The sequence below is a fragment of the Nicotiana sylvestris genome, chromosome 4, assembly GCF_000393655.2.
Source record: "Nicotiana sylvestris chromosome 4, ASM39365v2, whole genome shotgun sequence".
NCBI lineage: Eukaryota > Viridiplantae > Streptophyta > Magnoliopsida > Solanales > Solanaceae > Nicotiana > Nicotiana sylvestris.
Genome location: NC_091060.1, coordinates 124,068,092 through 124,139,794, shown reverse-complemented (window position 1 = coordinate 124,139,794; position 71,703 = coordinate 124,068,092). Strand labels below are relative to the sequence as shown.

Here is a 71,703-nt window from a genome sequence, read left to right as displayed (position 1 = left end):
GGACTCGAGGCCGGATTTTTGCCTATAGCTTGAGCACCGAGGTGTTGATTGTGTGAGCACATATTTTTTTGAACTTATATGTTTGGTAGTGTCCCTATTAGTAGAAGTGATGGCTAGATGGCTATGTGATGAGTATGTTATGACTGTGAGATGTGTTCATATGATTTTGAAGCAACGAGAAGGGTCTACTGGAGGATAGAAGAACTATTAGGTGCTTGATTTCCATCTTGATTTGAGGTATAGCCCCGAGTTATGGGTGTGTGAAGAATATTTTCATATTTTCTAATTGGGAGTGAAGTAAATTTCATGTTTCGGTATGAGCTCAGACTCAGTAAGATTAAGTGACTGCGTAATATCTATGACGGTGGAAGGGTATAAAGAGATGCTAGTTTGAGGCGAAGCAGGTGTGTTATCTCCTGCGGAGTGTTCTGAAGTTGTGTGATCCTTATGTTGTCTGTTAGAAGATCTCATTTACAAGTCAAATATAGGTGTTGCAATTTAATGTCGCTTAAGAGATTGGTTTTAACTGTTACGAGGGTGAATGCGAGATTTGCAAAAGATTTAAAGTACTAGATGGTATGTGTTTCATGAGCTTATGAAGGGTTGAGCTTAATCTCACTATGGTATTATGATAGTAATAGAGTATATGCATTATGAGTTATTGTGTGCATTTTGATCTATGGCTTAGAGCCAAGTGGGGTAGTCTGCTATTGATTAGTTGATTGCACGGTTATGTGCTATATTGGTTCTAGTTGAGGCATACGGGTGAATCAATTATGACCTACGGAGATTGAGACCGAGGATGGCTCGAGTAAAGGATTTTGGCAAAGGTTATGTTATGCTTCATAGGTGTATGAGAATCACAGAATGTCTTGAGTGGTTATTGGTAAAGGATGCTCGGTGCATAGGGCAGGAAGTTGCTTGGTCGCATTAAGGTGAGGTCACAATCTGTGATGTCGGAGTGCTAATGAGGCACAGTTTGTTCGGTTCATTTGATTAGTATAATTATGGTTTGAGTAGAGTAAATGACTCTCGAAAATGGTTCTAATGAGTTCAAGATTTTACATGCAATAATTGGGGATTTTCAAGTTGTATAATTGTCTATAAACTGAGGTTTGCATTGGAGGGTGTCAAGACTTGTGTCATTCCTATATCAATTATGGGGTTCTATATATTAGTATTAGGAAGTTAATGGTTCCGGATTCGCAGGAAGTCTTTTCAAAGTATGTATTTTGAATGTGGTGCTTTTGGGAGTATTTAAGAGAGTATTCAGCGGCTTATGAGCCTTAGACTGTATGGTTTTATGTTTAGGCCTCGTGTGGTGAGTATGGGTTGAGGAATGGTGGTGTTATATCAAGAAGAAGTATCAAGTTGAAGGTAAACCAGAAGGAACTTAGATAGATGGGATAGCTTGGTAGTAGGCCGGATCGGCATGGTAAGGATATGATCAGTTCCTTGGATGCTTACGAGGTAATAAGTTTCTACAGGTATTTTGCGGCAATGTTCTTGGGTTTTAGTGGCCTCCGTAGCTTGGTTGAGTTAGAAGGATTTAGTCCTAACAGGTTTGGTTTTGTGCAAAAGGGAGTCGGAGAGTTCTTGATGATTTCTACCATGGTTTGGAGGTATATATATTTTCTACTGGTAGGAGGAACATGTGATGTATTGTGTTTTTCTTCCAAATGGGCTCAATGGAAAGTTCTTGGTTAGTTGATTACATAGTTGCTTGTGGCTCGGAAGGGATATGAAGTTCTCATGTTATCCTAGGATAGTATAATATATGCAGCATGTTGTGGAAGATTGAGATTTGCGTGTGTAAGGTTACGGTTCAGTCATGAAAGAAAGGTCATTAAATTCTTAGGTAGCACGGGCGGTTTCAGATGATTAAGGAAATGGTATTACTAATTGGTGTGACTTGACGGGGGTATACGTTTCAGAAAAAAGGGTAATATGATTGAGATTAATGATACTTCGTTAGTATTGTGGCACTCTCGTGTTGGATCGACTACTGATATTCGAGTTTGCTGGGTGGTGCAGAAGAATTTTAGGAGTACCTGTCATGCATGTTTGGGTATTAGAGGTGTGTTGCATATTCAGGGAGAGTTGGGATAAGATATGGTGACCTGGGTGCTATATAGATTCGGAGATTGGGAGTTCTCATAGGCAAGTTAAGTTGTGGTTGTGAACCGCGTACATTGGTCTTGTGTGGTCACTATTGGGAGGTTTGGAGACCCGAGTGGATCCTTGTTACTTGGTATGTTAGGTTTTGGATGTGATATTGGGTATAGACTGGTTGTCTCCGTGTCGTGTTATTCTGGACTATTGTGCTAAGGCGGCGATGTTGGCTATGCCGGGAATGCCACGGATTGAGTGGTGAGGTTCGACGGATTATGTTCTTAGTAGGGCAGTTTTATATTTCGAAGACCCAGCGGAAGGCTGGGAAGGATTGTCTTTCTTATTTGGGCTTTTGTGATGGATATCAGTGCAGAGGCTCCTACCATTGATTCAGTTCCGGTGGTGAGGGACTTTTCGGATGTGTTTCTTGTGGTCGGGCATGTCGTCGGGCAAGGTTGTTGATTTCGGTATTGATTTGATGTCGGGCACCATATCGTATGGCACCGGCAGAGTTAAAGAAGTTGAAGGAGCAGCTTCAGGGATCCCTTGACAAGGGGTTCATTGGTAGACCTATATGGATATGTTTTCGGCATTGAGTTGTCCTAGTTGACTTCGAGTTGCTATGGGTGAGGGATGTGTGGATTCGGTTGTTATTGAGCAACTAGTGTTCTGAGTTGATCTATGAGTTACTTTTCAGTGTTGTGAGGCAGTATGATTTGTTGGTTGTAGGCACACATGGTGCGGTTCCATTAGAGTTTCAGAGTGAAAGTTGAGCGGGAAGAGTACTGGGTATTGCTCGGTGGATGGCGTATTGGCTATGTCCTTTCAAGATTGTGTAATGTTATGTCAATTGCTTCGGGGTGGTTATGATGGTTGCTTTGGTTTAGACATCATATTGCGCATGGTTGTCGATTTTGAGCATAGTGACTTGAGGTGTTTCATGTGGACCAGTGTTTGGATGAGGTCGCGCATTGGAGCGAAGCAATGTGGAGGTATGATCCTGCGGGTTAGATTTGTGTGTTCTGTTTCTATGATGTGTGACGGGTTCTCAGCATTGTGTATAGTGGTACTGGTGAGCTTGCGGTATAGCTCTTTCATTTGAGTCATTTTCATGATTTGAGTATGTTCGGATCGTTGCTTATTGGTGCGCGGATTGCATAAGTTACGGCTTTAGCCTGTATTGATGTGTCATGTCACCAGAGTAATTTTATTGGATTAGATGAGATCGTTGGGGTCTTTAATGAATACAAACAAATTCGATTTCAGCATGTTGGAAGGATAATATCGAGGTTCGACTCAGAAATTTACTATGGTCTTCGCCAAAGGAGAAGTGGCTTCATGAATGGTTGATTTGAGAAATAGTTATGGCTTACTGCATGTTTCGTTTATCATTGGAAGAATATGAAAGTGTTAGAATGAGACTTTCATTGATAAGAGGATTTCTATCGGTATTCGGTTGTTGTGTGCAGCTGCTGTGATTAGAAGTTATCACTACAAGTGTTTGAGTTATATGGTATATCATGTAATTGCACCTGAGGTTGCGGGTATGGGTTATTACAGCTTGTTCGGGCTTATGCAGAGTATAGATGTGAGATTTTGATCTTGTGGATGATTCCATGAGTGGAAATGTGGTTCTAAGGTTTGTGGGCTAGGTTGGATTGTGAAATTTCAGTTGCATGGTGTTATCAGGCCTATATGAGATAGGGTGAAGTGGGATCACCCCCGGGTATGTGCATGGTAAGGTTATTCAGCGATTGGTTGGCTTTTGGAACAACTCTGGGCACGTTCGAGGACGAACGTATGTTTAAGTGGGGGAGGATGTAACGACCCGACCGGTCGTTTTGAGCTTTTGCACTTTGCTCGCCAGTTCTCGGGCATGGCTAACCCTGTGTGATGTATTATGACTTATGTAAATCGTCGGTATTGGTTTTCAGGGTAATCGGAGTGAATTTGAAAGAAACAATTCTCAGTTTGAAGCATGAAATTTGAAAGGTTTGACCAAGATTTGACTTATTTGTATATGATCTCGGAACGGAATTTTTATAATTTGGTTAGCTCCGTTAGGTGATTTGGGACTTAGGAGCGTGATCGGAATGCATTTTGGAAGTCCGTGGAAGGTTTAGGCTTGAATTGGCGAAATCTAGATTTTGGCGTTTTCCGATTGATAGGTGAGATTTTGATATAGATGTCAGAATGGAATTTCGGAAGTTGCAGTAGTTCCGTTATGGCACTTGGGATGTGTGTGTAAAATATCAGGTTATTCGGACGTGGTTTGGTTGGATTTTTAATCAAAAGCATAATTTAGAAGATTTTGGAATTCTTAGGCTTAAATCCGATGCAAATTTGGTGTTTTAATGTTGTTTTGAGTGTTCTGAAAGTTGGAGCAAGTTTGAATGATGTTATGGGATATGTTGGCATGTTTGGTTGAGGTCCCGAGGGCCTCAGGTGACTTCGGGTGGTCAATCGGACCATTTCATGTTGTGAAAAATTGCAGAATTTCTGCTATAGGTGTTGCAGGTTTTTGACCTTCGCGTTCACGATGCATGTTCCACGTTCGGGAAGGCTTAAGGTGTGAGGCTATGGAGTTGGCCTTCGCATTCGCGAAGATGGTTCCGCGATCGCGAAGGTGTGAGGTCTATGGTCATCGCGTTCGCGAGGCTCATGTCGCGTTCGCATAGAGGAAGCGGGATAGCTGGGTCCCCAATGCTTTTGTTCTACGTGTTCGCGTAGTAGAGGTCGCCTCCGCGACTTGTTGAGTTTGATGTGCTTCGTGTTCGCAAGAAGGTTATCGCGTTCGCGTAGAAGAAATTCCGGTCAGTGAAGCAGTGTGCTTCAGGAACGCAAGGGATATGCCGCATTCGCGATGAGGAAATGTCTGAGCAGACAGTTTATAAATTAAAATCGAGGGTTTAAGTCCAATATCATAAAAGCCATTGGAGAGCTCGGGAGAAGGTGGAATTTGAAGGAATTTTTAATGGAGCAATTGAGGTAAGTATTCTTCACTCATATTTGGTTTAATCTCATGATTTCATTTTGAATTTCATCATTTAATTTGAGAAATTAGAGTGGAAATTGGGGGGAAATGGAAGAAAATTTTAGATTTCTTTTGGGGATTTGAATGGGCAATTAAGGTCATATTTTGATGAATTTGATATGGTAGACTCGTGGGAGGATGAGGATTCCATTGATGTGACTTTTATCGGATTCTGAGACGTGGGCCCGGGGGCCGAGTTTGAGCAATTTCGGGATTTTCGATGTAAATTGCATATTTTCAAGTGGGCTTTGTTCCCTTCGCATATTTTAATGGTTATGTACCGATTGTGGCTAGATTTGGAGCATCCGGTGGTCGATTCGTGAGGGCAAAGGCATCACGGGCTAGAGTTTGGAAAGGATCGAGGTGAATAATGATTGTAAATGTTGTCCTGAGGGTATGAAACTCCGGATTGCACATCGTTCTGCTATATTGAAGTTACGCACATGCTAGATGATGAGCTTGGGGTCGTGCACTGTTGGGGATTGTGACTTAGTCCATCCCGAATGATTGTTTTACCGCGTATTTGATTGAAAATTGTTTGCTATCATCATGTTTTGGGTTGTAAGCCATATTTGGGCCTCGTGCCAACTATTTGAACCCTTAGGGGACTTTTTTTGATATTTCCTCACTATTTTGATTTTATACTTGAACTTAGTCATGATATATTCTACTGTTTCCATAACTCAACCATGTTTACTCTGCTTTAACACATTAAAATGATATTTTAAATGATATTTTGGGCTGAGCATCATGTTTTACTGTTGCCGAATGGCTTATGAAATTCTGACTGAGTAAGGCTGAGGGCCTGTATTGTGAGGATACTTTTAGGTCGGCCTGCACGCCATAGCAGTGATACACTAATTATGATTATGAGGCCGAGGGCTTGAGACTTGTACGCCACGAGGTGGCTTATTGATATGAGGCCGAGAGCCTATGTGATGATGCCATGAGATGGCTTGATATTGAGCTTGGGCCGTAAGGGGCCCCTCCAGGAGTCTGCACACCCTCAGTGAGCGCGGGTACCCATTGTGATGTGAGATATAGCTCGAGGGGCTGGTGTTTTTCCATGTTATTGCCCGAGGGGCTGTTTCTGTTGGTATTTGTGCTCAAGGGGTAGAATTTTTCTGTGCTTATCTGTTCTAGCTGCTTTTTGTTTACTTGTTTAGCTATAAAAAGGTAATTTAAAGAAGTTTAAACTGAGTTAAGATGTTTTTAAGAGATTTCACAGCTTCATTACTTTTTACTGGCTTTTACTGCTTCTTTATAGCATGTTGACGTGCCTTTACGTGATTTCTTATCTCTCAGTCTTCATTTATTATTATTACTCAGAGTCGGAGTACTCACATTACTCACTGCACCTTGTGTACAGATTCAGGTATTTCTGAACCCGGTAGCGGGTGTTGGTTGTTCAGAGGCAGAGTCATCAGAGTTTAGCAAGGTAGCTGCCGGTGATCGCAGCACTGCTTTTCTCCCTCCTAATTTTATCAGATTGTATTTAGTGCACATTTCAGACTTTCCGTGTATATAGACCTTAGTAGATGCTCGTGACTTGTGACACTCCGATGTCGGGCTATATTTATTTCTGCACTTGTTCTATTTCGCTAAATTTACACTTGTTGGGGATTTATTCTTATAAATGACTTAAATTGACTTATTAAATTATTAAAAATGAATTCGAAAATTGTGTCGGCTGGCCTTGTCTTCACGAGAGGCGTCATCGCGACTGGGTCCGGTTTGGGGTCGTGACAAGAAGTTTCTCTTAGCAGGCCCGTAGGTACAGAAATGGCGCTCACATTGAACATATAGTATCTCTTGATGCAAATGGTTTGTCTCACAGAAGCAATGAGTATGTTGGGAAGTGAAGGTAAAATGATCTATTTATTTTAATGTAGGAAAGCATCATTTATAAGTACTTAAAAAGGGATGGTCAGAGTTATAAAAATGTTTGGTTTAGCAATGCAAAAGTTTACACAATAAACAGTACTTATAAACAGGCAAAATTTTATAGCATAATTAATTTTTCTTATACACCAATACAAACAATTGAAAAAGGTTTCGCGATTTTTAAATTTTCTCAAAATAGATAAAACATATTAGCAAAATAGTTAATATTATGCACAAGATAGTTTACTTACTTCCATGGACTACACTAATTCGCCAATTGTTTTAACTTAAACAACGCCTTTTGCTAATTTATCCGAGACGGAGTAACTTTGTTGAGAGATGGTTTGAGTCAACCTTTCAGAGTAATTATCTCGAACAGAAAGTAAACTGTATTAAAGAAAGAGTAAAACAAACAGATGTATAGTTCAAAAAATAGATTTGAGTATAGTTGGTGGGTAAAATATGTATATTAAACCGTGTTTTAAACTCCTTAGATTGAGGAAAATTTGGATTAATCCACAGCTTCGATGTATTCCAAGTATTGCGCACAGAATATGAATTTGCGAAACAATGTATGTATTAGATGTAATGAATAACTTTTCACCAAATAAAGACATGTTAATAATATAATTTTACCTTGAAAATTATGTGCTTTTATAAGCTGCATAACAACAACAATAGGTTGATTGTTAGAATTTAGCAGGTGAGGTACAATTTCATCAATAAATTCACCCCAGAATGTAGTAGACAACTTGTTCCTCCTATCAAATAAAAATAGATATATAAATTTTAGTTGATTGAATTGCCAAATCCATTAATAAGCAGTGGATTGAGTGTTTATTCTTACTCATCATCTTCTAGTTCGACATTCATAAACTTCCTAGAAACTTCAGCTTGGATGTGCGTTTTTACCTCACTAAAACCGACGATTTCTCCAATCACATCTAAAGAATAAGAAGATATTAAAATAAGAGGCAGAAAAAATCATTAGAATTTTGAAGTAAAAGTTATTTTTATCGAATAATTCAGTTCTCGTCCACATCAACCTTATTCATCAATTGATCATATGGCCGCAGATCAAAGATATTCATTGGAAAAAGTGGATCAGATGTGTCACACCTCCTTTTACATACCCGCACGGGCACAAGGGAGTTTTTTTTCAATTAAAGGACAATCGAAACGGGATTGGTTTATTTATTTCAGAGTCGCCACTTGAGAGTTTTAGGGTGTCCCAAGTCACCAATTTTAATCCCGAACCGAGGAAAAGAATGACTCCATATTACAGTCTGCGTACCAGAAATCCGGACAAGGAATTCTGTTAACCCAGGAGAAGGTATTAGGCATTCCCGAGTTCCGTGGTTCTAGCACGGTCGCTCAACTGTTATACTCGGCTTATTTATCTGATTTTAAATACAATTATGAACCATGTGCAAATTTTATCTTTTACCGCTTTATTATCATTATTTTTTAGGAATGTGAACATCGCTAAAAAAACATGTCTTTGGACTGCGTCACATGAAATGCACCCACAATCCGGAACATATTTTATTTGACGTTTTGGGATTTGGATTTGGGTCGCATGAAATGCACACCCAAGTTTAAGAAAATAGATTATTAAATACGCACCTAAAGAAACTATCGTGTTATTATTTTGGGAGGGCCGTGAAATTCGCTAAACGGCACGTCCCGAATTCTAAATACTTTGATATATACATACAATAGAGGGCCCCGCAACTTTTGTTCATTTTGTTCGTCGAGGCTCGTCTCATCCTTGTTTTTAAAGGTATATCCTATAGCAACTACGTTTCTTGTCGCGCTTGTCTCTACTAATTGAAAACAGTAGATAGCCCTAGTTAATTACATGCTTCCAAGTTATCTATAACAGAATTCCGAGTGCTTGTGCAAAATCAGAAGCACGGCCACGTACACAGTCAGCCGAGCAAAAATTAAGGGCCCAAATCCAGCCCATGCGTGATGTACCAGACCTGGGCCATTGTTTGTTCGATGCGGGCCTGCTTGGTCTGTTTCGACCTGGGTTCGACCTTCGTGAGGTTGAGATTGCAAGCTCTGTGTTCTTTATCTTAAAACATGGTTTACCAGTTATATGAAGCAGTTTATCAGGAGGGAAAGAACTTAACTAGTAGTGTACGATTTTAATGCTTGGCATACATTACAGAATTATACTACACCAGTAAGCTAAATCTAAGATACAACCTAATGCATTGGGCATACTTTTATCACCAACCTATATACACAGTCTAACATTCAACTACCATACATTGACATTTATTAGGCATGAGGACTATCTCCAGTATCCAAAACAAGAATGTAAACTATTATACATTATATGAGGCCTAACATAATAGTCTATGCATATATAAGCATCTGCAGATCTTCTCTTTTACATTCATGCTCAAACCTTTCAAGTTACAGTGGTAGTATATTTGTGTACCTGGTATAGAGGAGCAAAAGAAGAAGAAAGATGATCAGCTGAGTGGTACACAGCAAGCACAGCACCAGGTAAACAACACAACACAGCAACAAACAAAACAGCCACAATGGAGAAGCTCAACAAGTGATCGAGCAATGGACAGACAATCCCAGAAAATAGAGCAGGAAACAACAACCTAGAATGTTGAATGTAACAGCAATCCAGTGATCCCAATAACCCCAAAAGCTCAACAAATAACCACTACAGTTCCGATAGTCAAAACTCAAACCAACAGTACACAGAAAGTTCAGTGTAGTAACAATCACAGCAGAAGAACACAGACTTCTCTTAATGGAACAAATAACAATCCCAGTTAGGATAACCAACTTGGTTTCTTTGTGCAGTTTTTGGACAGTGTTCAATTACAGTATTTCTGGAAATTTCCTTCTGTTTTTTTTCAGTTTTCTTCAACTCACAAGACCTCTCCTCAAGACTAAAATTTCCAGGCCCTTTTAAGTTCTGAAATGGCCTATTTATAAGCCAAACAACCAGTGCAGTCAAGCTGCCTGGATCCTGCCAATTTGCAGACTGCCCATACCTATTAAATCCCACGCCTAAGCATCTTTTTGATGCCAGCCATTTGTTCCCCATGCTTGGCCTTATTCTTTAATCAAGAGTTATGGGTTCATTTAAGTATTCATTTTAAACCCCCATACTCTTGTGTCTTGTTCCCCATTTGTATTAGTTTAATCCTAAATTAGTACCCTACTTGTCAGCTCACTTAAACTAAGCTTTTTCCTGTTTTTCACGAACCCCAGACTACCCTTGTTAACCTTGATTATTACTGCCCTAAACCCCTTGCAGCATCTGGGAATTTTGAACTTCTGAAAGTTCAATTCAAGACTGCCCTAGCCTGATTCTTTTAATTTGTTTACAATGCAGTTACAAGCTAGTAGTCACAGCTAATGTCAAGCATCCAATTAACAATCAACAGGTTCATTCACTTACGTGAAGTTGTACGAATTAGAATATTTGAACATTCAGTCGTAGGAAGTTAATCGACGACATTTATCAAGTCGACTATACTAATTATAACAGGTAACAATCAGTCGTTCATATAAACCAATACATACAGGGACCTGAAGGGCTTCGGACAACTTTGGTCAATCACTGGGAACCTATATAAGTTATTTATGCGACGACTATCCTAATCGGACATGTTTATCATAGGATACGTTCAAATCACACACAGAAAACAATCGACCAAATAAAAGGTCTTTGACAGAGATGGAAGAAATCCGAATGAAAAATAACAAAAATAGCAAACAAACACAACGAAACATGCTGACAACTTAATTAGCAGTTGAATAAAACAAAAAGGAAAAGAAAAACTTACCGAGAAATGTCCAAACAAAATTGATCCAAATCTGACTCAACTCTGACCCTTTGAGGCCGAACAAACTTTAATCAGGGTGTTCTCACATGAGAACACCTTGATTAAGGTCTATTAGACCTCAAACCCCCGTTAAGGCTAGCCGGATTCCCCAGGTTCATGTGTTCTAAGGTCTGGATTTTCAGATCTGGTTTTTTAGAAGTTGTGGGTAGATTCGGACCAAACCAAGCCTGGTTTGGTCACGAGGGGGGTCAGGGGAGTGTCTGGTATGAAGATGGTGAGGTTTGGTATAGGTCCGGGTTCGACTCGAATCTTCAAATGAAGATTCGAGATGAAGGAAGGGGATTCGAGGCTAGGGGTAATAGATCCATGTTCAGGAGAGTGAGGGGGTCCTGGGGTGTTCAGGAGGTGGTCACCGGCGTTCATGCCGCCGGGTTCTGGTGAAGGGGAAACTAGGGCGGCTGCTAGGGTTTCGGGGGTTTCAGGGCTTGGTGAGGAAGGAGATGAGTGAAGGGGGGTTCGACTAGGGGGCGTGGGGTGTGATAGAAAGCTTATATATGGTCTAAGGGTTTAGATCTGAGCCGTTGGATCAGATGATCTCAACGGCTTGGATCTGATGGTGAGGGGTGAGACGAGGTCGTTTGGTATTAAAACGGGGTCGTTTGGGTTTAAGTGATGGATTGGGTTGGACCGGCTAAACAGGTCGGGTCACGGGTGCGGATGTGGACCGCTGGATCAAGAGGCTTAGACGGCTCAGATCGACTTTCCTGAAACGGCGTCGTTTGAATTGGTGCTTGGGCAGGCCGGATTTGGACTGGACTTGAGTGCCGATTTTGGGCCTATTTCGTTTCATTTTTGGGCCCAAACCGATTTTCAACTCTTTTCTTTTTGTTTTTTTTCTAATTTTAAAACAAAAAATGAAAAATAACAAATAAATAGTAAAACAAATGAAATTAAAACAAACAACAATGTAACACTTCAACACCATTATCACACCAAATTAAAATGTTCAAGTAAGTTAAATCACAACCTAGAACGAACAATGCACATATATTTTGAATTTTCTTTTAACTACTGAATTACGGTTTGATTACTATGACAGACATACCTTGTGTTTTGACTGATAAGATCAAAAAATGCAAAAAAAATGGGATGAACCACAAATGACTAGCAGTACATGTCATGAAAAATTGGAAAATTTGTACAGCGAGGTCACTGGTCACTATTTTTGTTTTCTTTTGGAGTGCTTGTCCGTGAAGCAAAAATCACGTGCTTACAGCTGCCCCTCTTTGCACGAAGACACGAAGGGTTTTCGCGCAAAGATAAAGCGAGCGATTTTTGCCCGTCCGAATACTCCGTGTGAAGCATTTTTTTGAAAAAGATTTGACCGAACCTTTGCTTCAGAGGTTTCCTACATATCCTGGGCTGAACAGGAGTCAGGTCAATGTAGTTCGGGAAATTTTGGTAGCTGGGACTACCGTGTGACTGTAGTGCTCGCTGCTGTTGTGCACTGTTGCCTGCTGCTGTAGGATGCTACTGCTCACTGATCTCCTTGTTACATTGTTCTTGAAAGGAAAAACAAGAAGCTAAGCTAGACTATGGATCATGAGGTCTCATCTATCTTCAACTTGTTCTTGTTGCCTTGCTTTCTTGTCGACTGATGCTTTCCTCCGATGCCTTTATTTTGTGAACTTTGGGGATGATACTGGTCCTTCGCTTTTTCCGAATGCCAGTTTTCATCACTTCGCTTGATCTGCTGGGGACATGGCCCTCTTCTTTAAGCCTTTCAATGGTTTCTTCAGTGGTATGGCTTTCTTCACCAAAATTGTTATGTTGAGCATGCTATAATGTTCCCCAAACTGCTTCTTTTGAGACGCGTTCCTTCTTTCTTTTGAATCGCGCGTTTGCCTTTGCAGCCTTCTGCTTCTTGATGCTGGGGTTTTTATTGTTTCCTGCTTGGGGATCTCTGTTGTAACCTTCCGCCTTCAGGTGGGGTTACTGATTCCAGAATCTAGAGCTGAAAAGTATTCCCGCATTATACTGGTGGACGACCTTGAACTTAAATGTATTCCCGCATTATACTGGTGGGCAACCTAGAACTTAAATGTATTCCCGTATTATACTGGTGGGCGACATAGAACTTAAATGTATTCCCGCATTATACTGGTGGGCGACCTAGAACTTAAATGTATTCCCGCATTATACTGGTGGGCGACCTAGAACTTAAATGTATTCCCGCATTATAATGGTGGGCGTCCTAGAACTTAAATGTATTCCCGCATTATGCTGGTGGGCGACCTAGAACTTAAATGTATTCCCGCATTATGCTGGTGGGCGACCTAGAACTTAAATGTATTCCCGCATTATACTGGTGGGCGACCTAGAACTTAAATGTATTCCCACATTATACTGGTGGGCGACCTAGAACTTAAATGTATTCCCGCATTATACTGGTGGGCGACCTAGAACTTAAATGTATTCCCGCATTATACTGGTGGGCGACCTAGAACTTAAATGTATTCCCGCATTATACTGGTGGGCGACCTAGAACTTAAATGTATTCCCGCATTATACTGGTGGGCGACCTAGAACTTAAATGTATTCCCGCATTATACTGGTGGGCGACCTAGAACTTAAATGTATTCCCGCATTATACTGGTGGGTGACCTAGAACTTAAATGTATTCCCGCATTATACTGGTGGGCGACCTAGAACTTAAATGTATTCCCGCATTTTACTGGTGGGCGACCTAGAACTTAAAAGTATTCCCGCATTTTACTGGTGGGCGACCTAGAACTTAAAAGTATTCCCGCATTATACTGGTGGGCGACCTAGAACTTAAATGTATTTGAAATTGTTTCCCCGTTCTTCCGAGAAAATTTTCGACAATCGGCAGAAAATTTTCTGCCCCGGTTTTTGGTGGTTTCCCTGGCGTTGCGTCTTGCCGCCATCATCAATCCTTTGTTTTCCTGCAACAGACAAAAGGATTTAGTTAGTTTTAATCGTGGTGGTAGGAGGTGCCTTTCCGGCGGATGATTTTTCCTCTCTTCCCCTTTTCTTGCTCTATGTCCCCATAATTGGTTGGTGGACAAAATTGCTTGCTGGGGGTTTCTAGCCTGCTGGGGCTGGTTTTCAATTTATCCCCTTTCCTGCTTTCTCTTTAAGTACATGCTGTGGGAGTCTATTTTTACTCCCGAAACCACTCCCTTTAGGAGCTTACTTTCTCCAAAACTGCCAGGCGCGATCATTGCATTGCCTGGGGCCGGCCTTTAAGTCTGTTTGTGTTATCCTGCATTGACTGAATTCCCCTTCGGTCTCTGGTAGTAAGCTTTGAAAAAAATTCTTTTCAAGACAAATTTTTAGGAAGAGAAATAAAAGATAGAAAAAGGAGAAAATCTTTCTGAACCAATATTTGGTGGGAGAAGAAATTCAGAAGAACTTATCTGGAGGACATGACTGGTCCCCGTGATCATGACATGCACCATAGATTCCCGACCCAGTCTATTCGTATCAATCGATTTGCCCGATGGTCTGACTTGCTGGGGATGATAAATGAGTGTCCATTTCGTTGCGAATGTGGTCGCTTTTTGTTGATCTGTCTTGTCGCCTCATAGTGCCCTTCGAGGGGTTTTCACTAATGAGACTCTCTCTTTTCTCTCATCTCCCGGCGCCTTATGGTGCCTGTGAAGGTTTTCACCAATAAGACTCTCTCATTTCATATCTCTCATCTTACGTCGCCTTTCGGTGCCTGTGAAGGTTTTCAACGATAAGACTCTCTCATTTTATTCTTCATCTTACGTCGCCTTTCGGTGCCTGTGAGGGTTTTCACCGATAAGACTCTCTCATTTTATTTTTTATCGAGGAATTGGGGTGTTGTCGATACGACCCTCTCTTCTGGAGATTCCTTTGACCATCAATTCATTCCCCGTCTTACGATCCTCTTCTTTGCTGGGGATCGGTGCATTATTCTCGGCCTTATTTGCCTGACTTGGCATCTCTTGGATATTGATCGGGAGGTCTTTTGGACGTCGATGTTGGTTTTGGTGTGGGGTTAAAGAAAGGCTATAAAAATGAAAATAATTTGATGGGTGATGTGCTACAACTTTTGGAATCAAACCTTTGTTGGAACTTAAAACATAACCTCTGCCCCAGTTTTCTTGCTTGGGGAATCTTATTTTTACACTTAGGTTGAGCTACGTGCGTTACGCACACTGTGCCTATTATGCACACTATGTACATTATGCATCCTATATACACTGTGATGCACACTATGACCGAGCCGTGAGGCACCTACGTATCCTCTTTGAGGAATCAGGTCAAACGTAGTTCCCACGGTTTTGTATTTCTTATGATTTTATCTTCTTTTTTCTTTGTTGTTGTTTTTTTTCCTTTCTTTCTCCTTCTTTTCATTTTCCTTTAAAGATTTTTTTTCTTTTCTTTTCTCTTTTTTTTTCTTTTCTTTTTTTCTTCTTTTTTTCCATGTCTTTTCCATTAGTGATTCCAAAAGAGGGGTATGAAAGAATAACTTAAGGCTCAAAAGGGGAAGCAAGGGTTAAAAATGTTTGGATAGAAGAAAGAATTGCCTCCGTCATCTCATTATCCAATAAATGCCAAATACAAACAAACGAACCAATAATTGCCATAATTAAAGAAATTACGCATAATATCTCTTGACTGCATCAGAATTGATAGCCATGTCGACACATCTCCCCTCGATATCTGTCAAACACAAAGCACCGTTGGACAATACTCTGGTCACGATATAAGGCCCTTGCCAATTTGGGGCGAATTTGCCTTTTGCCTCGACCTGATGCGGGAGGATCTTCTTCAATATCTGCTGCCCTACTTCAAACTTCCTAGGGCGCACCTTCTTATTGTATGTTCTTGCCATTCTCTTCTGGTACAGCTGACCATGACACATTGCCGCCAATCTTTTCTCGTCTATCAAGCTTAACTGTTCCAACCGAGCTTTGACCCATTCATCATCATCAATCTTGGCTTCAGCGACAATCCAGAGGGATGGAATTTCGACCTCCGCCGGTATTACGGCTTCAGTTCCGTACACCAACAAATAAGGAGTTGTACCTATGAAAGTCCGAACAGTAGTGCGGTAACCCAACAAAGCAAAGGGTAATCTCTCGTGCCATTGTCTGGATCCTTCCACCATCTTTCGCAGTATCTTCTTGATATTCTTATTGGCTGCTTCGACCGCTCCATTCGCCTTGGGACGATATGGGGTGGAATTGCGGTGGGTAATCTTGAATTGTTGGCATACCTCTCTCATCAGGCTGCTGTTAAGATTCGCACCGTTATCCGTGATGATCACTTTTGGGATTCCAAATCTGCAGATGATATGGGAGTGAACAAAGTCCACCACTGCCTTTTTGGTTACCGACTTGAAGGTTTTAGCCTCAACCCATTTGGTGAAGTAATCAATGGTCACAAGAATGAACCTGTGGCTGTTGGATGCTGCTGGTTCGATAGGTCCAATGACATCCATGCCCCATGCTACAAACGGCCAGGGTGCTGTCATCGTATGTAACTCTGTTGGCGGAGAATGGATCAGATCTCCATGTATCTGGCACTGATGGCATTTCCTTACGAAAGTGATACAGTCGTGTTCCATGGTGAGCCAATAACACCCTGTTCGAAGGATTTTCCTTGCCAATACATATCCGCTCATGTGTGGCCCACAAACTCCAGCATGTACCTCTGCCATAACCGTCGTGGCTTGACCGGCATCTATACATCTCAACAATCCTAAATCCGGGGTTCTTTTGTACAACACTCCTCCGCTGAGGAAGAAACCATTCGACAAACGCCGAAGGGCTCTTTTTTGGTCTCTAGAGGCCTGTTCTGGATATGTCCCCATTCCGAGGTATTCCTTGATATCATGAAACCAGGGTTCGCCATCTGGCTCCTCTTCTACGGCATTACAGTAAGCGTGTTGATCACGGACCTGGATGTGCAGAGGATCAACATACATTTTGTCAGGGTGGTGCAGCATTGATGCTAAGGTGGCCAAGGCATCCGCAACCTCATTGTGAACTCTCGGGATATGTTTGAACTTCACCGACCGAAATCGCTTGCTTAGATCATGCAAGCATTGTCGGTATGGTATGAGCTTTAGATCTCACGTTTCCCATTCACCCTGAATCTGATGTACCAAGAGGTCCGAGTCTCCCAAGACCAAGACGTCTTGGACATCCATGTCCGCAGCTAACGCAGGCCCAAAATGCAAGCTTCATACTCGGCCATATTATTGGTGCAATAGAAGCGTAGTTGAGCCGTAACAGGATAATGGCGTCCTGTTTCAGAAATGAGTACTGCTCCTATTCCACCCCCTTTTGCATTTGCAGCTCCGTCGAAGAAAAGCTTCCAACCCGGTTCCTCAGTTAATTCCATCTCATTTGTATGCATTACCTCTTCGTTGGGAAAGTACGTTCTTAAGGGCTCGTACTTTTCATCAACGGGATTCTCTGCCAAATGATCGGCCAGCGCCTGGGCTTTCATGGCTGTCCTCGTCACATAGACAATATCAAACTCTGTGAGCAGAATTTTCCATTTTGCTAACCTTCCCGTGGGCATAGGTTTCTGAAAGATGTACTTCAATGGGTCCAAACGGGATATGAGAAAAGTAGTATATGAAGACAGGTAGTGCTTCAACTTCTGAGCTACCCAAGTTAGGGCGCAATATGTTTTCTCGAGTTGAGTGTACTTGACCTCATGTACTGTGAATTTCTTACTAAGATAGTAGATGGCCTGCTCCTTCCTTCCTGTGTCATTATGTTGCCCCAGTACACAACCAAATGAATTTTCCAGGACCGTCAGGTAAAGAATTAATGGCTTCCCAGGCTTAGGCGGGACCAATACGGGTGGATTAGACAGATACCCTTTGATTTGGTCGAAGGCCTCCTGACACTCTGCCGTCCAACCTACCGCAGCATCCTTTCTCAGCAGCCGGAATATGGGCTCACAAGTTGCTGTGAGTTGAGCGATGAACCTGCTGATGTAATTGAGTCTACCCAGCAAACTCATTACCTCTGTTTTGTTCTTTGGCGGTGGCAAATCTCGGATGGATTCAATTTTGGATGGGTCTAACTCAATCCCCCGTCGACTGACGATGAATCCTAGCAGCTTTCTTGATGGAACCCCGAACGCGCATTTGGCCGGGTTAAGCTTGATATCATACCTCCGGAGTCTTTGGAAAAATCTCCTTAGGTCTGCTACATGGTCCTCCTGACGCCAAGATTTGATGATCACATCATCGACGTACACCTCGATTTCTTTGTGTATCATGTCATGAAACACAGCAGTCATTGCTCGCATGTACGTTGCCCCGGCGTTCTTTAATCCGAACGGCATTACCTCATAGCAGTAGGTTCCCCATGGCGTAATAAACGCTGTCTTTTTCGCATCCTCCTCGTCCATTAGGATCTGATGATAACCCGCATAGCAATCCACAAAGGATCCGATCTCGCGCCCCGCGCAATTATCGATCAGGATATGAATGTTGGGTAACGGAAAATTGTCCTTGGGACTTGCTTTGTTGAGGTTGCGGTAGTCGACGCACACCCTGATTTTTCCATCCTTCTTTGGGACTGGTACCACATTGGCCAACCACTCGGGATATCGAGTGACCCGAATGACCTTCGCCTGCAACTGCTTAATCACCTCTTCTTTGATCTTTACACTCATTTCTGTTTTAAATTTCCTTAGTTTTTGCTTGACCGGAGGGTATGCCGGGTCAGTGGGCAGTTTGTGAACCACTAAATTGGTGCTTAATCCAGGCATATCATCATATGACCATGCAAAAACATCCTTGAATTCCGTGAGGGTTTTGATCAATTCTTCCCTGACATTCGGCTCAATGTGGATGCTAATTTTGGTTTCTTGGACGTTATCAGCGTCTCCGAGATTCACAGCCTCAGTGTCATTTAGGTTGGGTTTGGGTTTTTCCTCAAATTGGTACAGTTCTCGGTTTATCCCTTCGAAGGCTTCACCTTCGTCACATTCAGATTCATTGTCATAAACGTCCTCTTGCATCATTGAGTCGGATTCAGATTGATTTATTAGACTAGGTCGAAGATCCGCTGTGCATGCCATGTCATTAGAACCAGTAAAAGGAGAACTGTTCAGAAAGAAAAAGAACAAAACAAAAATTAAAATAGGACAAAAAGAGAGAACTTTATTAAACTTGCGGGATAAAAGGGTTCACACTTTTACAAGACAAACGTAAAATTTGGATTACACCCTGGAATAATCCGAACAAAACAAACAAACAAAACATAAATCAAAGCCTACTACCAAGACTCCCCTCGGACCGGAAGAGGAGTAACAGTCCAATTGTTGGTTTTGGCCTCAGGCCCCACAAACTGTATCTCTGCTCTGTTGGAACCTTCTCCAGCTTCTACCATACTGACATCTGTGAATAGCCTCTCAAAACTCTGATTCAGGTCCTCATTTATACCGATCAATGGTCCTAGAATCTTTGGGACCGGTGACCCCTTGGCACTTGCTTTAACAAAAGACCTTGAGAGACGTGGCACCGGCTTAGGCAGAAACCAGACCCTCTTCTTCATTTTTCGCGCTTGCTTCCTATCTGCTGCGGTTGGTTTGAACCCCAATCCGAAAGTTTCCAGATTTTTAGGAAGGGAGACAGGTTGGACAATCCCTTGAAGCTCGACTCCCAGGCCTTTTCCCGGCACAAATCCATTACCCAGCATTTCTGAGACCATCATGACTGTTGCGGCAGCTACCCTAGGGTGCGGGATGATTTCTCCTTCAGAAATTTTGTTGGCCGACCCTGTATCGAAAATCTGGTAGACCCAAGGACCTTTGTCATCAGCGGTCTCTATGAAAGGTACAATGGCTCCGCCCATGGTGCACGTTGTATCCTCGCCGTGTAACACGACCTCTTGTCTTTCCCACTCGAACTTTACCATCTGATGTAGGGTGGAGGGCACCGCTTTGGCTGCATGAATCCATGGTCGTCCCAACAGCAGGTTATAAGATACTGTGGCGTCCAACACCTGGAATTCCATGATAAACAGGACCGGACCAATGGTCAGTTCAAGTACAACATCCCCTACAGTGGCTGTTCCATTTCCGTCAAACCCTCGGACACAGATACTGTTCTTGTGGATCCTTCCATGGTCGATCTTTAACTGGTTCAGGGTAGATAGTGGACAAATATTGGCGCTTGAGTCGTTATCCACCAATACTCGAGTTACCACCGAGCCTTCACATTTGACAGCTAGGTATAAAGCTTTATTATGCTCCGTACCTTCCATCGGCAGGTCATCATCTGAGAATGTTACCCTGTTCACCTCGAAAATCTTGTTGGCAATGGTTTCCAGGTGGTTTACAGAAATCTCACTGGGTACATGAGCTTCGTTCAATATCTTCATCAGAGCCCGCCGATGCTCCTCAGAATGGATCAGTAATGACAGCAGTGAGATCTGGGCCGGTGTTTTCCTCAGCTGTTCGACCACGGAATAGTCCTGCACTTTTATCTTCCTCAGGAACTCCTCAGCCTCTTCTTCGGACACAGGTTTCTTGGTTGCAACTGGGTTGGTTCTTCTTAGCTCCACCGGAGCAAAACATCGACCTGATCGAGTCAGTCCTTGCGCTTCACAACTAACTTCTTCTACCTGTTTTCCTTTGTACATCACCACCGCCTTTTCATATTTCCAAGGCACAGCCTTGCTATCAATCATCGTCAGCTGGACTACAGGATTTACGGTGACCAGTTCTCTATATGCCCCCTTTAACACAACAGCAGGTGCGGGCGGAACCCCTGATATTATCAACTTGTTTGGCTCGGGTTTGCTTGTTATGGCGGACGGGCTCTTTCCCAATATCACTACTGGCTTGACGCTTTCTCCCTGTGACTGTACTTTCGTTCCCCCACTGGTTGAGACTTCCTTCGGGGCGGCTTGGATCATCATCACTGTTTGTGAGGGTTTTCTCAATTCTCCTCCCTCATACACCAACTCAATCATGTGAGTCTCGTGGTGCGCTGGCAGTGGGTTTTGGTTGATGTTAGGAGCTTCCGGTGTCTGGACCTCGATCTTATTGGTGTCGATAAGATCCTGTATGGCATGCCTTAACTTCCAACACTTCTCGGTGTCATGCCCGAGCATCCCTGAGCAGTATTCACAACTTATTGATCGATCCAAATTCTGAGGTGGGGGATTTGGTTCTCGAGTCTGGACAGGACTAACCAAACCCAATTGCCTCAGCTTGTGGAACAAAGCGGTGTAGGTTTCTCCCAACTCCGTGAAAGTTCTCTGTTTCCGCAACCTGTCATTCCTAGCATCTGGATTTCCCCGAAAACCTGCCCCTGGAGGGTTTCTATACGCCCTTGGTGGAGGATAGGTGTTTTGTGGTGGTGCATATATGTTCTGGGGAGCCGGCGCGCACCATTGCGGGCGAACCGGAGGCTGGGTGTATGCTTGGGCCTGGTGTACGGAACAATGTGGTTCTCGAGGTGGATAGAAATTTTGTGGTGGGTTGTATGGGTAGTTTGACCTGTGAGGTCTGGGTTGGTTGTAGTGCGGCCTGCCAGCCCTGGACCAACTGCCTGCCTCGATCGTGGCAACCTCTTCTTTCTTTCTTCTCAGCGCACCTCCCGTGCCGCTTTGAATAGCCTGGGTTGTGGCTTTGAGTGCCGAATAGTTCAAGATTTTGTCAGACCTCAGACCCTCTTCTATCATGACCCCTATCTTGACCACCTCGTTGAAAGATTTTCCAACTGTTGTCACCAAGTGACCAAAGTAGGTTGGATCCAATGTTTGCAAGAAATAGTCCACCATCTCTCCCTCTCTCATGGGAGGATCGACTCTAGCTGCTTGTTCTCTCCAGCGGAACCCGAACTCGCGAAAACTTTCCCCGGGTTTCTTCCCAGTTCTTAATAATGTGAGACGGTCAGGGACTATCTCGAGATTGTACTGGAAATGACCTGCAAAAGCCTGCGCCAGATCATCCCAAGTATACCACCTACTGGAATCCTGCCTGGTATACCATTCTAGTGCAGATCCGCTCAGACTTTGGCTGAAATAAGCTATCAGCAGCTCATCCTTGCCGCCTGCCCCTCTCATTTTGCTACAGAATCCCCGCAAAATGTGTCATGGGATCACCGTGCCCTTCATATAGATCAAATTTAGGCATCTTGAACCCAGCCGGGAGTTGGACGTCTGGGAAAGGGCATAGATCTTTGTATGCTACGCTGACTTGGTTGCCCAGCCCGTGCAAGTTCCTGAAGGACTGCTCCAGGCTTTTGAACTTTCTCAATACTTCATCCTGTTCAGGGGCCTTAGCCGGCTTTTCAATCTCTGCCGGCACTTCCAAATGTGGATTGTAAGCCTGTGGTTCGGGGGCATGAAATGTAGGCTCAGGGGGGTAGTGATGTGTATCGTGAGCCTGAAACAATGGCTCACTGGTCGTTCTTTGCAAAGGGGCTGATGTTGGTCCCACAAAAATGGGAATATTGGGTGTTGGGAGAGGTTGATGGGGTGGTGGAGCTTGGGAATCATGAGGGCTTCTTTCTTGATGATAAAGGGGATTTGGGCGGCTTGTGGAAGGGCCAGAGTGAGGGTATTCCGGCGTGTGTCCCAGTGTTTCAGGGCTCTTTTGTGTTTTGGCTATGGCTAGCTGCATTGCACTCATCTCTAGTCCCATCCTTTCAATCTTTTCCATCGCTTCTTTCAACAACTGGCTCATCGGCCTCTCTTCCTCATTACTATTCTCTGAGGTAGTCATGTTTGTTGCTATCGGTCCTTTGGATCTGGTTTGGTAGGAGTGTGTTGCCAGAGTTCTTTAACAACTAACTTGTCTGGTATCAGACAACAACAAACTTTTGTTAGCGTTAGAGTTTAACAGATTTGATCATAACACATAGAGGATGCAATGCTCCTAGGCAGCTAACCGTTTCTACATGCTTTGCTTCAAACAACATGCGTCATCCCGGCTTGCTCATTTGCCCCCTTTTTATTTATTTTTGTATTTTCTTTTCTTTCTTTATTAAAAGCGGTCGAATCTTATGGGGATTGCCTACGTATCACGTCCCCGCGCGAATCAGACCAAGCGTAGTTCTGCCTCAAAGTAAAGACACATAGAAATTCTTCTGGAATCACTTAATTTCATTATCAAAATTTGCTATTACACATTACTTCAAATAAAAATAGCAAAAGTACAGACTCCACGGTTTTAAACTTGGTTTGAAGAAAAGAAAACAACATATGGGAAAACAACAAAAGCCAAATAAACAGGACTTGACCAAAAACTAATTCTCCAACTTAAGGGCCCGCGAGGCATCATTCGGCCTTTCCGCGGCTCTAGGTGTAAGGTCTCTTTGCAGGCTCTTCAACTCGTTCATAATCCGGTGGACGCAGCCCATGATGGAAACAAGGAGGGTCTTCTGAGGTGTTCGCTCACATGCCAGGCATTTCATGTAGATGTAATGCCCGATTTCGTCAATCCTTGCTCGAATGTTATCCCTTTCACTGAACAACTGCCTGATTTGTCGGTTCTTTAACCCCAGTGCCTGAGCATTGTCGGCAAGTCGATCCTGGAACAACTCCATTTGTCTTTCCATGCAGGCCATTGCATCGTAGCACTGTCTTCTGTCGGCCTGGGCGTCTCGTGCTTGTTTGATGATTCGATCATGTAGAGTGGAGTTCGCCTCCCTTAATATCCCGACGCTCATTTCATAATCCCTTATGACCTGTTGCAAACGCTGCTTCTGGGCCATTGTGTACCTTGCCCATCTGACCTTCATCCTTGCTATGCAAGCTTTTGATTGTTCTAATTCTTCTTGGCTTTTGATGACCTGATTTCTCAAACTTGCTATCAATCTTTCGTTAGAGCGATGCTTCTGTCGGTCAACGTTACTCTTACTGGCTTGGCGAAGGCGGGCCTTCAAGGTTTGGTTTTCTTGGGCTAGCTTGTTTCTTTCAACCTGCTCCGAGGCGACTTGCACATTGTTCTCAAATACAAGCCTTTCGACTTGTTGCTTTAGCTTCCCGATTTCAACCCGGTAACCTTCCTCCCTTTTTAACCATCCCCATTGCTCTTGTGAATCATCTGTGAAGTGTTGGACGTGGGCCCTTTTAGCAGGTCTTTGCTGAATCTGAAACCTTCTTTCGAACCAAGCATCGTACTTTGGGTCTACCTCACCTTTAGCTAGTTCTCGCACCATGGTCTTGGGCTCCAAGAATCTACATTCATGCCACAGTTTTCTAATCTTCCCCTCGGGGAATATGACTCCCGGGCTTAATTCCAAGGCATGCTTGCTCAGATCTTCATCAGTAGGGACTACTTGAAACCTGCCCAGTTGTCGTAATACCCGATGAGGGGCATATGGCTGGATGCTGCGAAGCCCCATTAAGAGAACATGACATTCTTCAGCCGACATGTAGATCACCTCAGTATCAGTCAACCAACCGAATGCCCATTCAATTTGGTCAGCTGTTGTTGACCTTAACCGTGTAAACCATGCTTCGACACCTTCAGGAAATCTGGCGCCTGTCATGCGCTTCTTGAATCCGCTGATACAATTCCTCTCGGTCAACCCGTGGTTCATGTATCCTACTCGGTGATGGAGATGTTCCTGCATCCATAGCTGAAGTAACAGGTTGCAACCTTGGAAGAACTTGCCTCCTTCTCGGCATATAGTCAGAGCCCGGTAGATTTCGGACAAAATCAAAGGAACCACAGTACTATTGGTTCTTTTGATTGCCACGTCGGCCATCCCTACCAGACCTATCTCTATCTTTTTATCCTTCCTTGGACAGACCATGACTCCCAAGAATGCTGTGATAAAAGCCAAAATACGTCTTGCTTCCCATTTGTTTCTGTTCCCGCCGTGAGTTAGCCCAAGGTTCGGTTCCTCGAAACCCTGCGGGGCTCCGTACCGCTGATACAAGAAATGGAGATCACAACATCCTCTCGATAAATCGTCATGTTGTATCTTCCGACTGATGCTTAGTAGATCCAGAAACGCATGCGGAGACACTGGCCTTGGCGAAAGCAAATATTGCCCTCTTAACCTCTCATTCAATCCCGCATATCCGGCGACTTCCTCAAGTGTCGGTGAAAGTTCAAAGTCAACAAAACGGAATACATTGCGGGTTGGGTCCCAAAATGGTATTAGAGCTTCAAGAATATCTGTCCTCGGCCTAACACCCAACAAATTTACAAAACCTCCCAATATTCTTCCTACTACCCCTTTGCTATCGGCTTCCAAGTCATTCCACCACATGTGGAGTTGTAGAGGGACCTCGCTGAGGGCCGAGAATGGTTCATTTTGCTCTGTGCTCATCCTGCACATTTATTAAGGTGACCTTTTAGGCGAAAACAAAAACCTTTATTTTGACTCTAAACAAAAAATCTTTGAAAACAAAAACAAACAATATATGTATTTATATACATGTGTATATATATGTACATATATGCTTTATGGTATATCATTATTGGTAAAATGAAAAAGGGAGTTGGACCCGATGAGGGTTGCCTACGTATCCCACATCCGGTGAGAATCAAACCGACGTAGTTCGGGTAATAAACTAACTAGTTTATTTATTTATCATTATTTTTTTTTTTTTTGAAAATAGAGTAAAATAAAATAAAAACTCATTCCTCATTCTCAGCTTGCTATTTTTCTCTTTTCTCTTTTCCTTTGTTTTTAGTAAAACAAACTCATAAATATACCCATTTTCTCTTCTATCTGCATTTTGTCATTTTTTTTATTTATTATTTTTTTTGTAAAAATTTCCCAACATTCAAAACCGGTCATCATGCATGTTTGAAGCAAATAAATGCACAAGCAGTGAGTAGGATGCATCAGAATGGCCTTTTCTATTTCAGGTTGCTATTCCTAGACGGACCCAACCCCTGTGTTGAGTCCCCTAAGTCAAAAATGCACATGATGCAAATAAGCGTTCATACTAGGGATCCGGCATGAAGTTGAGTTATTCTAGGTTCAGAACCTGGGTGTTTGTTCTAGACCTGGCTTACCCGAGCGGACAGCTCGAGCCGAGGGGGGCAGCGTACCGGGAATACAGAAGCTTCACCGGCTTAGCAACTTGTCCGAACCTCGTTCTAAATTGGGATTTGACACTATACAGAAAAGAAGTCGTACGAAGTACGCCCTTCTTCATGATTTAGAAGACTCAGAGAGAAGATGGGTTTCGGCACAATTTATATACAGTTCACGTAATATCAAAGCAGTAAAAGGCAACCAATTAGCACATTAAGCACAGATCATGTAACAAAATCAGATAAAGTTGAACATAACAATTTATTCTAAGCTCGAATTTCTATCCCAGAACCAGTAGTTCTGGTTTTTATCCCCAGCAGAGTCGCCAGAGCTGTCACACCTCCTTTTACATACCCGCGCGGGCACAAGGGAGTTTTTTTCAATTAAAGGACAATCGAAACGGGATTGGTTTATTTATTTCAGAGTCGCCACTTGGGAGTTTTAGGGTGTCCCAAGTCACCAATTTTAATCCCGAACCGAGGAAAAGAATGACTCCATATTACAGTCTGCGTACCAGAAATCCGGACAAGGAATTCTGTTAACCCGGGAGAAGGTGTTAGGCATTCCCGAGTTCCGTGGTTCTAGCACGGTCGCTCAACTGTTATACTCGGCTTATTTATCTGATTTTAAATACAATTATGAACCATGTGCAAATTTTATCTTTTACCGCTTTATTATCATTATTTTTTAGGAATGTGAACATCGCTAAAAAAACATGTCTTTGGACTGTGTCACATGAAATGCACCCACAATCCGGAACATATTTTATTTGACGTTTTGGGATTTGGATTTGGGTCGCATGAAATGCACACCCAAGTTTAAGAAAATAGATTATTAAATACGCAAAAGAAACTATCGTGTTATTATTTTGGGAGGGCCGTGAAATTCGCTAAACGGCACGTCCCGAATTCTAAATACTTTGATATATACATACAATAGAGGGCCCCGCAACTTTTGTTCATTTTGTTCGTCGAGGCTCGTCTCATCCTTGTTTTTAAAGGGATATCCTATAGCAACTACGTTTCTTGTCGCGCTTGTCTCTACTAATTGAAAATAGTAGATAGTCCTAGTTAATTACATGCTTGCAAGTTATCTATAACAGAATTCCGAGTGCTTGTGCAAAATCAGAAGCACGGCCACGTACACAGTCAGCCGAGCAAAAATTAAGGGCCCAAATCCAGCCCATGCGTGATGGACCAGACCTGGGCCATTGTTTGTTCGATGCGGGCCTGCTTGGTCTGTTTCGACCTGGGTTCGACCTTCGTGAGGTTGAGATTGCAAGCTCTGTGTTCTTTATCTTAAAACATGGTTTACCAGTTATATGAAGCAGTTTATCAGAAGGGAAAGAACTTAACTAGTAGTGTACGATTTTAATGCTTGGCATACATTACAGAATTATACTACACCAGTAAGCTAAATCTAAGATACAACCTAATGCATTGGGCATACTTTTATCACCAACCTATATACACAGTCTAACATTCAACTACCATACATTGACATTTATTAGGCATGAGGACTATCTCCAGTATCCAAAACAAGAATGTAAACTATTATACATTATATGAGGCCTAACATAATAGTCTATGCATATATAAGCATCTGCAGATCTTCTCTTTTACATTCATGCTCAAACCTTTCAAGTTACAGTGGTAGTATATTTGTGTACCTGGTATAGAGGAGCAAAAGAAGAAGAAAGATGATCAGCTGAGTGGTACACAGCAAGCACAGCAGCAGGTAAACAACACAACACAGCAACAAACAAAACAGCCACAATGGAGAAGCTCAACAAGTGATCGAGCAATGGACAGACAATCCCAGAAAACAGAGCAGGAAACAACAGCCCAGAATGTTGAATGTAACAGCAATCCAGTGATCCCAATAACCCCAAAAGCTCAACAAATAACCACTACAGTTCCGATAGTCAAAACTCAAACCAACAGTACACAGAAAGCTCAGTGTAGTAACAATCACAGCAGAAGAACACAGACTTCTCTTAATGGAACAAATAACAATCCCAGTTAGGATAACCAACTTGGTTTCTTTGTGCAGTTTTTGGACAGTGTTCAATTACAGTATTTCTGGAAATTTCCTTCTGTTTTTTTTCAGTTTTCTTCAACTCACAAGACCTCTCCTCAAGACTAAAATTTCCAGGCCCTTTTAAGTTCTGAAATGGCCTATTTATAAGCCAAACAACCAGTGCAGTCAAGCTGCCTGGATCCTGCCAATTTGCAGACTGCCCATACCTATTAAATCCCACGCCTAAGCATCTTTTTGATGCCAGCCATTTGTTCCCCACGCTTGGCCTTATTCTTTAATCAAGAGTTATGGGTTCATTTAAGTATTCATTTTAAACCCCCATACTCTTGTGTCTTGTTCCCCATTTGCATTAGTTTAATCCTAAATTAGTACCCTACTTGTCAGCTCACTTAAACTAAGCTTTTTCCTGTTTTTCTCGAACCCCAGACTACCCTTGTTAACCTTGATTATTACTGCCCTAAACCCCTTGCAGCATCAGGGCATTTTGAACTTCTGAAAGTTCAATTCAAGACTGCCCTAGCCTGATTCTTTTAATTTGTTTACAATGCAGTTACAAGCTAGTAGTCACAGCTAATGTCAAGCATCCAATTAACAATCAACAGGTTCATTCACTTACGTGAAGTTGTACGAATTAGAATATTTGAACATTCAGTCGTAGGAAGTTAATCGACGACATTTATCAAGTCGACTATACTAATTATAACAGGTAACAATCAGTCGTTCATATAAACCAATACATACACGGACCTGAAGGGCTTCGGACAACTTTGGTCAATCACTGGGAACCTATATAAGTTATTTATGCGACGTCTATCCTAATCGGACATGTTTATCATAGGATACGTTCAAATCATACACAGAAAACAATCGACCAAATAAAAGGTCTTTGACAGAGATGGAAGAAATCCGAATGAAAAATAACAAAAATAGCAAACAAACACAACGAAACATGCTGACAACTTAATTAGCAGTTGAATAAAACAAAAAGGAAAAGAAAAACTTACCGAGAAATGTCCAAACAAAATTGATCCAAATCTGACTCAACTCTGACCCTTTGAGGCCGAACAAACTTTAATCAGGGTGTTCTCACATGAGAACACCTTGATTAAGGTCTATTAGACCTCAAACCCCCGTTAAGGCTAGCCGGATTCCCCAGGTTCATGTGTTCTAAGGTCTGGATTTTCAGATCTGGTTTTTTAGAAGTTGTGGGTAGATTCGGACCAAACCAAGCCTGGTTTGGTCACGATGGGGGTCAGGGGAGTGTCTGGTATGAAGATGGTGAGGTTTGGTATAGGTCCGGGTTCGACTCGAATCTTCAAATGAAGATTCGAGATGAAGGAAGGGGATTCGAGGCTAGGGGTAATAGATCCATGTTCAGGAGAGTGAGGGGGTCCTGGGGTGTTCAGGAGGTGGTCACCGGCGTTCATGCCGCCGGATTCTGGTGAAGGGGAAACTAGGGCGGCTGCTAGGGTTTCGGGGGGTTTCAGGGCTTGGTGAGGAAGGAGATGAGTGAAGGGGGGTTCGACTAGGGGGCGTGGGGTGTGATAGAAAGCTTATATATGGTCTAAGGGTTTAGATCTGAGCCGTTGGATCAGATGATCTCAACGGCTTGGATCTGATGGTGAGGGGTGAGACGAGGTCGTTTGGTATTAAAACGGGGTCGTTTGGGTTTAAGTGATGGATTGGGTTGGACCGGCTAAACAGGTCGGGTCACGGGTGCGGATGTGGACCGTTGGATCAAGAGGCTTAGACGGCTCAGATCGACTTGCCTGAAACGGCGTCGTTTGAATTGGTGCTTGGGCAGGCCGGATTTGGACTGGACTTGAGTGCCGATTTTGGGCCTATTTCGTTTTCATTTTTGGGCCCAAACCGATTTTCAACTCTTTTCTTTTTGTTTTTTTTCTAATTTTAAAACAAAAAATGAAAAATAACAAATAAATAGTAAAACAAATGAAATTAAAACAAACAACAATGTAACACTTCAACACCATTATCACACCAAATTAAAATGTTCAAGTAAGTTAAATCACAACCTAGAACGAACAATGCACATATATTTTGAATTTTCTTTTAACTACTGAATTACGGTTTGATTACTATGACAGACATACCTTGTGTTTTGACTGATAAGATCAAAAAATGCAAAAATAATGGGATGAACCACAAATGACTAGCAGTACATGTCATGAAAAATTGGAAAATTTGTACAGCGAGGTCACTGGTCACTATTTTTGTTTTCTTTTGGAGTGCATGTCCGTGAAGCAAAAATCACGTGCTTACAAGATGTTTCAGCCATTGTTGTCCGTTGAGTAAATGTGAGCCTTAAGTTATGTTTTGTGATTTTGAACTTCTCTTATTTTGACAAACGATGAAGTTCACCATAACATATAATCCAAGTTCATTAAATTGTGTTTTGAAAAGATGCAGCACTGACTCGCCAATAGAAGCTTGTATCCAATCGCCCTTCAAAGAAATCACATGAAATACATACATATAGTTGAACTTACAACGAACAACTCAAATATATTTTTCTAAAGATAAGTCAATGTGAAAATTCATCGAGTTAATAAGTTGGAAAGAATTGCATTCGGATGTTACATTCTGACAGTTGGCTATCTAACAGGTCCCTCTAGCGTTTACTGAATGCTTTAGTTTGATGGTAAAATTTTTGAACTAAAAAGAAACTCTGTTTAAGCAAAAGTCAGGCAAATATGCAAATAGTGACAAAAGTTCATACCTTCGTTATCCGAGGAATATTTAGGCGGTATTAAAAATGGAAGAAGAACAGAGCTAATCCAGATTTGTAACTTAAAACAGAGAAGCAAAACAAATTAGTAAGACAAAAAAAAGTGATTTGTAGTATCTTCTAATCTTGTAGAACTAATTCAATCGAGAAAGTAACGTTAATAAATGTATGAAGAATATAACAACAAATCCAGATTTTGCAAGTTAAAAAATAGAGAAACAAAACGAATTAGCATGTAAAAAAAATTAATTTTTAATACCTTTTCATATCGGAGAACAACAGTTTTGATATTTTTTCTCCGGTAATCAAAGAACTTTGTATTTTTAATATTGTTTCGATAAAAACAGGTAGAGATTCAAAAGAAGGCAGAAATAAGCAAAATAGCAAAAAAGTTAAGAGCATTCAAAGAGGGAACGGCTAAGTACAAAAACAGTGCAAGCAAAAAGAAAACCAACATATATATATATACTGTTGCAATGAATATATTGTAAGACAAAAAAGTGAATTGTTGTAGTATCTTGTAATCTTGTAGAACCAATCGAGAAAGTAGCTTTAAAAATGTGTGAAGAACATAACAGCAATTCCAGATTTTGCAACTTGAAAATAGAGACGCAAAACAAATTAGTAAGTAAAAAAATTAATTTTTAATACCTTTTCATCTTGTAGAACCAATTCAATGAAGAAAGTAGTGTCTGAATTGTAACGATCCGGGACTTTCGACAGACGAACAATCCGAACTTTCAACTTTCATTGCATTTTCGAAATTGTTATATCCTTGATGAAATTAGTGTGAGTAGCCATAATTTGCGGAATCCTTTTGTTTTGTTGAATTTCTAATATACGCTTGCCTTTGGTTTATTTATAGAGTATCAATGGAAGATATATAAGTTGGTATAGTCAGTTTTGAGCAGTTCAAGATGGTTACCGATCGTGCGTAGGTTTAGATAGCGTAGCTTTAGATAAAATAGATACCGTAGGTTTAGATAAAATCTAAAAAAACGTGTATATTCACGTTCACTTGTTTAAAAAAAGAAAAACCTAAAAGACTTAGTTGACAAAAGTAGATTATTGAATAATGTAGGATTCCACAAACAGAACATGTAAATACGGTTACTTGTTTAAAAAAAGAAAAACCTAAAAGACTTAGTTGACAAAAGTAGATTATTGAATAATGTAGGATTCCCCAAACAGAAGTCTAATAGGATGCTTCTAACGTAGTAATTCTTTAAAAATAAAATAACTGTCGTTTTTATTTGATTTTTTCCCAAATAATATATTAGTTCCTATTTTTGTGGAGGTATGTCCTAAAGGGCCAAATGTCTTATTTTCGTGCTGCCACTTGTCAAAAAAAGGGGCTTCTGCCTTTCCTTTTATTAATAGATAGATGAAGTATGTATTTTACACTTTTACCCATAATAATGATGGCATTTTTAAAAGTTTTGGGAAATGGGTAGTTAATGATAAGGGTAAAACAGAGAAAAAAAGATCGTCTTTCTCTTAATTTGATATAGTGGACAAGTAAAAGTAAAAGTGTATTTTTAGTATAGTGAACAAGTAAAAATAAACAAGAAATATATTTTAATACATAAAAAAAAATTAACTTAGTAGCTGATACAACAAGGACAACCGGCAAAAAATTTAGGGAAATTATCAGTTATGCCCATTTATAAGTACCTCATTACAAAAATTGGTCAATTGATAAAATATTACTAATATTAGCGAAATTAGCCAATTAGCTATTTGTAGCAAAAAAATACCAAATTTTTGCTTTGTTTTGAGTGGGTGTGATTAGAATAGATTGCGCACAACTTAAGGAACTTGAATCTCAGTTTTGGGATGATTTGGTGAAGTTTTGAGGTGATTTGAATTGAAAATTCGAAGTAAAAGCTGAACATAAAAAAAATGATATGTGTATCACACTATGTATCATTTGTGTATCACATATGTATCATATTTGTATCAATTGTGTATCACATGTATATCCATATATACCTGTGTGTGAGATACATGCGTGATACATGTGTCGCATAAGACTTTTTTGATCTCGATTTAATTATGAATTTTGATACAAAACCAGTCCAAATCACCTCTCATTTTCCTCAAATTTTGTATATTGACTTATTTATATATTTTCAATGAATTTCAACTATACCCATTGAAAAAATTCCTTTTTTGTTTAGATTTTTGGAATATTGTATAGATTTTTGTATTTCATCACCTTATTTGATATCCCGTCCATGAAATTTCCTTTCCGTCTTGTATCTAATGTTGTTAATCACGCTTAAAAATATGGGAGGTAATTTTTGCATGTGATTCTTTGAGAGAAAGAACACTATTATTTGGTTTTTCAATTTTTGTTAGCTAATTTTAATAAATCTGTGACTAATTGCCAGAGGTTGGTAAGTTGAGATTTATTTTGGACTAAGTTTCGTAAATTTACCTAATTCACTGCGGAAAAGTGAGCTCAAAGATCCACATTGTAAAAGGCCCAAATCTGGGTCCACATTAGACTTTTTCTTTTATTTTTGCCCAAAAAACAACAATTAGAGGTTTCATACACGACATTCTGGTCAACTTTATGAACATAGACCGTAAAACGTCAAGATTCAGACATTTTATTGGCCCTACATTCGAGGAAACTAATACTTACCGCTGAGAACTGACTTCCAAAAAAGTAGTTGCACAAACTACGTCGTTATTTTCCCACTTCTCTTTTACCTTGGCCTCCTAGTATAAAAGACACAAATCATTTCTTTTCTTTTCTATTCTTTTACCCTATTGTCTTCTTGTTTACACTCAAAAACCATTTTCCCAACACATGCATTCATCTGGGCATCTTTCTTGATTTGTTACATTTTTTATCCCTCATTTTCTTGTTAATTAATTAACCAAACAGAAGATAGCAAAATTGCAACACATTGAACTTAGACGTGGGAATTCTTTTTTGATGTCCAGAAGTTACAAGGACCATTGAGTGTTTGAACAAAAAGGCACGGTAGTTACTTAATCTGACTCTCTCTCTCTCTCTATATATATATATATATATCCTTTTCTTGATATCTTTTTAGGAGTATCTTTAATCGTTTCAAGTATGTTTTTTTTTTAATTATTACCACCTTTTACACTTTTCTTTAGTTCAATTTATTGTATGGTTAGTTTAGTTTAATAGGTATATATGGCCCTGCATGTGGAGTATGACCTAAGTGGGGGACCTTATCTTCTATATATCACTATCAATGGTGTACATGAAAGGCGTATGGAATGAAAAGGAGAGTGCTATATGCTAAATGGAAAACAAAATGTCTAGTGAATATCTTGAGTTTTATTAATTAATTTGGTTTTAGGATTATATTTTTATTAGTTGATCCCCATTTCTAGTTTAAGGGTGAAAACTAAAAAAAGAGGAGAACATAGTAGTCAGTGTCATTGATGGACCCATTGTACTGAGATTTGTCCCTTTACTCATTTTTATTGTTAATAGTTGGAGAAAATTGAAATGTCTTGAGATTTATCAAAGAGGTTCCGTGAATTTCCTTCAGAAATTTTACACTTTCTGTTCTTTTTATATTTCTAGTAGTTTTTTATGGAGAGGGGTGGGGGTGGGGGTGGGGTAGGGTGGATTTTAGTTATTTTTGAGTTATTCTATCCTTGTTTTGAAATTTAATATTCCTTCTCTTATAGTAGAGAAGAAAGGGGTTGGGAATGGAGACTGGAGAGGAGATGAAAAAAGGGAGTATTATAAGCTAAGAAACTTATCATGCTTAACTTGTAGTAATGTAATTGCAGAAGTTACCAGCACAACTGTGTTGTTTGTTCTTTCTTTATGTGTATTCCTGCTTATACATTAGTTCATGAAAAAAATCAGCTAAGTTTAATTTGATAAGGTGTAAAAGGACCTTTCTAGAATGTCCACATCAAATAAGTTTTCCATGTTGCTAAATACTTCTCAGTCAAAAAACGACAATCCGTTGCACTAAGCTCCCATATGCAAGGACCGGCCTACATTGACTCTATTGTATTTCCAAATACCTAGACAGAAAAGAGAATATAGCTTGAAAATTGTAGTTGTTATTTTTACATTTTGGATATCAATCTTGTGGGATTATATTGGATATGTTGTTGTTAATGATGTCAATCTTGTCGTCGTGAATCTATCATATTAGTTGTGATTTCTAGAAATACTAACAGTAAAAAAAGATCCAAATTCTCACTGTAAACAAACCAATGTAGTGGACGTCCATTTTCTGTTAGATAAAATACAAAAAAAGGGTTGCTTTTAGTTTCCAACACCTGTATATATGTACTAAGCAAAATGATCAAGATCATGCTTAGTTGCATATAGCAGTAAGCCTTTCTTCAAGATAATAAAGCTTGATGCTCGAATTTTCTGACAATTTGAAATGTTATGTAATGTATTGTCATTGATCCTTCTTTAAGGCCATCATTGTTTTTGTCGTCATCTTTCTCTTATTAGTTACTATCAAGTTTTAGTGAATGTAGCACTGAATAATGCTAAGATTTGGAGGAATTGGAGCGTATTTTTTTAGTGCTGAGTAGAAGCTAGTTAATTTGAGCACCAGACTTTATGAGGTGTCAAATGCATTTTGTTGATTTGGCTTGTGTTGGAATTTTGTATTTCTCTTACTGATGTAATAGAAATTATATTACCTCTGCCTTACAGGTGAATTAGCCAATTCTAATCTAAGATGGGTCGATCTAGCGTTGAGGCAATAGAAACAAAAGAAATGGACTACCAAAGTTTGCCATCCCCTCAACAGCAACAAGCACCATATATGCACAAGGTTGGAGTCCCACCGAAACAGAACCTATTCGATGAATTTAAGACTACTGTAAAGGAAACATTGTTTGCAGATGATCCTCTACGCTCCTTTAAAGATCAGTCAAGGTCTCGCAAGTTTGTCCTTGGTTGGCAGGCTGTGTTTCCCATACTAGATTGGGGTAGAAGCTATAATGTTTCTAAGTTTAGAGGTGATCTAATTGCTGGTCTGACTATTGCAAGTCTCTGCATTCCTCAGGTATATTTAAAGCATGCACATAGGACTTGTGTAAATCAATTGAACAAGTATAGACTTTTATGTTTCATGAGTTTGACCATATTGCAATTGGTTTAACAGGACATTGGCTATTCAAAACTCGCAAACTTAGCTCCTCAATATGGGCTATGTAAGTGTACATTTGCTGAATTAGTATACATTTAGTAAAAGTATAATGAACCCTCTTTCATGCATGTTTTTCTTTAAATTTTCCAGACTCCAGCTTTGTTCCACCTTTGATTTATGCCTTCATGGGTAGCTCAAGAGATATAGCGATAGGACCTGTTGCTGTTGTATCACTATTGCTAGGGTCTCTGCTTAGCAATGAAATTGATCCAACTACAAATCCAAATGAATATCGGAGGCTTGCATTTACAGCTACTTTTTTTGCTGGCATTACTCAAGCTACTATTGGAATCTTAAGGTATCCAAGAGTTGCCAAGCTTAAGAGCTTGTAGTTGTACACTTGTAGTTTTGATTTTCTTCATCTCATTCGATGCAAGCATTTATTGCTTTCTTTTCCCTTTCTGACTTGCCAACGGACAGCTAGCTTTAACTACTACTTTGGTTCCTTTTCAGATTGGGATTTTTAATCGACTTCTTATCTCATGCTGCTGTTGTCGGTTTCATGGGTGGTGCGGCCATTACAATTGCCCTCCAGCAACTTAAAGGTTTTCTGGGCATCAAGAAGTTTACTAAGGAAACTGATATCATTTCTGTGATGAAATCAGTATGGCGTTCGGCTCACCATGGAGTGAGTTATCTTGTCCTTCTAGGTATCCTTCTTAAGTGGTTTTATCTGCATAAACGACTAATAGCACCTTCTTCTTTTTTCAAAACACTTGCAGTGGAACTTGCCGACAATTCTCATTGGAGCAACCTTTTTAACTTTCCTTTTGTTCGCTAAGTACACTGTAAGATTTCTAACGTTTGTCTACAACTTAAGTTGAAGTGCTTTGACAGCTTTTGTTGATTCCTAAATGATTTTGAAATTCAGGGAAAGAAGAACAAAAAGCTGTTTTGGATACCTGCAATTGCTCCTCTGATCTCTGTCATTCTTTCCACCTTCTTTGTCTACATAACCCATGCCGAAAAAAAGGGAGTCGAGATTGTAAGTGCTTACTTTAGGTGCTTCTTTGGTATCATTAACTTTTTTTCCTGATAAGTTTCTGGTATCATTTAACTTGAACTTAATGAGAACATTTTCATTCATTTCTGTAATGACCTTACCAGGTGAGAGACATTGAGAAAGGAATCAATCCTCCTTCTGTCAGCGAAATCTATTTCACTGGTGATTATCTCCTAAAAGGGCTAAAGATTGGTATTGTTGCTGGAATGATTGCATTGACGGTAAGAAAATTGGTTAATCAAAGTCGAAACAGGAGCTTTTATGTTCTTCCACTCAATTGTCGTACTCCTACCTTCCCGTTCATAGGAAGCTGTTGCAATTGGAAGAACATTTGCTTCAATGAAGGACTACCAGTTAGATGGAAACAAAGAAATGGTGGCACTTGGAGCGATGAATGTTGTTGGCTCAATGACATCATGCTATGTGACAACAGGTAGGAAAGATGAATAAAGTTCTATTAAAACTTATTTAACCATCCGATACCTAGGCTTCAAATCAATGCAGCCTAAGGAATCAATGTTTGATTGATCTGTTAATGTGTTTCATCATATATACTCTGATTCATCGTTATCTTATGTCTTAGTATTAACGAAAAGAAATAATACAAGGATTTGAATTCATTTCTCTTGGGATTCTTTAACTAATTGATCAATTCACTCTTGCAGGTTCCTTCTCTCGATCAGCAGTAAATTACATGGCTGGTTGCCAAACTGCAGTTTCCAACATTATCATGTCTGTTGTTGTGTTCTTGACATTGTTGTTCATAACCCCCCTTTTTGAGTACACTCCAAATGCAATCCTCGCTGCCATCATTATCTCTGCTGTCATTGGATTAATAGACTATGAAGCCGCAATTTTGATTTGGAAGATCGACAAATTTGATTTTGTTGCTTGCATGGGAGCATTTTTTGGTGTGGTTTTCGCCTCGGTTGAGATAGGTCTTTTAATTGCAGTAAGTATTTTTCTGAGGAAGGCTTAACAATTTCGTAAGAGAAATCCGCAATAGTTTAATGATTGAATCTCATTGTCTTTATTATTAAATAGGTCTCAATATCATTTGCTAAGATTCTCCTTCAAGTCACAAGGCCACGAACAGCTATTCTTGGCAAGATCCCTAGGACAAATGTATATAGGAACATTCAACAATATCCCGAGGCAACACAAGTTCCCGGTGTACTAATTGTGAGAGTTGATTCTGCTATCTACTTTTCAAATTCTAACTACACGAGAGAGAGGTAAGCCATTATTTCTTCTATCTTCAATCGGAGTAGATAGACAGATAGATAGATAGATAGATAAAAGAGTTTGTAATTCATGAGGATGAACTTGTTTTCCAGGATACTGAGATGGGTAACGGATGAGGACGAGCAACTAGAATCCGCTGGCTTTCCTAAAATTAGGTTCTTGATTGTTGACATGTCACGTAAGTGGGAAACGATTAACTTTTAAAAAAACTTCAAGCAATATATATGCTACCACACTTCTTGCAAATAATACTTAATTATTTCATGTTTTTCCACTTACTCTTTTGCAGCGGTGACTGACATTGACACCAGTGGCATCCATGCCTTTGAAGAGTTGCACAGAAGCCTACAGAAGAGAGAAGTTCAGGTAAAGCTTAATAATCATACCCAAATATAGTATCTGAACTAAAATAAAACCATAGGTCTCTTGATATCTTACCCTTCGTCTGTTTGTGCGCGCACGGACAGCTTGTTCTCTCAAACCCTGGAAGGCAAGTGATCGACAAGCTGCACGCATCCAATTTCGTGAGCCAAATTGGCGAGGACAAGATCTTTCTCACTGTTGCAGATGCCGTGCTAACATGTTCCTCGAAGTTCCCTGACGAAGTAGTCTAAAGTGGTAAATAGCATACAACCATGGAAACTCACTCACCCCTATGCTGGGACTGGGAGAAAGAAAAATCAGCTAGAGAGAACCAATTTGCATATAGCAATGTGTAGTGAATCAAAAAGGGACGTTGGATCCTAATTATCAGTGATTGGTGGGACCTTAGAAAGTGATGGCATTCTAATCCAGAAGCAGAAAATGGTTCATATATAAGCCAATTGTTATAATGCTCTTGTTGAGTTGTTAAAGTTCTCTGTATGTTAGCTACAGTTCAGATTGTATAGATAGTTCAAAACTTTCTTCTCAATGAGGGCTTGCTAAAACCAATGTTGGAATTACCAGGAATGCATGCCATCCCATTATATACCATTCATCAACAATAACCAAGAGGTTAAAGTTTGAAATAATGACTCAATTAACTATGGCTCAATCCAAATTTAATTGGAGCCAGCTTTATGAATCGTTTGTGATGTTTCCATTCTATTCAAGTGTTTTTCATTCCAATAGGAAATGATTTGTCTTTTATCACAAATTAAAGTTTCTCCAAAATTAGAGGTTCTCTACATCTAATACATATATTTAGACATATACTAACCATGCTAAAAGAGCTCTCGACAAATATGGACCTAATGTAAATAAAGATGTGCTATGTAAGGTTTGGAGTTGATCGGCAGCTGAAATTAGAAATAGGGTATGAATTAGGAAAGAACGGGAAAGGGAAATAGGGTTATGAATTAGGAAAGAAGAGTATGAGTAATAAGGGACAAGTGGCAGGAGGAGGAGCATTGGATAAGTACAGGTGGAGATTAGTAATTGTAGGTGATATAATAAAATGAATAGCACAGATTACAAGGGAGCTGGGTTGATCGGAGGGCTCAGATTAAAGGACAACCCAACTAAATAGTTAGTAGGGCCAGCCCACTAATCAATTTCGAGCCGGTATTTTTCTTAACTGAATTCTCACCCTCTCTCCTCTCTCTCTCTCTCTCTCTCTTCATTTCTCAACTTTGCCATTCTTCTTCTTCCTCTTTCTAAATTTTCAATTTCTCTTTCAGGTTTCATCCCACCATTGCAGCTGATCAACAAGCTCAATATGGATTTTAATTCAATTGTTGCAATTCAATTCCATTTCATTGTAATAGAATTTCTCGATTGAATTCAATAAAAATACAGTTTGGGCTCGATTCTACTTCTTAATTATTAGTACATTACAACTTGGTATCAGGCAAATTCCTGGCCCAATGACGATTACAGAAACAAGGTCAAAAAGTACAGAAGAATCAGTTAAGAAATTAGACATGCAACTCCAGAATTACATGGAGACTAATGATGCTAGATTGGAGGATTTGGCCAAGAAGATGGATCTTCTAATGGAGAAATTGATCCCCAATCAAGAGGAAATTTTGGGAAGTGTGTCGGGTCTTCAATTAGATGTTTTTGGAAGCAGGGTACACAAGAGTGACTAATTCGAGCAAGCTAGATTCCAAAGGAGCAATCGCCATGGTCGATTTGAGTTCCCATTTTATTATGGAGTTGATCCCTGCTCGTGGCTGAGGAAAGGGGAGAGATACTTCCACAACAATCGAATCCTTGACCCTGAGAAGAAGTTGGAAGTAGCTGTCATGCACTTAACAGGTAAAGCTGAGGCATGATTTTTCTCATATCATGTTAGCAAAGGTATAATCAAATGGCATGAGTTTACTGAAGAAATTTGCAAAAGACTTGAAGGAGCTAGTAATAGTAAAGTCAACTTAATTGGAGAATTTTAAAAGGTTGAACAAAAAGGAACAGTAGATGAATATTGTGAAAGATTTGAAGAATTGAAAGTCTAGATTTTGATAAGGAATCCCACCATTCCTGAAGATTTCTTCCTAGAATTCTTTGTGGAAGGTCTCAAGGAAGAAATAAGGCATACAATTAAGATGCTTAACCCTTTTACCCTAAGTCAGGTTGTGGATAAGGCTCAACATCAGGAAAGGCTAATCCAAGTACAAAATAAGAAGGAGAGAAGTTAGAAGGGAAGAAGTAGTATTACAGGTTCTAATCAGACTAATGGGGTAATAGTTAAGGGAGCTAACTCTTCAATGGGAGGCAAGGGTAACAAGCTCTTTGAATTGAGGAAAGCTCAAGGGCTATGTTATAAGTGTGATGAAAAATATCATGTTAGGCATCAGTGTCAATCCAAACAGCTAAATGCTATATCTGCTTTAATTGATCCGACTGAATTGGAACGAAGTGAAGGGACATGAGGTGATGTTAGAGAAGTGGAGGAGATGCCAGAGGAAGAAATTATGGATGAAGCAATTACTCTGAATGCACTTTCAGGTACTGAAGTCCCAAATGCCATCAAGTTGAGAGGAGAGGCTAAAAGGAACAAGATCACTATTTTGTTAGATTCAAGGAGTACCCATAGCTTCTTGGATCTGGAGACTGCTAGGAGGATTGGTGCCAGATTATTGAGGCAGTCCCTATGAGAGTGACTATAGCAAATAGGAACCATATTACAAGCCTATATTCTTGTCCTAGATTCAAATGGAAGATACAAGGGTGGACTTTGAAGATGCTGTGAGGCTTGTTAGATTGGGGGGAAATGATATGATATTAGGTGGTGATTTGATGAAGGGACATAACCCTGTACTGTTGGATTTCATTGAATACAAGGTTTAGGTGACACATAAAGGGAAGAGAATGAAGCTTAAGGGCATCTACGGTCAAGGAGAATTGAAGAGTATGACAGCATTAGGAGTGAGACAACTGTTGAAGAAAGGGTAGGCTATTTGGGCACATCTCTTACACTCTCAGCCCAGGAGATACCAATGACAAAAGAAATACACGCGGAAATTAATGAAGTACTTGCAGACTTCAAGGATGTCTTTGCTGAGCCCAAATCCTTACCACCAAAAAGAAGCCATAATCATCACAGTCCCCTGAAAAGTAATGCAAATCCAGTTAGCCTGAGACCATATAGGTATAACTATTTTCAAAAGAATGAAATTGAAAAACAAGTTATGAAATGTTGACAAGTGGCATAATACAACCAAATCACTCCCCCTTCTCTTCTCCAATATTATTGGTCAAAAAGAAAGATGGTAGTTGGAGATTCTGTATAGATTACAGGGAACTTAACAAACTGACAGTAAAGGATAAATTTCCCATTCCTTTGGTAGATAACTTAATGGATAAATTAATTGGTTCTTGTATATATATACTAAAATTGACCTTAGAGATGGCTATCACCAAATCAGAATGGATGATAAAGACATATACAAAACTGCTTTTAGGATACATTTAGGACACTATGAGTTTAGAGTCATACCTTTTGGCTTGACTAATGCCCCTGCAACCTTTCAGAGCCTCATGAACCACATTTTCAACCCTTTCTCAAAAAATTTGTACTAGTTTCTTAGATGACATTCTAGTATACAGCCCCAACAACCACATTCACATATTACACATCAGAAAAGTTTTAGAAATTTTGAGGAAGGAGCAACTATATGCTAAGCTATCTAAGAGTTCATTTGGACAGAATAAGGTAAAATATTTGGGTCAAATCATTTCAGGGGAGATGAGGGAAGGGGTGGCTACGGATCCTTCAAATATTGAGGCTATGGTTAACTGGCCTAGACCAAAAACTATCAAATACTTAAGGGGTTTCCTAGGACTCACAGGTTATTATAGAAGATTTGTCAAATCTTATGGGGTTATCAGCAAACCCCTGACCAATCTCCTTAAGAAGAACTCCTTCCAGTGGTCAGAGGAAGCATAGATAACCTTTCAGCAACTTAAGTCTGACCATGTCATCAGCCCCAGTTTTGGCCCTAGCTGATTTCATTAAACCTTTCATTGTGGAGATTGATGTCTGCTCCATAGAGATGTAAGCAGTCTTATTACAGGAAGTCAGACCCTTGGCATATTTCAACAAGGTATTATCTTAGAACAATAGGGGATTATCAACCTATGAAAAAGAGTATCTAGTTGTACTAATAACAGTGGATAGATGGGGACACTATTTGATGGGTGGCTACTTTATAATTAGGACAGAACATTAAAGTCTCAAGTGCTTACTGGAGCAAAAGATTACCACTACCCTTTAGCAAAAAGGTCTCACCAAACTCCTTGGACTGGACTATAAAGTCCAGTACAAGAAAGGTACTAAAAACAGAGTTGTTGATGCTCTTTCAAAAAGAGAATAAGAAGAACCTATGCTATATGCCATTACTACTTCTGAACCCACCTGGATGCATGAGGTAATTCAGGGTTATGAACATGACTTTGTGGCTCAACAATTGTTGCTTGAGTTAATTACAGATCCTTCAGACAAATCTGATTACACCCTTCAGCACGACATTATCAAACATGACCAAAAGATATGGATAGGGAGGGGAGCTGGTCTGAGAACTAAGATCTTTGAAGCCCTTCATCAGTTTCCTCTTGGGGGACATTCTGGACAATTGAGAACTTATAAGAGGATCAAAATGGGCTTTTACTGGCCTAACATGAAGACTGACATCTCTAAATGGGTGGCTGAGTGTGATACATGTCAAAGAGTAAAAAATAAAAATGTACATACTCCAGGATTATTACAGCCTCTTCCCGTCCCAGAAATGTCATGGCAGGATATCTCCATGGATTTCATATAAGGTTTACCTTCTTCTAAGCACAAGAATGTGGTATTGGTAGTCATTGATAGATTGACCAAATATGGACACTTCCTAGAATTAAAGCATCATTTTTCAGCTAAGAAAGTAGCTGAGTTATTCTTGTAGGACATCTATAGACTACTTGAGCTTCCTAAGTCAATTGTGACTAATAGAGATGCAGTATTCACCAGCCAATTCTGGCAGCAGCTCTTCAAGTCAATAGGAACCAAACTTAATATGTCTACAACTTATCACCCTCAGTCAGATGGTCAAACTGAACGACTTAATAAATGCTTCGAAACTTATCTGAGGTCTATGATTTTTGCATTTCCTAAGAAATGGATCAAGTGGTTACTCTTAGCAGAGTGGTGGTACAAAACCAACTACCACATCTCACTCAAATCTATACCATTCCAGGCACTATATGGATTTCCACCCCCACAGGTTCCACTAAGATCATTACCCCATTCTACACAACTTGTGGATTCTTACTTGGCTCAAAGTCAACAGATGTTGATGATTCTTAAGGAACACTTAGTCCAGGCCCAAGCCAGGATAAAATTCTATGTAGATTGGAACAGGTCTGACAGAGTTTTAGAGGTGGGAGACTTTGTTTATTTGATATTACAACCCTATAGACAATCATCAGTAGCTGTACAGTGAAATTGTATATTGAGTTCCAAATACTATGGGCCATACAAAGTGCTACAAAAGATTGGATCAGTGGTTTACTGTTTAGAGTTGCCGTCAAGCTCACAAATCCATCTAGTCTTTCATGTCTCTCAACTGAAGAAGAGGGTGGGACCTTTTATTGTACCTCAACAGCAACCTCCTAGCTGTAATGACAGTGGTCGAGTTCTGGTATAAACAGTTGCAATTTTGGACCGTCGTATCATCAAGGCTAATAATGCAGCTCAAGTGAATGTTTTGGTATATTGGGCTAATTTGGGCCCAAATGAAGCAATGTAGGAAGACTGAGGGCTATATAAAGAGTCGCTTTCCTGACTTTATCGCTCAATCTTGACCTTGAGGACAAGGTCAGTGTTGATCGGTGAGGTATTGTAAGGTTTGGAGTTGGTCAGTAGCTGAAATTGGAAATAGGGTATGAATTAGGAAAGAATGTGAAAGAGAAATAGGGTTATGAATTAGGAAAGAAGAGTATAAGTAATAAGGGACATGTGGCAAGAGGATGAGCGATGGATAAGTACATGTGGAGATTAGTAATTGTAGCTGAAATAATAAAATGAACGGGGGAGATTACAAGGGAGCTGGGTTGATCAGAGGCTCAGATTAAAGAACAGCCCAACTAAATAGTTAGTTGGGCTAGTCCACTAATCAGTTTTGAGCCAGTATTTTTCTTAACCGAATTCTCACCCCCTCTCTTCTCTCTCTTCATTTCTCATTTCTGCCATTCTTCTTCTTCCTCTTTTTAAATTCTTAATTTCTCTTTCAGGTTTTATCCACCATTGCAACTGATCAACAAGCTCAATAAGTATTTTAAGTCAATTGTTGCAACTCAATTCTATTTGATTGTAATAGAATTTTTCGATTGAATTCAATAAAAATACTGTTTGGGCTCGATTCTACTTTTTAATTACTAGTACATTACATGCTATCATCTACAAGAAAGAACATTTTGTTAAAGGATAAAGATCATTATCATCTACAAGAAATTATTCATATATTTTGTTAGATTCAAGGAGCACCCATAGCTTCTTGGATCTGGAGATTTCTAGGAGGATATGGTGCCAAATTATTGAGGCAGTCCCTATGAGAGTGATGTAGCAAATGGGAACCATATTACAAGCCTACATTCTTGTCCTATATTCAAATGGAAGATACATGGGTGGAGTTTGAAGATGCTTTGAGGATCGCTAGATTGAGGGGAAATGATATGATATTGGGTGGTGATTTAATGAAAGGACATAACCCTGTATTATTGGATTTCATTGAGTACAAGGTTCAGGTCACTTAAAGGGAAGAGAATGGAGCTTAAGGGCATCTACAATCAAGGAGAATTGAAGAATATGACAGCAGTGGGAGTGAGAAAACTGTTCAAGAAAGGGCAGGCTATTTGGGCACATCTCTTCACACTCTCAGCCCAGGAGATACCAATGACAGAAGAAATACCCGCAGAAATTAATGAAGTACTTGCAGACTTCAAGGATGTCTTTGCTGAGCCCAAATCCTTACCACCAAAAAGAGGCCATGATCATCACAATCCCCTGAAAAGTAATGCAAATCCAATCAGCATGAGACATACAACTATAACTATTTTCAAAAGAATGAAATTGAAAAACAAGTTATGAAATGTTGACTAGTGGCATAATACAACCAAATCAGTCCCCCTTCTTTTCTCCAGTATTATTGGTCAAAAAGAAAGTTGGTAGTTGGAGATTCTGTATAGATTACAGGGAACTTAACAAACTGACAGTGAAGGATAAATTTCCCATTCCTTTGGTAGATAACTTAATGGATGAATTAAGTGGTTCTTGTATATATACTAAAATTGACCTTAGAGCTGGCTATCACCAAATCAGAATGGATGATAAAGACATATACAAAACTGCTTTTAGGATATATTTGGGACATTATGAGTTTAGAGTCATATCTTTTGGCTTGACTAATACCCCTGCAAACTTTCAGAGTCTCATGAACCACATTTTCAACCCTTTCTCAAAAAATTTGTACTAGTTTCTTAGATGACATTCTAGTATACAGCCCCAACAACCACATTCACATATTACACCTCAGAAAAGTTTTAGAAATTTTGAGGAAGGAGCAACTATATGCTAAGCTATCTAAGAGTTCATTTGGACAGAATAAGGTAGAATATTTGGGTCACATCATTTCGGGGGGGGGGAGGGGTGGCTACTGATCCTTCAAAAAATGAGGCTATGGTTAACTGGCCTAGACCAAAAACTATCAAATACTTAAGGGGTTTCCTAGGACTCACTTGTTATTATAGGAGATTTGTCAGATCTTATGGGGTTATCAGCAGACCCCTGACCAATATCCTTAAGAAGAACTCCTTCCAGTGGTCAGAGGAAGCATAGACAACCTTTCAGCAACTTAAGTCAGCCATGTCATCAGCACCAATTTTGGCCCTAGTTGACTTCACCAAACCATTCATTGTGGAGATTGATGTTTGCTCCACAGGGATGGGAGCAGTCTTATTACAGGATGTCAGACCCTTGACATATTTCTGCAAGGCATTATGTCAGAACAACATGGGATTGTCAACCTATGAAAAAGAGTATCTAGTTGTACTAACAACAGTGGATAGATGGAGACACCATTTGATAGGGGGACACTTTATAATCAGGACAAATCATCAAAATCTAAAGTACTTACTGGAGCAAAAGATTACCACTACCCTTTAGCAAAAAGGCCTCACCAAACTCCTTGGACTGGACTATAAAGTCCAGTACAAGAAATGTACTGAAAATAGAGTTGTTGTCGCTCTTTCAAAAAGAGAATAAGAAGAACATATGCTATATGCCATTACTACTTCTGAAACCACCTGGATACAGGAGGTAATTCAGGGTTATGAACATGACCATGTGGCTCAACAATTGTTGCTCGAGCTAATTACAGATTCTTCAGGCAAATCTGATTACACCCTTTAGCAGGGCATTATCAAACATGACCAAAAGGTATGGATAGGGAGGGGAGCTGGTCTGAGAACTAAGATCTTTGAAGCCTTTCATGAGTCTCCTCTTAGGGGATATTCTGGGCAATTGGGAACTTATAAGAGGATCAAAATGGGCTTTTACTGGCCTAACATAAAGACTGACATCTCTAAATTGGGTGGCTGAGCGTGATACATGTCAAAGAGTAAAAATTGAAAATGTACATTCTCCGGGATTATTACAGACTCTTCCCATCCCAGAAATGCCATGCCAGGATATCTCCATGGATTTCATAGAAGGTTTACCTTCTTCTGAGCACAAGAATGTGGTATTGGTAGTCATTGATAGATTGACCAAATATGGACACTTCCTAGCATTAAAGCATCATTTTTCAGCTAAGGAAGTAGTAGAGTTATTCTTATAGGACATCTATAGACTACTTGGGCTTCTTAAGTCAATTGTGGCTGATAGAGATGCAGTATTCACCAGCAAATTCTGGCATTAGCTCTTCAAGTCAATGGGAATCAAGCTTAATATGTCTACAACTTATCACCCTCAGTTAGATGGTCAAACTGAACGACTTAATAGATGCTTGGAAACTTATCTGAGGTCTATGGTTTTTGCATGTCCTAAGAAATGGATCAAGTGGTTACTCTTAGCAGAGTGGTGGTACAACACCAACTACCACAACTCACTCAAATCTACACCATTCCAGGCATTATATGGATTTCCACCCCCACAGGTTCCACTGGGATCATTACCCCACTCTACAATGTTACATACAGTAAGTTTAACAACCTTGACACCATTATATATATATATGTGGGATCTATTGAGTGGAATATTTTTTTTGTCTTAATTTATTAATTATGCACATAATATTTCCATATTAACATTTAAGTGCAAAGATGGGATCTCATCCCAATGGTGGTAACTTCCTAATATGAAAATATTCATGTGTCACACATTTTTAAAAAATAAATAAATAAATTGACGTCAAACCTCTAACCATGCAAACAATCCTCATGATATACTATTACACCTTAATTTTACTTTACAATATTTATGAAAAGTGAATTTTAAAGTTAATTGAAATTTTATCTCAATTAAGTGATTTTTCAACAACAAAAGTTATTAATTAATAAATACTTATGAAACCAGTAAAAATTCTCAGTCTTGAAAAAAAAATATGATTTTATATAGTTATTAATATTATTACTTTCAAATATGTTTTAAAAGTATACACATAATATGAGAAACGTTAATGAGATTTGCTTCATTATAAATTATTATGAATTATTATTTTTTTCACAAAAAAGACGATTATCTTTTTTTTACCATTTTAAAAATTAAGTAGACAAAATTTATACTCTTTATATGAGATTAAGAAAATTATAAGTTGAGAATATATATATATATATATATATATATATATATATATATATATATATATATATATATATTACATACATATTTTAATAAAATAATAGTGTATGAATTTATTTTACATGGTACCATATGACCGTAATAGTACGGTGTATAAAGTATATTAAAAATAAATAAAATTTTAAGAAATTTGAGATAATTCTTAATTATACGAGATAAATCGGTAATTATCTAAAATGGTTGGGATAAGACGCTACGTGGCAGCAAGCCACCCATAAAATTGTGACTCACGCACTCATTAACATATATGGCATGGTAAAAATGGAATTTCTTGTGACTGTAGAAGACTTCTCAAATTGAAAACCTGATATTTATGTCATTGACTAAGAACGATCCAAAATGGAAACTCCTGTCACAAAATTCTTCCTCCATATCTTGTCATGTAGCTGATCTCTCTTCCAAACAAGCTCAGATAATGAGGCTCAGCTTGAAGCCATCTTAAATTGTCTAAATCCATTTCGACAAGGTTTAAATAGAAATTCAAAGAACATCTATGACTACTACTTGTTGTGGTGGAGAAATACATAAATCGGGAAAAATTAAGTTTATGTATGGAATTCATTATAAGATGACACATCATGACACGTGGACCAGTCAAAGAAGAATAAGTGATGAAAAATAATCAAAGAAGGCACGAGCTTCAACAGGTACGGACAGATGTTTAGAGAAAAAGCAAGGAAGATAGATACTTGAGCCTTTTTATGATGGGATGGAATGAATCTGATAGTAAATAAGGTATAGATACGTACTATGAGCATTAAATATAGAAAACGTTAAGGAATCTGTATTGAATCAAATATGATTGCTGATTATAACGTTATATTAAATGTCATTAAATGCCATTCATAGACAATAATGGCTCAATTATGGTAGAAACAAAACGTATTACCTTGAAATAGTTATAAAAAGAGAAGACTGGTCATTTGTAAGGATACGAAATATCATCGGAATATACTAATTTACTTTGCTTTCTTCTGTTCATCTTATTATTATCAAAATCAATTTCCTTTATTCATTTTATTTTTTGATTATCAGTAACTCGAGTTCTTCTAAAATAAAGCTTTGACGAAAATTCATATTTTTGGTTAAACAAATTGGTTCTGTTACCGTGAATCTGATAATAGTTTACCTTCTTAATCAATTTTTTCATCAAAAAACTTACCATGTCGAATAACAACGACAACAACCAAGAAGATCCTCAACATCAGGAGAATGATGCGGGTGATAGGACTCCACTTCCCTCACCGCGTGCTTCACAATGTCAGTCACGAGAAGGAACTTCAGATGGCTCTGAAACAAATAATGGGGTTGCAAACTAAAATGGATTCGAGGAAAATCTAAATGCTGGAGTTGCAAACGAACAAGCACTCGATGATGCCTTAAAAAATCTCATTGCTCAACAAGTTAGCAATGTTCTCCGAGCTTTTACCAGCCAATTGCCAATTGCACTACCAACACCGACTCCGAATCAGAATACTTTGGAAAACCCACGTTCTGGGCTCGTTAACTCAGGCACTGGTGGAACTCCAAGCGAATCTCGCGATGGCGAACCAGGTTACATAGTTAATTCTGATTTACAAAATTTTGTTCTAGCCTTGCAGAAGCAGCTCAAGGATCAAAGCGATCGCATAGAGCAAATACCTGGAGTGTCGCCCGTAATCAAAGGAATAAACATGGATAAGTACTCACAACAACCATGGAAGCCTAGTGCTGCTTCGGTGTCGATCCCAAAAAAGTTCAAAATGCCTGATATTCCAAAGTATGATGGCACAACTGATTCACGAGACCACGTGACTGCATTCACAACTGGTGTGAAAGGCAACGATTTAACCAAACAAGAAATTGAATCAGTGTTGGTCAAGAAATTCGGTGAAACACTCACCAAGAGAGCAATAACATGGTATTCCCTTTTACCTAAAATTCTATAAATTCTTTTGCTGAGCTTGCAGATTCCTTTATCAAAGCATATTTGGGAGCTCAAAAAGTTGAAAAAAAAATGGAAGATATTTTCAAAATCAAGCAAGGAGATTCAGAGCTGCTTAGAGAGTTCGTGGATAGGTTCCAGTGTGAAAGAAAGACGTTACCATGCGTACTTGATAACTGGGCAGCTATGCCTTTGCCAGTAATTTGAATGAGAAAAGCTTAGAAGCTATGAGATGACTCAAGGAAAGTCTGCGTGAATTTCCAGCAACAACCTGAAATGATGTTTATAACAGATACAACACGAAGCTGAGGATAGAAGAAGACATTATCTCCCGATCTCAGAAAGAGGAAAAGGTAAGTTCGAGACATTTAGAAACCGAAAAAAAATCTAGTAAAAGTAGATACGAACCATATATGGGCCCAACAGGAAAAGACTCACGATCAAAGTAGGATAATTCAAGGTACGATCACAGATCGAGAAATAGAGAGTCGGGTTCATCATCAAGGTTTGGAAAAGATCGAAACACATGAGAAACCCGAGATGATGATAGAACTTGAAGGCAAGATTCGGTGGTTATAATTTTAATGTCAACACTTCAGAGTTAGTAGCGGTATTACGAGGCATGGGAGATAAGATACGGTGGCCAAAATAAATGAGATCGAATCCAAACAGGCGCAATCCTGATCACTAGTGCGAATTTCACAACGCATAGTCATAAAACGGCAAATTGTAGATTATTACAAGGTGAAGTTGACCATCTATTAAAGCAAGGGTATCTCACCGAATTATTTAGTGAGAAAGGTAAGCAAGCATACATGAAGAATAGGCAGGAGCCCCCTAAACCTCCTTCTCCAAAAAGGACCATCAATGTTATAAGCGGGGGCGAGGAAATCAATGGCGTGACGTATACCGCAACTAATAAGGTCTCTAAAGTTACAATCACCCACGAGAAGTGGATCTGACATGTGTTGGAGGAAGAAAGTATTACATTTGATGATGCAGATGCGGATGGCGTGTTAACTCTACATAACGATGCACTGGTAATATCTCTATTTGTACATGATACTAATATGAAACAAGTTTTGATTGATCCAGGTAGTTCCGTGAACATTATTCTGTTAAGAGTACTAAACGAGATGCAAGCTAAAAATAAACTAGTACCAAAGGCGCATACTTTGTCTAGATTCGACAATTCAAGCGTTGTGACGAAAGGGGAGGTAACACTTACTACATTCGCAGAAGGGATTGCCAAAGATACAAAATTTCAGGTGGTAGAGATGGAAATGGCTTACAATATGATTCTCGAGAGACCGTGGATCCACGAGATGGATGTCGTTCCGTCTACCTTACATCAAGTTATTAAATTTTCATCACCATGGGGAATATGTCAAATTCGTGAGGATCAACATACATCCAGGAACATCAACTTCATAGCAGATTCAAATACGAGAAACGAAGAAAAATAGCAGTTACAGAATCCAGTTGAGGATTCCACAACACAAGACTCAACTGAACAAGGACGAACAGATGTGGACTCAAGGTCCGATTCCATTCAAGAACCAGAGGAAAATAAAAATATCAAAACAATGATTGAAGAACTGGAGGCTGTAGAGTTATTTACACAATGGCCTGAAAGGAAAGTCTATGTTGGGGACAACCTAAGCCACGACACGAAAGGTAAGTTGATTGAATTTTTAAAAACTAACGTGGATTATTTTGCCTGGTCCTATTATGATATGACAGGAATACCACCGAAAGTAATGACCCACAAGTCAAATGAAGACCAATAATATCCACCCGTCAAACAAAAGAAGAGAAAGCAAAGGACTTTCAAAAATGAGATGATTCAAGATGAGGTTCAAAAACTATTAAAAATTGGTCTATCCATGAGGTAAAGTATCCTAATTGGTTAGCCAATACGGTTGTAGTACCGAAAAAGAATGGTAAATGGCGAGTTTGTGTAGATTACACAGACCTTAACAAAGCTTGTTCTAAAGATTCATTTCCATTACCACCTATAGATCAACTGATTGATGCTACTGCAGGGTATGAGTTGTTAAGCTTTTTAGATGCATATTCAGGATATAACCAGATCAAAATGGATCCCCTAGATGAAGAAAAAACTTCATTTATAACTGACAGGGGGACTTACTGTTATAAAGTAATGCCCTTTGGTCTCAAAAACGCTGGTGCAACGTTTCAAAGATTGGTAACTAAAATGTTCCAAGAACATTTAGAGAAAACTATGGAGGTCTGCATAGATGATATGCTCATTAAAACTCAACATTCATGGGATCATATATCGCACTTGTCTGATACGTTTCAAATCTTACAAAAATTCAATATGAAGCTAAATCCCGAGAAATGTGCAGTCGGCGTTTCGTCAAGTAAGTTTTTGGGTTTTCTTATTTCTAACCGTGGTATTGAAGTAAATCTCGTGCAGATTAAAGCCATTGAAGAAATTTCTGACATGCTTACAAGTAAAAAAGAAGTGCAGAGATTGACAGGAAGAATTGCAGCCTTGGGGAGATTTATTTCCATGTCATCAGAAAAATGTTTTAAATACTTTTCAGCTCCTAAAAAGCAAGATCAGTTCAAATGGACTGAGGAGTGTCAACAAGCACTCAAAAACTTGAAGACATACCTATCAAATCCGTCGTTGCTCGCAAAACCGAAGGTTGGGGAAAGGTTGCTCATTTATCTGGCTGTATCAGAAGTAACGGTGAGTGCTGTTTTAGTTCGTGAAGACCAAGGTAAACAGTCTTCGATATATTATGTTAGCAAATCATTGTTAGATGCGGAGATGCGGTATCCTTAATTAGAAAAGCTTGCACTCGCATTAATCATGGCATCTAGAAAACTAAGGCCTTATTTTCAATGCCACCCTATTTCCGTAGTAACTGCTTATCCATTGCGCAATATATTGCACAAACATGAGTTGTTAGGTAGGTTAGCTAAATGGGCTATAGAATTAAGTGAATATAACATCATATACCAGCCTAGAACCGCTATAAAATCTCAGGTATTAGTAGATTTTTTGGCTGATTTTAGCCAAGGAATGCAGTTAGAAGCAGAAAAGGAATTACAGGTGTTCAACGGGTCTAATCCAGGAATTTGGACCTTATTACTGATGGCTCATCTGAAGGGGGCAGGCTTAGGAATTATTTTGGTACCACCTACGGGTGAAACCATTCGACAAACCATAAAATGTCATTCTATAACTAACAATGAGGCAGAATATGAAGTTGTGATTGCAGGTTTAGAACTAGCATGTGAACTCGGCATTAATCAGATTGTAATCAAAAGCGATTCGCAGCTTATAGTTAACCAAATGTTGGGGACTTATACAGCTAGGGAGGCACGAATGCAGTAGTACTTAGAGAAGGTACGGGATTTAATTAGGCAATTTCAAACCTGGAAAGCACGCAGATACCAAGAGATGAAAATGTCGAGGCAGATGCCCTAGCCAATCTTGCATCTGCGGCAGACGTGGCAAGCAATGAAAATGCCTCCGTAATTCATTTGTTTCACTAAGTACTCGATCCAGAAAAAATGAGGTAAATTTCAATAACTTAACCTAGGATTGGAGGAACGAGATTGTTGTTTTTTTGCAGTATGGTACTATCCCTGAAGACAAGAAAAAAGATCACGCACTTCGAAAAAAGGCTGCTCGATATTGTTTAAAGCAAGGCAATCTTTATCGAAAAATATTCGGTGGTCCCTTAGAAAGATGCCTCGGTCCTTCTCAAACAGAATATGTAATGAGAGTGATACACGAGGGGCATTGTGGAAATCACGCAAGAGGGAGATCGTTGGTAAGAACCATGATTAGAGTAGGTTATTATTGGCCTAAAATGGAAGAGGAAGCGGAGAATTTCGTGGCTAAATGTGATAAATGCCAAAGATACGGTAATAACATGCATAGACCTACGGAGTTGCTACATCCGGTCATCGCACCGTGGCCTTTTATGAAATGAGGGATAGATATCGTGGGTCCACTACGACAAGCCAAAGGACAGGTAAAATTCTTGCTTGTACTCACTGACTACTTCACTAAATGGGTAGAAGCAGGAGCATTTAAGCAGGTGCGAGAAAAAGAAGTTAGAGATTTCATTTGGAGAAATATCATATGTCAATTCGGGGTCCAAAGGAAATTGTGTGTGATAATGGCCCGTAATTCATAGGCGCACAAATCACAGAATTTTTTCAAAGTTGGCAGATCAAGAAGATTACATCCATGCCTTATCATCCGGTGGGTAATAGACAAGCAAAATCAACAACTAAAGTCATTGTCAACAATTTGAAGAAACGATTGGAAGAATCTAAAGGTAATTGGCCAGAATTATTACCTGGTTTAATGGGCGTACCGCACAAAAACAAAAACAAGCACGGGCGAAACACCGTTCTCATTGGTATATGGAGCTGAAGCTTTAATTCCAGTTGAAATAGGGGAGCTAAGCACGAGGTACACGCAAGCATCAGAAGAATCCAATGAAGAAGAAATGCACATAAACCTTGATTTACTTGAAGGAAAAAGGGAAGCTGCACTAATAAGAATGGCAGCACAAAAGCAATTCATGGAACGATACTACAATCAAAAAGTACGACTAAGATACTTCAAGATTGGGGACTTCGTACTCAAGAAAGTTTTTCAATCCACGAAGGCGGCCAATGCGGGTAAATTAAGTCCAACCTGGAAAGGACCCTACAAGATTCATGGTATTGCAGGGAAAGGAGCATACGAGCTAGAAACAATGGATGGAAAGATATTACCTTCACATTGGAATGTCGTTCACCTGAAGATATGCTATTTCTAAGGAGTGCCCACGGTCAGGTATCTTCATTTTAAAATTCTATTTTTTGAATTATTAAAATTTTACTAACGATTTTAGATGATAGGCAAAAAACTAGCCCGTACTAAATAATGAATCATGACCCGCAAGGCACGTGGAATAAATTAAAATTCCCGGTCTAGGGTTACACTTATTCTGATAGAAATTGATACGGCTTAAGCAGTCTTCATCTTTAATCGTACCTCCGAGTCTCATGTGTTTTATTCCTTTATAGGAAGAGGACCAAATAAGAGGAGTAATCAAGTGCTCGAGACTTCATACTTCAAAGCTCAAATACTTGGGGGACTGTATAATATACATAGACATATGTATAAAGAAGGCAAAGAAGATTGGAGAATAATCAAAGTTCAAGCATGAAAAGTTTACTCATTGAATGAGTCAAGTGCAGAGCAAAGGCCAATGAAAGTCACGAGCTAAGGCCAAAGCAAAACCTTATCATAGTTAGGTTTAAGGCAATGTACTGAAACGGGTTATAAATAGAAACCTTGTGTTTTTGAAATTTTTTGAAATCTGTTGTAAAAACAGTTACGAAAAAGTTATAGAAGTTATTTAAATACATGTAAAGTGTTATTTAAAACTTGGCAAAGTTCAAATAAAAACTTGTCAAAGTTATTTCAAGAAACATGTGTATTCCTATTTCTTTTGTCGTATATTAACACCATTATGAAGTTGAGACGTCTTCTTCATTAAGTGTTGAATATAAAAGGGCCCTTTTTTATAAAATTCATGATTGATTTAAGCATTCATGGAGTTAAAAAAATATTTTGCAAAATAAAAAGTGCAATCTATTGAATAAGTCCTTCAAATATAAAGGCAAGAATGAGCAAAACATAAGTTCAAAAGTAACTACAAAAACTTCTTATTATTAAAAAGTTTAGACTAAGTATGAACTTAGTCATAAACTAATAGTTACTTAGACAAAATGCCCCGAAAAAGGTCTGGGGACTTAATGTTTTCAAAACCCTCAAAAAGGACCAAGGGTTGTAACCATATTCCACCAAAGAAAAAAGGAAAAAAAAGAGTCACACTTCATTAACTTGTTACTGAGGAGTTGAAGAAGGAACCAAAGCAGGGTCATCGGCAGCAGCAGGCTCAACTTGACTTGAAGGAATTGGAATACCCATATCATCTTCAACATTTCCAGAAGCTTCAGCCATGGGAGAAGGAAAGTCTTGGCTCTGCTGAGTCTTTTCAATAGTCTCTTTGATTTTGGCTAACTCAACTTCCAAGTTAAATTCTCTTAGCTAACTTACACAAGGGTATCATGGCGAGTATTCAAAAATGCCCAACTCACTTAAATTGCGATTTTGTCTTCAAGAATCTCGTAATCTCTTTCCCAGTCAGCAATTTCATTTTTAAGCTTCTCATTCTCAACTAAGGCAGAATCATAAGAAGTTTGAAGAGAAGCATGTGAACTTTCCAAGGAACGAACTTTATCAGAAGATTCCCGGAGGTCTTATTGAGTTTGGGTCAGAGTCTGCACGAGTTCACCGGCATACACTTCTTTCTCACTTTAGAGAGCCTTTAACTCTCTGATCTCTTCACTAGCCTTGGAAAGTTGATCAGAAAAAGAGGTTTCGAGAAGATTTTTTGTCCTTACCAGCTTGATTTGAGGAAGCCTTTTTAACCACCAACTCTGAAGTTAAAACCCTTACCTGCTGCTCTAAGGTACATTTGCTCTCTCCTAATATTTCCATGTCGATCTGAAGACTTTCATACTATTCCTTCCAATTGTCCACTTCCACTTGGTAATCATGCATTAATTGCTCTGAGAGGGAAACCATCTTCATCATCTCCGTACCAATTAGATTGATCTAAAAAAAGGGAAGAAAGAGGAAAGAAAAAGTGAGAACCCTAAAAATAGAAAAAGGGCAAATAAAAGTTTGAAAAAGTTACCTTTAAAGAAGATTGTACTATATCGTTCATCAAGGTCAAAGAACTATGGCTATCAAGCTTAGCTCTCTCAACTGGACCAATCAAAGGTTTCAACCATACGTCAGCTCGACCTGATTTCCTCAAAAGGTTACCCTCAGCAGGAACTTCGATGGTAACTTGCCTCAAAGCTTCACCTCTGCTCGAGGAACCAACCTTAGTGTAATGGACAGTTGAAGGAGGAATAGTTGAGGGAGGGACTGTAGAAAGAGTAAAATAGCTTAGGGAGTCATCTGGGGAGGAGCAGCAACGGTAACAGTCACGACTGGCAAAGAGGGTATCAAAGGAACGGTGTAGAAAAAGAAGCAAGGGGTGCTTCATTAGAAATTGGCCCTAAACTTTCACTACCAAACCCGCGGGCAAAAAGCTGTTCAACAGAATCATGAGCAGCAGCGGGAGTATCATCATCAGAAATCACCAACAAAGCTTCAACAGGCTCGGTGGAAGGAATAGAATGAGGGGGAGATGCTTCATCATCTGAAATAATTCTTCTTCTAGCCCTTGGCCTTTTTATTAGAGAACCCCCGTCTTGTTCTTCTTCCTCCCCAGAGTCTTGGTCGACAGTATCTCTTTCCTTTTTGATGAAGAACCCAAAATTATCTCTTGGGCCCTATCTAAAGAAATTCTAGAAGTTGCGACGGCCTCAGCACTTACGCCTCGAATGGGAAATCCTGACAAAAAGAAGGATCAAAATAATTTTTGAAGAAAACAATAAGTAAGGTAGGAAAAGAAAAAAAAACTCTTACCGTGAGTTTTCACTTTCCAATCAAATCGATGAGAGAGATTTTTCAAAGACCTACCGTCCATTTGAGCGGTACGTAATAACCTTTCTACCCAACTACGGAAATTGGGAATCTCATCGATAATTCCCATGGTTGCTAAAAAGAAAAGGAAGGAAATTAAAATGGCGATCATCAGAATCAAAAAAAAAGGTACGAGAAAGTTTAAAAAAACTCACGTGCAAAATTCCACTTCTCGGGAAAGGGAACATTTCCATCACCCACTAAACCAACAGTGGGGGCAGCAACAAATCTGGCGTACTAGCCACAATCTTTATCATCTTCTGGGTTGACTAGAACTCTTTTACTTCTTGCTACTAAAGTAAAGATTCATTGGCGAAAGAGCTTGGGAAAAAAAGGTGGATTAAATGAGAGAAAGTAAATGGAACACTAGCCATGTTGGTCAAGTGCCTCAAACAGGCGGCAAACCTCCACACAATAGGGCCAATTTGTCTTAAGCAAACATCAAAAAAATGATAGAATTCAAGTATAATAGGGTCGATAGCAGGCTTAAAACCCAACGTGAAAGGGTAAGTGTAAACGCAAGAAAACCCAGTTAAATAGGAGGTGATTCTTTGGTTCGCATTAGGGATTATAATGGGAAAGTCATGGCTCCAAGGGCAATCTCTACGAACTATTGAAATCAGACCTTCAGTGATTTGAGTCGGGTAGATATCAACACGATCTAATGAAGACAGTTGATTTCTAAGGGATTCTCTATCATTGTAGAAAGATAGTTCCGCAGGAACAATTTCATCCGCTAAAGGTTCACAAAGAGGTTCAGTGGGTTCTTTACTTCTAGATGAAGACCTTTGAGAAAGAGAACCTCTGGTTCTAGATGTAGGAGTAGAACTCGATGAAGGAACAGAGGAAACTCGTAATGAAGAAGACCCTAAACTATGAAGCCTTCCTCCTCTCATACTTCTAATAGGAGCAAGAGAAAGGTTGTCAACAATGGAGACTCTCCGAGGGTTAGGGTTTGAAGAAGACATAATAGTACGAGGAAGAAGAAACTTTGAATTGAATATTCTGAACTTTTGTGAAAAAGACAAAGGTAAAAAGTTAAATTTATAATCAGAAGCAACCGTCAAAGGAAAATGTGCAATGATGGAAACGTCATAAGGAGAACTATCGCCTCGTAATTGGTGAAACCATAAAAAAGCCTTAAAAGGCGCTGAAAGGTTGTCGAGCCAATCAGAAAATGCCACGTGTCATGGACATTAAATGGAAGAGATAGATGAAGTATCAGTTCTAGAGAAGAATTAATGGCGACAAATATTCCCGCTTTAATGAGGTCCACTATTCTATTGATGAATAAATGGCAAGTGGGGGGACTATTTGTATTGAGAAAAATTAAGTTTATGTATGGAATTCATTATAAGATGACACGTCATGACACGTGGACCAGTCAAAGAAGAATAAGTGATAAAAAATAATCAAAGAAGGCATGAGCTTCAACAGACACGGGCAGATGTTCAAAGAAAAAGCAAGGAAGATAGATACTTGAGCCTTTTTATGATAGAAGGGAATGAATCTGATAGTAAATAAGGTATAGATACGTACTATTGGGCATTAAATACAGAAAACGTTAAAGAATCTGTATTGAATCAAATATGATTGCTGATTATAATGTTATATTAAATGTCATTAAATGCCATTCATAGACAATAATGGCTCAGTTATGGTAGAAACGAAACATATTACCTTGAAATAGCTATAAAAGGAGAAGACTGATCATTTGTAAATATACAAAATATCATCGGAATATACTGATTTATTTTGCTTTCTTCTGTTCATCTTATTATTATCAAAATCAATTTCCTTTATTCATTTTATTTTTTAATTATCAGTAACCCGAGTTCTTCTAAAATAAAGCTTTGACCGAAATTTATATTTTTGGTTAAACAAAACCTCCAGTTAGGAATTCTTTCTCTTTCCCTTTTAACCATTTTAAAAGGTGTGGAAAAGCAAAGGAGTATATACTAAACGGAAAGCTTGTATATTTTCCTTTTATACAAGTCATAATAAATGTGCCCAACCAACATAAGCGTAAATATAAATATTTTGTCATGCAACTATGGTGGTCCTACGAATCTTGCCTCAACCACTTTATTGGATCAATAAAGCGATAATGAATTTCAAAGTGACAGAATCGGCTCAGGTATGTTAAGGTTATTCCTCCTTCCTTTTTGGCATGATCTAAATGGAACACGAGTAAATACACAACTTCTATAAATTACTCTATTAGTAGAAATGCTAGAGATGCTTGATTCTTGATTTCCCATAAGTGTTATTATTCTATCGTCTGTTCATGAGTCTCAGAAAATACGTAAGTTGATAAAGTTTACTTCATGATATTACTCGAAGGCATAATGCTCTTATGATATTCCAAGAGATTTATTGACGTACTTCTCATGTATTTCATTTATGTGCATTGACTTATGACCAGATGACGTTATATACGCGTACATATGTATATGAAATATGAGAAAAGGTTACGGCATTATATATGCATCACCACCTGATCAGCTGGTATACGTTGATGATTTTGCCCACAGTGGCACCAGATGGCATTATATATGCGTATATATGTATATGCGTATATATGTATATATATATATATATATATATATATATATATATATATATATATATATATATATATATATGGGAAAAAGGTTACGGCGTTATATACGCACCACCACCTGATCAGCTGGTATACGTTGATGATTTTGCCCATAGTGACTGAGATAATATGATGGGATGCCCTCGGAGGCTTGATGATATTATGTACGTACAGACCTATGCATTACATGACATTTACAGACATATGCATGACATTATAAATATTTCACGATTTACAGAGCTATCCAGACTTACAGGTTGAGTCCTTTACTCCATGTTCCTTCCATGTCCTTTATATACTTATTTACATGCCTTACATACTCAGTATATTATTTGTACTGATGTCCTTTTATTGGGGACACTGCATTCATGCCTGCAGGTATAAATTATTAGTTTGACGAGCCCTCATAGTAGACAAGATTAGCATTCAGCGAAGGATCGGTAAAACTCCACCTCATTCGGGGTGCAGTCGAGTTTATAAGTCATCATGTTAGAGTATTCTATACAAACTTATGGGTAGGCCGGTACCCTGTCCTATTTGATATCAAATAATCTTAGAGGCTTTGTAGAGAGAGGTTCATTTTGTACAGTATGTCAGAGGCTTTGACGGCTCATATGTATTCATATTTTAAGAACAATAGTTTATTGATCAGTGTTGCCCACTTATAGTTATACATTACGAGTTGTGGCCATGTTGGCCCATGATAGTTACAAAGAAAAAAAAAGAGTTGCAGAGTGGTTCGCTCGGGCCAATGCGGCACCGAGTGCTAGCCACGCCTCCCAAGGTTTGGGGCATGACATACACAACCTGTGGATTCTTACTTGGCTCAAAGTCAACAGATATTGATGATTCTTAAGGAACACTTAGTCCAGGCCCAAGCCAGGATGAAATTCTATGCAGATAGGAACAGGTCTGACAGAGTTTTAGAGGTGGGAGACTTAGTTTATTTGAAATTACAACCCTATAGACAGTCATCAGTAGCTGTACGGAGAAATCTTAAATTGAGTTCCAAATACTATGGGCCATACAAAGTGTTACAAAAGATTGGATCAGTGGCTTACTATTTGGAGTTTCCGTTAAGATCACAAATCCATCCAATCTTTCATGTCTCTAAACTGAAGAAGAGTGTGGGACCTTTTATTGTACCTCAGCAGCAACCTTCTAGCTGTAATGACAATGGTCGTGTTCTGGTACAACCAGTTGCAATTTTGGACCGTCGTATCGTCAAGGCTAATAATGCAGCTCAAGTGAATATTTTGGTACAATGGGCTAATTTGGGCCCAGATGAACGTGGGAAGACTGGGGACTATATAAAGAGTCAATTTTCTGATTGTATCGCTCAATCTTGACCTTGAGGACAAGGTCAATGTTGATTGGGGAGGTATTGTAAGGTTTGAAGTTGGTCGGTAGCTTAAATTAGAAATAAGGTATGAATTAGAAAAGAACGGGAAAGGGAAATAGGGTTATGAATTAGGAAAAAAGAGTATAAGTAATAAGGGACACGTGGCAAGAGGAGGAGCGTTGGATAAGTGCAGGTGAAGGTTAGTAATTGTAGCTGATATAATAAAATAAATGGTAGAGATTACAAGGGAGCTGGATTGATTAGAGGGCTGAGATTAAAGAACAACCCAACTAAATAGTTAGTTGGGCCAGTCCACTAATCAGTTTTGAGCCGGTATTTTTCTTAACCGAATTCTCGCCCTCTCTCTTCTCCCTCTTCATTTCTCATTTTTGCCATTCTTCTTCTTCCTCTTTCTAAATTCCCAATTTCTCTTTCAGGTTTCTTCCACCATTGCAACTGATCAACAAACTCAATAAGCATTTTAATTCAATTGTTGCAATTCAATTCTATTTGGTTGTAATAGAATTTCTCGATTGAATTCAATAAAAATACAGTTTGGACTCGATTCTACTTCTTAATTACTAGTACATTACATGCTATCGTCTACAAGAAAGAACATTTTGTTAAAGGATAAAGAACATTACCGTCTACAAGAAATTATTCATATATTTTGTTAGATTCAAGGAGCACCCATAGCTTCTTGGATATCTAGAGACTTCTAGGAGGTTAGGGTGCAACTACACGTATATTCATATGTGCTATCGTCTACTAGAACCTTATTTTCTTACCATTGTGCTTATTTTTAAATAAATCCATGTAAAATAACTTATTCCTTGTGAGTTTCGGTTTAACTCGTTTCTTATTTATTTTCATTTAGATATATTGTAATACCTACGAATTGATGTGTATGGAGTATTCGTTTTAAATCTTAACATACGTAAGTTCTTCATCGGATGTGATCATTAGTAATCTCATCCAATCGTTTATGATAGCACACAAATCTTAACATACGTATTTATTATTTTTATGAGATTTATCTTGTGAATATGTTGAACCATGGAGGCACAAGACTTGCTCTTATAAGACATTTCTAAGTCTTACAAATTTCATACAAGCAAAAAGTAGGGGGAAGGAAGAACATTGAGTAATTTTTATAGTCATAGTATTTTAACGTTTGTAGGTACGAGAGATATATCAAACATATGATTCAATGACATTGATTTACAATAAAACTGTTTATAACGATATCATATTCCTACTATCTTTCGCCAATAACGTTTTTGGAAGATAAGAGGAAGGAAAATATCAAATTTGCAACTACTTGTGGAAGAATAGAAATTGAGCCGTAGGTGTCATTTTTTGAGTCATAAAATATTGTATAACTAATTTAATGTGTAGTTGAAATATTCAAATCATCATGATAACAATCTCTCTAGTAGTAACTAATATAATATTCTATTTTTAGTTTAAATTTCAGTATAACTAATACAACAAATAGTTTCAGTATTAAACTTTTTTTTGTTGATTTGATGCGTACAGTATTAAACTCTACATTGTAGATATAGATATAATATTAAAGAGAATTTATTTATTAATTTATAGCATGTAACGGGATGTGGAATAAGAAAATGTTTTTGGTAATACTTAAATAAAAGCATCTAAGATGGAATTGCCAAAATTTTGGGGTTATTTTTTTATTAGCTTGAGAATAAAAAACGAAAAAACATGGAATAAAAAAATAGTATCGGAAAATTATATTTTTCGGTCACTATAATTTGTGTGTGAGTTAGTGAATTTTTTTATGATTATTATGTGAAAAAATAAAATTATATGACTTTGGTGAAAAAAAGTGATAGCTATATTATCATTTATGCAATTTACCGTCAATTTTGGGAGAGAGTAAAAACAAGCATATCACCAAAGGATGTGGTGCAGTGGATGAGACTGCTCTTTCCTTAACCAGAGATCTTGGGTTCGAGCCCTTGATATGAAAACATACTTGGTAGGAAGTGCTTCCTCCCGAATGAAGCCCTACGCGGCACGAATCCGGATATAGTCGGGCTCAAATGTGAGCACGGACACCGGGTTGGAAACCCAAAAAAAAAAAAAAAACAAGCACGGTTGCTCGGTCACGTGCAACGCACGTGACAAAATAGGAAAGTTCATCAACACATGGTTTATCAGTTTTGAGCAAACCCCAAATTCTAAAACCCAAAAGCCACAGTAATGGCTTTGCTACCTGTATTCCGCCATTTCCTTACCCACCTACGTTCCCCTTTGCCCCCACCCATAGCCTCCTCCATCTTCCCAAAATTGTCAATCCCAATTCACTCAACTTTCTCTTCTCTATTCCCTCTTTCTTCTTCTTCTCAACCCACTACTCCCAAACCTCATGCTACTGCTAAAGGTGACTTCTTTCATCTTCCCATTTGCTTAAAACAACTGGTTTGTAATGCTAAAGCTTCTATATTTTTATTGCAGAGAGTACTGTATTGCTGAAATAATTAGTTTTTAAAATTTCAGTCTTTCTATTGCAGAGAATTCTGTAGTGCTGAAAGAATTCGGTTTTAATGCTAAAATTTCAATCTTTTTATTGCAGAGGGCACTATAGTTCTGAAGAAATTGGGCTTTAATGCTAAAGTCTTAATGTTTTTATTGCAGAGAATACTGTGGTGCTGAAAGAATTGGCTTTTAATGCTAAAATTTCAAAAAATAAAAATAAAAATTGCTGTACAATGCTGTAGTACTGACAGAATTGGTTTTAACGCTAAAGTTTAAATTCTTTTTATTGAAGAGAGTACTCTACTACTGAAAAATGTGGTTATTAATGTTAAAGTTTCAATCTTTTTATTGCAGAGAGTATCTAGTGCTGAAAGAATTGGTTTTTATGCTAAAATTTCAAAATCTTTTGTTGTAGAGAATGCTGTAGTGCTGAAAGAATTGGTTTTTAATGCTAAAAATGCAATCTTTTTATTGCTGGGAATACTGTGAGTGCTGAAAGAATTAATTTTTTATGCTAAAATTTCAATATATTTGTTATAGAGAATGCTGTAGTGCTGACAGAATTGGTTTTTAATGCTAAAAGTGCAATCTTTTTATTGCTAAGAATACTGTGGTGCTGAAATAATTGATTCTTAGTCTGAAGTTTCAATCTTATTTTATTGCAGAGAGTACTCTGGTGCTGAAGCAAGATGAGAGGTTATTTGGGTCTGGAACAGTGAGCCCTCTTGACCCAGCTGTGAATACTAGTACCATTGCTGCTATTGTCACTTCTTTGGGTGGTCCAGCAGCTGCAGTTGGGATTATTCGGTTATCTGGTCCGTCTGCAGTTCCTATAGTTGGTCGTGTTTTTCATCCCAAGTTGAACAAGAAGAAAAGGAGTTCTTCCGATTGGAGGCCTAAAAGCCATGTTATAGAGTATGGTGTTGTTTCTGACTCTAATGGGAATGTGATTGATGAGGTCTAATTTGATACTCTTGTTTTTCCCTTCTTATTTCGGTGCATTTGTTCTTCAATTTTGACATGTGAATTGTACTACATTGGAAATATTGAACGGTTTGGTGCCTTTGTTGCTTCATATCTGAATTTAACCCTTACTGGTTACTACTTCTCCTTACTATCTCTAGTACTTTTATCTGTTCTTCTTATTTTCATATCTTTTGGGAACTGGGTATGTTTTTAATTCTATAACCCCTTAGATAAGGTGAGGGAAAGGTGTCTGTAGAATGAAAAGGAGTGAGTGTTTCAGAGCAAAACTTCCTGTTCTATAGCTTATTAAAATTCCTACTGGTTACATATTTTTCATGCCTTTTTCTTCTTCTTTTTTATAACAGCGGTGTTCGGGCCAGCTTAATGTGTTTTATGCCTTTACTTTGAAGAAATAAAGAGATAGTAAAGTATTCAATGTTTTATAAGTTGGTAATCTTGCGTAGTCTATATATTGCTTGGAATTAAGTTCGGTGTGTCTTCAACTCACATTTTGGATGCCCAACTATAGGTTCCGATGGAAATCCGTGTCAGGTGTCTGTGATAAATAAAGTACGTGTACCTATACATGTTCTTTTTTTAGCTTGTTAAATATATTACGCATCATAGACATACCTTTTTATTGATAAATTTGGCACATAGGCAATTATCTAAATTTTTAGATTTTCAATATATTGTCTAGTTCTTTATCATAAAATTACTGAATGAATTCCATGCGTAGAACAGGTGTTGAGAAAAGAATTTATGAAAATTTGATCATCGTTAAGGAGCTTGGTAATGAATGCCTCTAATGACATTCATTTGGCTCGGCTTTTATTAAAAGGAAGACCTTACTGAAATTTGGGACTCGCTTGGGTGAATCTTTTCTTTTTGGGTGGGCGGTGGGGGAGGAGAAGGGAAATCGAGGGTGTCTTAGTGCCCTTCTTCAAATTATGTGGTTGGTTAGAGCCCAAATGAGATAGTATCATCTGTTTGGGCTCGTCTCAAAGTTATTTTGAATTTGTCATTTGTGCATTATTTAAGAGAAAACAAATGGAGGAAAACGAGGCACCAATTTTTAGAATATATATGCAAATTTTGCTGCGCTTGTATGATCGTCCTTCTATTTTTATTTCTGAACAAGTTTATCATTTATCCATTACTTGAGAGAGAAAAATAGGGGAAAGAAAGCACCAACATATGGAATTTATGCAATCTTTCGTACATGATGTCATATTACATATGGGCTAGGTGCATTGTTTTCTAGATTTTGATGTAAGAAAGAAGGGATAAGTAGGAAGCAAGGTGGTCAATGTGCTAATAGTGTCCGGACTCCAGGAAAAAAAATTCATCCAAGTTAATGCCATTGTGAATAGTGGTCTGAAACTGTATGTATGAATATTTTCTTGGAGTCAATAGTTTGAATATTTTTCTTGCTTAGGTTCTAGTGATTCCTATGCTGGCCCCAAAGTCATACACTAGAGAAGATGTGGTTGAGCTTCAGTGTCATGGAAGTGAAGTGTGTCTTCAACGTGTTTTGAGGGCTTGTTTGGAGGCTGGTGCGAGGCTCGCGGAGCCAGGTTAGCATCATCCTTATATTCTTTAATTGATTGTTTTAATGTCTAAACCTGCAGCAGCTAAGTTTTTGGGAAGAGTTGGTTTCTATAGATTGAAAACTGTTATGAAGATTCATTTGTCTGTACATCATTGTATAGTTTCATTGCATTGATAAAGCTTTAGTTACTAGGCTATATTACACAGCAACTGTCACCTTTTTCTGTGCAGCGATAGAAGAGGTGAGAATCTTTCTGCTCCAACTCACCTCTTTTTATGTTCTCACTTTTACTAGGCGAGTTCACTCTCCGGGCCTTTTTAAATGGTCGTTTGGATCTCTCTCAAGCTGAGAATGTGGAAAAGTTAATATTGGCCAAGTCAGTGGCTGCTGCAGATGCTGCATTGGCAGGAATCGAGGTGCTCAGCTGTATAAAATCACTTTCTAATTAAAAGAGTTTTTGACCCCCTTTAAAGGAAAAGAATGTTGACCCTTCTATACATCAATAAAGAATAAATTCAGCACTATATTTTTTTTTTTGCCTTTTATCTTAGTGCTAGGGAATGATGCTGAACAATGTGTTCCTTTTGTCAGGGGTTTTTTTCTTCTTTGGTCAAATCACTAAGAACACAGTGCATCGAGTTGCTAGCTGAAATTGAGGCTCGCCTTGATTTCGACGATGAGATGCCACCCATTGATCTAAATCTTATTATGAACAAAATATATGGGATGCTGCATGATCTGGATGATGCACTGGAAACTGCCAACTATGACAAGCTTCTGCAGTCAGGACTACAGGTTTTATATTGCACTAATACTGACCAAGTTCTTATTCAAGGCTAGTGGATGTTGTCTCTAGGAACTAATTATTAAAAGCAAAAAAGAGAAAGAAACAAAGGACACATGTCTTAAATTTATCATAGAATTTGAGATTAGCTTATAGCACATCTAGCTTTTTAGCTGGCATCCAAAGAATGGCCTTTTTACTCTGCTTTCAACTGATAATTAAGATAACATGATTTTTAATGAATATCTTGCAGATTGCAATTATTGGTCGACCAAATGTTGGGAAATCAAGCCTTCTTAATGCATGGAGCAAAGTATATTCCAAAATTATATCCATTATTTACCATCTCATCCTTTTACTTGATTATTTTCCTGATTAGTTATCACTACTTCTCTTAACAGTGGCATAGACTCTTGAAACATCAACTAAATCTGAAACAAAATGTAGACCAGTAAATAGAAATCCCATCTGTAAGACTGTAACTGGAGACACATACTAAGAGAGGTTCCATGCAATGGCCAGCTCTCTTTTTTTATAATTTTCGCAGGATGTGACTTGCACCATTACCTCTACTTGAGACATTTCTAGGGATCAATTGAAGAACTCTTTCATCACCTTGCTTCATATTGCCATAGACCAATTTGCTCCTTTTGGTATAGAAAGTATACATAGTGGCTGAATCGCTAGTTTCACAATCTAAATTATATACATTTAGCCAGCAATAGGCTGTGCTAGTTTCAGTTGATCATGATGAGTTTATCTACAAGCCACAGTTCAGAACTTCTTCCCAAACCCACAACTATAAGATGGTGTAAAAAAAAAAATAATGAGCCATTTCAATCCCCTAATATATAATTGGTTCTCCCTTAATTTGTCACATAAAATGAAATAACTTGTGTTCTTAGGAGTGCAAGTCATTTTCCTCTACAAGTATTTTAACTCGTATTGCGTTCCAGTTGCTTCTTGAACATGTAAACATGATTGTATATCTTTACTCTATCAAAGCCCTACCACTACTGCTGCTACTAGTAGTAACAAGGCCAAAAAACTTTATTAAAATATTTTTCATGACAAATATTTTTCTCAAAAAATAAAATGTCATATTAAGCACACTTCCTCACTCTTTAGAATTAATCTAGTTTAAAGTGTCTGCTTCCTGTGTTATTATCTTTCTGGCATTCATTTCTAATCACGTGCCTTATATTAGCGTGCAGACTGATAGAGCAATAGTTACAAATATTGCTGGTACTACGCGGGATGTTGTAGAAGCCAATGTTTCTATCCGTGGTGTTCCTGTTACACTTCTTGATACAGCAGGAATCAGGGAGACTGATGATGTTGTGGAAAAAATTGGTAAGACCTTTCTGTTTGCCATGTTTATATCTTCTCCAATGGTGACTGAAACCTGCCATTTTCTTATCTGTTGAAACTTTTGGTCATTGAAAGATAAAATTATTAATGAACCAGATTCTATTTATCTTTGAAGGGCAATTTGGCAGCTCCTTATACACAGATTAAGTGTTCGTGAAAAAATATGGTTCTTTTTTGTTGTTTTTGGGGTCTACCGTCTATTTCAGAGTCAGACGGTCAATAGTTCTTATAACCTTTATCAAGTGTATTTCTCTCATTGCTACATTGGTTTTCTAATCTAACTTGTGGAATTTAGCATTTAGTTAGGAAACATAGCTTCATTTTAAAAGTTTGCTCGTAATTGTGTCTCGAAAGAATCATATATTAGTTAATTATATGAAGAGTCCAGACTGTAACACTTGGTCAGAGTTATCATTGGCCCTTAATAAGCATTTTTCTGTTGAATCTCCGGTCAAAGTTCTTGGTGAATGTAGTCGTCACCCAATGATGGTCCCTTTTATGGTACCTCAGCACTACATTTGTTGAACCCAATTAATGATATTGTTTCCTTTTCCTAGTCTCTTTTTCTTACGTCCATGAAATATGACATGAACTACCTGTGTTGAGTTTTTATTTTATTTGATTCTCGTAGCATTCTGTTCACAGGTGTGGAAAGATCTGAAGCTGTTGCTATAAATGCTGATGTCGTAATAATGACCATAAGTGCAGCAGAGGGATGGACTCTGGAGGATACACAGCTTCTTGAGAGAATCCAAAGGAATCAGGTTTATAAGCTATTCCATTCACGTATAACTTTGAATATGAAATACTTGTTTCTTCCCTGATCTACGAACTTCTATAATCTGTTTTGCATTAAGTTGAAAAAAATAGTCTTGCTTTATTTTGTCTTGTTATCATTGGTTTCCATTATTTGATTTTGTCGAAGTAAGTCTAACAAGATTTTTTTTTTTCAACTGCTGGAAGTTGGTGTGCTCTATATTATGCAGCCAACATGGAACTTTACTCTCTCCTTTATCATGGAACTTATAGAAGAAAGTCTCTGTAATGAGGAATGACCTAGCTTTTCTTTTCTGTTACTGTTAGAGAGCTGCAGTTGATTCTTGTTTCTGCAACTCTGTTATTGTTTTCTGGTATTAGGAGACACATTTGAGATTAAGTTTATTCCTATAGTTTCAGACCGCAGCTGGATGTAGCTCTCCACTGATTCTGGTAATCAACAAAATAGACTGTGCTCCCTCCGACTCTTATGAATGGGTCAATACATGCGGCTTCTCCTTCAACAAGCACATTCCAACATGTGCTGTCAATGGTCAAGGGATTCAAGAACTTGAGGCAGCAATAATAGAAATTATGGGTCTCAATAAGATCCCTGTTGGTGGTCGCAGATGGACAGTCAACCAGGTTAGCTTCCTGATCTTCTTTTTCTCCCTCTGAATGCATAAAGTAGAGCTGTGTACTGGCATTGTTACATATACTTGTTCTAGTAAAATAGTATTAATAGAAAATGGCTTAATTCTATGTAAAAGGAAAGAGGAGAATGCTGATTTGTTGCTAGATACCTCTGATGTGAAAATGGCATATGATTTTTGAACATTATATCAGGAGTTGAAATCATAAGTAAAAAGTAAAAGTAAGCTTCAGACCCGATCCTTGAAAAGAAATCAAATTGTTCTCATTCCCTTCCTGTAGTAATATTCTACTATCTAGCTTTTGTACCCTAACGGAGAAAAGGGGATAGAGGACAATTGAATGATGAAATGAGAGTTAGTAACTGAAAAATCGTCTTGTTTACATCTTTATCCATATCCTGTCTTAAACACCAAGGTTACGCATAGATAGGTTCCGTTGGTACTTTGCGAAGTTATCGAACTGCTTGTCACTTAATATTTCTTGCATCTAATCTAAATTCATCTGTCATTACATTACAGAAGATCTTTCTTATTTCTTTCTCCTTGTAACTTTTATGAATGAATGGTGATGCTTGTTCCTCCTACTAAGTTTAAACCAATAAAGACAGGAACCGTATTAGTTCTAGATCTTATATCAGTATCTTCACACATTAGGTGTCGGTGTGACCTTTTTAGTCTGCAGTCTTCAACCTTAGCCACAGCAATCTAGTGATTTTGTCAGTTTGCCTCCATGCGTCTTGTCAAATGTCCAACTGAACTGGCCCTACTAAGAAACTTGGAATTGCTTAGGAAATCCTTCAACCTGAATCACTAGTTGCCCTGGAAATCTATTATTTATAGTCTAAAAGACCAACTTTTGTAGCCGTAGACTTTTGTTGCGTTCCAAATTTAGGTAGAAGTCCCTATTTTGCCCCTTTCTGCCTATTGTCAAAAGGTTATTGTTTGGGCAATGAGCCAGGCCGTGTCACTGCGACCTAGAGTATTGTGTCTTTACTCTTCACTATAAGTACTGTGCTTTTATTTTTTTGAGTACTACTCTTTTTTATTTGTTTATCGTCGTCTACGAAATCATCGTTTTAGGCAGCTTATCTCCTTTGTTTATAGTCTTTCATGGCTTCACTAAAAACTGCAATTCTTAGCTAAACGAGAGCTGCTTTTTGGTTTTATAATTTCCAGAGACAATGTGAGCAGCTTATTCGAACCAAGGAGGCTTTCGTGAGGTTAAAATCAT

At 38.8% G+C, this 71,703-nt stretch overlaps 4 protein-coding genes and 1 long non-coding RNA gene across 8 annotated transcripts in view; 4 read left to right on the top strand and 1 right to left on the bottom strand.

Annotated features, from left to right (window-relative positions):
* Window positions 1-27,314: 27,314 nt before the first annotated feature.
* On the bottom strand, window positions 27,315-38,671 carry LOC138889163 (uncharacterized). The gene is made up of 3 exons (XR_011406903.1): window positions 38,547-38,671; window positions 38,388-38,453; window positions 27,315-27,563 (listed from the first exon to the last, which is right to left on the bottom strand). It is a non-coding gene; the product is annotated as an uncharacterized lncRNA (long non-coding RNA).
* LOC104246071 (sulfate transporter 1.3-like) lies at window positions 33,092-39,041 on the top strand. 3 transcript variants are annotated; one of them, XM_009801825.2, is made up of 14 exons: window positions 33,092-33,670; window positions 35,362-35,716; window positions 35,816-35,864; window positions 35,951-36,158; window positions 36,314-36,488; window positions 36,583-36,648; window positions 36,732-36,845; window positions 36,968-37,084; window positions 37,170-37,296; window positions 37,529-37,815; window positions 37,908-38,098; window positions 38,201-38,286; window positions 38,398-38,474; window positions 38,576-39,041. In XM_009801825.2, exons 2-14 carry the CDS (start codon window positions 35,387-35,389, stop codon window positions 38,720-38,722), a joined length of 1,974 nt encoding a protein of 657 aa, XP_009800127.1. In that variant the 5' UTR covers window positions 33,092-33,670; window positions 35,362-35,386; the 3' UTR covers window positions 38,723-39,041. The 3 variants fall into 3 exon arrangements, with proteins under 3 accessions (XP_009800127.1, XP_009800111.1, XP_009800119.1); XM_009801809.2 differs by having other exon boundaries at window positions 33,094-33,675; XM_009801817.2 differs by lacking the exon at window positions 33,092-33,670 and adding an exon at window positions 35,014-35,270.
* Window positions 39,042-54,593: 15,552 nt separating this feature from the next.
* On the top strand, window positions 54,594-55,173 carry LOC138890108 (uncharacterized). The gene is made up of 2 exons (XM_070173466.1): window positions 54,594-54,684; window positions 54,797-55,173. Exons 1-2 carry the CDS (start codon window positions 54,594-54,596, stop codon window positions 55,171-55,173), a joined length of 468 nt encoding a protein of 155 aa, XP_070029567.1.
* A 6,257-nt stretch (window positions 55,174-61,430) lies between these two features.
* Window positions 61,431-61,895, top strand: LOC138890107 (uncharacterized). Its single transcript, XM_070173465.1, has one exon. The coding sequence runs from the start codon at window positions 61,431-61,433 to the stop codon at window positions 61,893-61,895; it is 465 nt and encodes a 154-aa protein (XP_070029566.1).
* A 2,185-nt stretch (window positions 61,896-64,080) lies between these two features.
* LOC104246090 (uncharacterized) overlaps window positions 64,081-71,703 on the top strand; it is a 7,846-nt gene continuing 223 nt past the window's right edge. Inside the window, exons 1-10 of one of the 2 annotated variants that reach the window (XM_009801844.2) lie at window positions 64,081-64,295; window positions 65,056-65,348; window positions 66,795-66,933; window positions 67,203-67,324; window positions 67,500-67,703; window positions 67,946-68,005; window positions 68,907-69,045; window positions 69,709-69,827; window positions 70,240-70,464; window positions 71,649-71,703. The exon at window positions 71,649-71,703 is cut by the window's right edge and continues 223 nt beyond it. In XM_009801844.2, the coding sequence (XP_009800146.1) occupies window positions 64,115-64,295; window positions 65,056-65,348; window positions 66,795-66,933; window positions 67,203-67,324; window positions 67,500-67,703; window positions 67,946-68,005; window positions 68,907-69,045; window positions 69,709-69,827; window positions 70,240-70,464; window positions 71,649-71,703 (1,537 nt within the window). In that variant the 5' untranslated portion in view covers window positions 64,081-64,114. Of the gene's footprint in view, window positions 64,296-65,055; window positions 65,349-66,794; window positions 66,934-67,202; window positions 67,325-67,499; window positions 67,704-67,945; window positions 68,006-68,906; window positions 69,046-69,708; window positions 69,828-70,233; window positions 70,465-71,648 lie in introns of both variants that reach the window. The other variant, XM_009801835.2, reaches the window with a different exon arrangement.

Excerpts from the sequence above, each read along its gene's own strand:
- LOC138890108 (XM_070173466.1), top strand. The coding sequence starts at position 54,594 with ATGCCTTATCATCCGGTGGGTAATAGACAAGCAAAATCAACAACTAAA. Across the intron at positions 54,685-54,796 it reads ACGATTGGAAGAATCTAAAG|TTGAAATAGGGGAGCTAAGC; the intron begins GTAATTGGCCAG and ends CTTTAATTCCAG.
- LOC138890107 (XM_070173465.1), top strand. The coding sequence starts at position 61,431 with ATGAAATTCTATGCAGATAGGAACAGGTCTGACAGAGTTTTAGAGGTG.
- LOC104246071 (XM_009801825.2), top strand. The coding sequence starts at position 35,387 with ATGGGTCGATCTAGCGTTGAGGCAATAGAAACAAAAGAAATGGACTAC. Across the intron at positions 36,159-36,313 it reads GCTACTATTGGAATCTTAAG|ATTGGGATTTTTAATCGACT; the intron begins GTATCCAAGAGT and ends GTTCCTTTTCAG. Across the intron at positions 36,649-36,731 it reads TTTTGTTCGCTAAGTACACT|GGAAAGAAGAACAAAAAGCT; the intron begins GTAAGATTTCTA and ends TTTGAAATTCAG.